We start from the raw sequence: 72,089 nt of genomic DNA, 5'->3' as shown, positions 1-72,089 counted from the left end.
TTGTAATATCACAAAAACAAAGTCCTTAAATCCAATTGAATATATGCAGCAGAAAAAGAAAGGGATCCTTCCACCTCGAAATTTAAATGAAAAGTGCTCAGGAAAAAGCACTGAGAGGAGCCTGCTGGACAGAAACAGGAAGTTGGAGTCCCTGAACACTTTCTTCTTGTTTAAAACGAAAAGTAAAATAAAGAAAATGCTTCATGCACTATAAAACAATCTGAGTGGTCCATTGGAGTAGAATATTCACTCAAATCCATCTTTTCAAATAGATTTAGCTGCTTCTCGAGTGGAGAATCTGCTTAAGGTGCAGTCGCTCGCACATGCCACCATCCTGAAAATGGTGCCGGAAGGCCCTGTGATGACGAGAAGCCGTGCTAGCAGGCTGCAAATCTCATTTGCGCTCGCTAGAGGCTGGTAAATCTCTTTGCACTCACCAGCACGCACCAAAACACAGCTCACACTTGCCAACGGAGAAATAATTACGCCAATGTCGTAATTTAGCAGGAGCTCTGCATTGTACAAATAGCGTGAAGTTCTCTAAGTCTGCCAACTCCGTGAGTGGAATTATATTTTGGGTCAGGCCTGATAATAACTGTACAACAAACTGAAGTGACCCATCACCCATGTATGCTGACAGAAAGATGGTGATATCTTGGTGAAGAGTATGCAGGAAGAAGCTGGTGTTAGACATTCATCTGATAGGCCCAACGAAAGAAAAAGAAAAGAGGTAGAAATTTTCCTGAAGAGATTACATCTCTTGAATTTGAAATATTACGTTTCTATTAGCAGAGATAGAGGTAAAGACTTTCATAGGAATGACCTTTGCTCATGAAAGGTTTTTCTTGGAATTTCTTGTAAATGAGTCAGCTGGGTGGACAATAAGGTATGACCATAGGCATCTCTTGTGAGGATAGGGAACAAACAACTCAGGCAATTTGAAAATTTGCCTTGTAAGGCATTATGACTGTGGCACATGGATCAGGACTTTCCACTTTCCTTTACAGGAAGTCAGTGGAGGGCCTTTAGGGCTGACATAATATGGTCATGTTGCTTCAGGATGAACAGGAGATCACCTGCATTTTTTAGTACTCTAAGTTTGGATATTGATTTGTTGGCGAGAATAGTGTATAGGTTTTTCGCCTAATTACGGTGGATAAATGCTGAATAAGGAGCTGGGTTATGTTTCTCTTACACTAAAGAAAAGAGTGTGTTTTTCTCAAAACATTCAACACTTCAGCTATGAAAAGAAGAAAATTCATGACAATAAATACCTTTAAAAGTTGACAAGGGCCTGTTTAAATGATCAGGAAGTGACTATTTACCCAGTCACTGGCCAAATAGTACATATTCTCTGCTATTTACCCAGCAGCCAGCAAAATAGTACATAACCTCTGCTGGCTGTGTAGCCTGCCACAGTCTAAATAGTAGAGAGGATGTGCACTTTGACTGAAGGCTGGATAAACAGTGTAAAGAAGGTCTAAATTTTCTGGCTGTGAGGAAAAAAGTGACAACAAACAATGAAAGGGTGGTGGCCATCTTGTAATGGGGATGCAACATGTGTGAGGCATTGGAATATAAGTGTATATATAAATATACAATAGTTTGTACAAAGGTAAGTGCATGGATTAATATAAGCTGTTTACAGATGAAAAACAGAGTAAAAACAATTTTGAATCAAAACATTTATTTTATTTTAATATTCAGATATAAAATGTAGGAGTCAAACTTCTATTTCAGGAGCTTCAGGATATGGCATAGAGATCTTTTGCACTGCAGTCTAGGACCATTACGCTGCCTGCAAGGAATAATAAGTATGGTTTTAAAGCATGTTACATACATTTTTTACTAGCTCTTGAAAATACATTGTTTTTCAATGTCGCGACACCCCTTTTGATCATTTTTGAGGGCTGGTCTCTTCTTGGGGTTCTAGTGGAAGGTCTTGTGCTAGCTTTAGGGTTCTTTTTACGAGGGGCTGTGCTTGCTTTGTACTTCAAACTTGGCAGCACAGCAGTAGTTGACAAGCAGCAACAAACAGTGACTACATACAGGTAGGTGTTATCTGAGACCCAGAGGGAGGCATACGTACAGTAGGCAATTGGTGCTCAGGGCACAGTGCTGTGGAACACTTTCAGGAAGTAAATTGAGTGAGACACTGTGATGGGGCTTCTGAGGAATGGGAAAGTGAAAGCAGGAGGCAGGTAAATATTCTGGTTATTTCAAAGTAGGAGTTCACTCTGCTGCCTGTGAATAAACACACTTGTTCATAGTATTCACTCAGCAGAGTGGGTTTCAGGCATAGATCCTTATCGGCCCCATGTCATGAGTGGCCCCTTAAGCCACATTGACATGTTAGCCACCTGCACAATGTATATTTGGAATGGTAGTTATGATTTGTGACATGCTAAGCATTGTTTTAAGTGTGCAAGATCATGTCTGTACAGAGCCCTCATTTCAGTCGTTGACAATTTTGTCTCAGCAAAAGAAATCTTTAAGCCAAAAAATACAATCTGGGTTACAGGATTGGGGGCTGTTCCTGACTAAAGTCAATCTGGAGAGGATCGTTTGAAGGAAGGAGTAGGACCAGTAATAGCAGGATGATGACAAGTAGGAGAGGAGAACATTAACCAGAAGGGAGACACCAGGAGAACTAATAAGACCAGAGCCACAAGGACCAGGACAAGAAAAGCCAATCCCAGAGAGACCTAATTTAAGAGGAACAGTGTTACCAATGCCAGAGGGAACCAAGAACAAATAGATGATCAGGGTGAGAAGAATTAGAAGGGCCAGAAACATGTGGAAAAGGGTGATCTGGACTCAGTGGACATGGGCTAGAAGTAACAGAAGTACCAGGGGTAGAAGGAACAGAAGGCTCTGAACCATAATGACGAGAAGGGCCTGAGAGCACTAACCAGGAACAAAGGAAAGGAGGACAAACAGGGCTACGAGTTAAAGACCCAGGTAGACAGACCAAAGAGGCCCATATCAGAAGACAAATGGAAAGAAAAACCAGAGGCAGGATGGCCAAGACCACAGAGATCAAATCAATGAGGACCATGGGGCCAGAAGTGAATAGACCAGTGCTGGGAAGACCACAATCAGAAAGGACCTAGGCTTGAAGGGCTTAGATACCCTAGATTAGAATGATCAGGAGAGATATAAAGAGCCAGGAAGTTTAGGCCCAGTGGGACCAGGATCACAAGGTCCAGGAGGGTCAGACTCATGGGGATTCTAAACCAAAGTACCAAGGATTACATGAACCAGTGAGACCCACAACATGGGAAATAGGAGGACCAGTGCAAATGGGATAAGGAAGACCAGACCAAGGAGGACCATTACTAGGAGGACCATGATAGAGGGACCAGGATCAGATTGGCAAGAAGAAGGTGGACCTGGCTAACCAGGAGGAGTAGTAGGGCTAGGATGGAATAGAAGGACTGGGGGACTAGGAGAGCTAGAGAAATTAAGGTCAGTTTGACCAGCACCAGAAAACCTGATACATGAGGACCAAACAAAGACATACAAGAATCAAGATCAGGACTGCATGGACTCGGAGAAACAAGAGCAGAAGAACTAGAAACAGGCAAAGCAGGGGATTTGAAAAACTAAGGCAGAATGACCAGGATGGCTGATGGATGAGAATTAGAGTGAGGGGTGAAAAGGCCCAGGACTAGGAGCCTGTGAAACAGGAGACCTGGGATACAAAGGACTAGGTGCAGGAGTACATGGGAATGATGACCAGATAGACCAAGAAGTACAGGGTCACTAAGTAGAATAGTAATACATTTATTGTATGATTAATTAAAACCTTGACAATATAGAGCATTGAAGAGTCATTAAAAAGTAATTAGTTCATTGTGATTCTATATGGCATGCGGAGGTAATAAATAGAACAAGTGATTTAAAATCAGTTATAGTTCTCTTGTTGCCAGTGTGGTTATTTAAAATCAATTGCAATTCGGTCATAGTGCACAGTGCATTGGGATTTTTAGATCTTTGTGGACCATATATCCTTCACGAACTTGTGGTACCAAAAGAATAGAATGCATATTTTAAAATCAGCAGTCATTACATAAAAGATCATGTCGTTGAAGTCTGTTGGAGATAACCCGGGTGCACAGTGCATTTTATTTGATCAGCAGTCATCGCTGCACTTAGGGCCTGACTAGGATGGTGGTCGGACTTACATCCATCCCTTCGGAAATGAGACCGCCGTACAACCTGTCGATGGTCCCTGCAACGGGTATCACAATGCAGCCGCCTTCAAGGCCCTCACACTGTGTACATTTTCTATTGCGGCGTGTGCTGTGGGCTGCAGTACACGCCGCAGTACAAAATATACACTCTGTACATAACCATGCACTACGTGGCAGGCACCATGCGGTACCTGCCACAAGGTGCAGGGATGTGTAGATGCCCCCCAGGGCCCATCTTGGAGGGCCAGAGGTGAAGGGGGGCCCACTACGGGCCCCCAATGCCCCTTTCTGCCTGCCTTTTCATGGCGGCGGGAAGGGACATCGTAATCCCTACAGTGGTGCCTGGCAGGCACCGCCACCATTGTAGGAATGGCGGTCCCTCTAACGGTCCGATGGAATCCTTGAGTCAGTTGGATCTGTGGTGGTCAGTCTCTCCGACCGAAAACGATCCGCCCGCCACCATAATGCGATGGGCATAATGTGGCCGGTGGTAATGAAGGGTCCTATGGCGGTGGGACTGCCACCGACGGGCTGACGGTCCGGACCTTAGTTGGGTTGTTTTCAGCAGGTCCTGCACCTTCTTGAAGTATTTGACAATTCGTACCAGTTACGAAGGGACCATGGTAGTGAAAATCCAGGTCGTAGTGTAGCTGTAGGTCCTTACGCCATAGTTTGAAAAGAGTGGCTTTAGTAATGTCGGCCTAGATTGGAGTCGCGATGAGCAACAGCAGAGTAAGTGCGGGAAAGTTTCAAGTTTGTAACCACACAGCCTGCACTTCACAATATTGGAAAGAAGCGACCAGTTTGGGTTAAGGTCTTTAATTTGTAGTGTCATCATCCCCGAAGCCAAGATTTGAGTGACGCAGGCTTTCCCAATTGAACAACTAAGATATGGCTGTGGCTTTCAGCCGACCGTGTGTTCATTGTCGTACGAGGCTGCCAAGGCTTGTGAGAATGGGATGGTCCTAATATTTTCCACATCAGCAAGTTTTGAGAGAAATCTTGTCTGTTTCTTTAATATGCTTTTCACTTCTGTGTGAGGGAGCAATGGAGAATTGAATGCGATTAAGCCTATTTGGAGTGCGTCTGCTGATGCCATCAAATATGTGCTCAAGGGGCTGTTTTTGGTTTTGAATATATTTTGAAGGACAAACTTCAGCGTACCCTGCGTGCCGTGATGCATCTATGATAATATTTCAGGATAGAGTCCATGTTGGTCAATAATAGGGCCTCTAGGCCAAACTCTAATCTCACCAGCGATACTCTGGTATAATATGGCAGCCTAAACATTCTTTTGTAGGCTATTAGATGTAATTTTTCCATGCTTTTGACAAATAGTCCCGGGAAAGCCTCACTGCCTGGGTCAGTAAGTACTAAGGCTAGCTGCAGAACTATGACGTCAAGGAGCAGGAGGACTAGGGCCAGGAGGATCAGGACCTAATTGAATTGGACTATGAAGATTAGGACTTGGAAGGCAATGGCTTCCGGTACCAGGAATCCAAGATAAGCAGGACAGGGACTAGGGAGACTTGGAAGACAAGTACCAAGGGCACCCAGAAGACCATAGCATGGAGGACTAGGTGAACTAAAAGGATCACGGCCATGCCAGGGCTAAGAGGGATATGAAGATTAGGACCTAGGGGACCAGGGCTCAAATTACCAAGTGGGGCAGTGCCAGGGGACTGAACAGTGGTAGTCAGGAGGACCAGGACCAAAATGACCAGGTTCAGGAGTTCTCGAACAAGGACAACCTGAGCCAAGATCAATGGCTGCAGTACCAGTAGGATTAAAAGGACAAGGAAAAGATCCAGGAGGACTACTACAGGCCAAAGCAGAAGGACAAAGACTAAGGGGGACAGGACACAAGCAGCCAGATGGAAAAGGAACGGCAGTACCAGGACTAGAAGGTTCAGAATGAGAAGTACCAGGACAAGGTGACCAGGGCCAGGAGAATCTGAAAGGGATAGTGCCAGATGGTCCAAGACTGGGTGAACCAAGAAGGGCCAGGATGGCCTAAAGGCAAGGGTTATGAAAACAAGCACGATAACAAAAGAAGTACAAAGATGACCAGGATCAAGGAGACGAAGACTAGGATGGTTGGTGGGCCAGGTCCATGAGAACTAAGTCAAGAGGAAACTACACTATGAGGACCAGGATCAAGAGGATCAGGACCAACAGGCACATAATGTGCCAGGAGTGCTAGGGAGGTTTGCCAAGGTACACAAACCACCAGAAAGAAAAATTCTAAGAGGACCCGGAAACAAAGGAATAGGGGGCCAAGAGAACTAGAACAAAGAGGATGAGGAACTTGAAACGAGGACCAGGAGGATGAGGTGTGAGGAGGAAAAGGAGGAGCAGAACCAGTGAGATCAAGACCGGGGTGACCGCACCCTTGAGATCTATACCACAGGGCTAAGAAAGAGATGGCCAGGAAGATGAGAAACAGGAAGGCCAGTACCAAGATGACCAGAGCAAGGAGGGTCATGGTCAAATGGTGTAGAAGCATGAGGACCAAGAGCAGGAGGATCAAGACCTCATATTGAAAGACTAGGAAAATTAGGAGCATGGGAATTATGACCAGTAGGATCAGGGGTCCAGAATATGCAAGGAAGATAAGGGGCCAGTACCAAGAATGGACCCAGAGGAAGGAGGATTAAAAGAATGATCACAAAGAGGGCCAGGAACAGTCCTAAGAATGACAGGTGGACCATGACAATAGGACCAGGGGCCCTTAGTACCATGTGGAGTAGAAAGAACAGGACCTAGTGGTAGCAGGACCAGACTGAGGAAGATCAGGAGGGCCAGAACAGCCAAATGCAGGAAGACTAAGCGGACTGGACTACGCTATCCAGCAGGACCAAGACCCAAATGATGAGGGTCAGTAGGCCCCAGATAAAGAGAATCAGGGCCAAGAGGGCCCAGATCCCTTGGTGCAGTGCCAAAAGGGCAATGAGGAAAATGCAAGGTGCCAGGAGGAGAAGTATAATCCAAATCAGGAATACAAGAGATAAGAAGTGAAGGTCTAAGTGGGCCAGGAAACAAGAGGCCAGGTAGACCGAGGGGACCAGCAGGACCAGGAACTGATGTACTAGGAAGCTGATGAGTAGGGTGCGAAAGATCAGAAGGACCAGGTCAAATGGATGAGAGTCAAGAGGATCAGGAAAGAAAAGGCAGAGCTAGGAGAAGGGGGACGGAAAGGACCAGGGTGGCCAGAAGGTCCAGAACCAAGAGGATTAGGCATACAAAGACACAAACAAGGAGGCCCAGAAACAAAAAGGATCATGTTTAGTGGGTACAAAACCAGAGAGAGAACATGGGCTGCGAAGACCAGGAATAGGAAAACCATTACTAGGCAAACCAGACTGAGTGTGAGGAAGACTAGAAGAACAGGACCTGAAAAGTCTTGAGAAGATGGCCAGACAACCAGAGCCAGCACCACAAGAACTGAGAGGACCAGTGCAAAGGAGGACCAGTAAGACCTCAACCAAGGGGAAAAGGAAGCTCAAGTCACAGATGCCCTGGAGTATCAGAACTGGCAGGACCAGGACAAGCGTAAAAAGGAGGACAAGGAAGGTCAGGATGACAGATACCATGATGACCAAGCCGAGTGCGTAAGAACAGGGTGACCTGAAGAAGGTATGTTCGGTTGCCCTGGGACATATGTCCCTTCAGTATTTTTCAAGCCTTGACCTCTGCTCCAGGCCATACTCCCCAGCAGCTCCGGCTCACAGTCGCACCGCTCCGGTTCAGAGCCCCTCCACTAGCAGGGTTCGCGCCGGCAGTGCGCCTCAGGTGTTTCTTTTCCTTTTTGCCTGCCGTTTCGTTCTGTATTGTAATCCCCCCTTATTCATTTATTCTTATTGCCTGGTCCATTGTGTGTTGGGTTACCGTGTTTACTGTGTACTGTGTTTTACTGTGTTTTACTGTTTACTCTTTCCTGCCGCTGCTGCCCCTGTGGCCCCACCCCCTGACACAGCCCCGCTCCTGCCGCCCTACCTCTGGGCCCACCCCCTCCCCTACTTAATGCAGGCCGCTGGCACGCAGCAGGTGTGCCTAAGGCAAGCCCGTCTGTGCCTGTCCGCGACCCGACCGCAACCAGTGCCAGGAACCCTGGTTCTCCGAGGCCTCACCGCTATGACTCAACCACCCTCCACGCACTCAATCCCGGAAGACATGCCGACTGCGCAATATCCTAGCCGAACACCACCTATGGACAGTTCTCGTGCAGACCCTGACACAGATCCTTCACCATCGACAAAGCTCCCACTGCCACCGAAGGCCAGCCTGATGCACGCACCGCCGAAACCCTGACATGCATCCTCCTCAACGTGCGCTCCCTGCACCGACACGCTGTTGAAATCTGGGACCTGATCGACACCCTCTCACCCGACGTCGCCTTCTTCACGGAAACCTGGACCAACGCCACCTCTGGCCCCAACATCGCCACTGCCATCCCCGACGGCTACAAGAGCCAGAGAAAGCACCGCCCGCACCGCCCAGGAGGAGGTCTCGCCATCACACACAAGACCTCCCTCTGACTCTCCATATCCAGCACGAGTAACGCCCACTCCAACACAGAACACTTCCAGTTGCAGATCCAGCCCAGCCCCATGACGACGTTTCGCGGCACCCTCTTCTACACACCGCCAGGACCTCGCACCCAGCCCGCTAATACCAGTGCCGAGCTCGCCGCACCCCATGCCATCACCTCCACGGACTACATTCTACTCGGGGACCTGAACTTCCACCTCAACAACTGCAATGACCCTGACTCCACCACCCTCCTCGACAACCTCGCCAACATAGGACTGAAGCAGCTGGTCAACACGCCAACCCACAGAGCGGGTCACACCCTCAACCCCATCTTCGCGGCAGGGAACAAACATCCGCTTCAGCCACACCACCCAGCCTCTCTGAACGGACCACCACTGCGTCCATTTCACCTTCAAAACCACCCCCGCACCCAAGCCCACCCCACGCCGGCCACAATGAAACTGGAGCAAGGTCACAGAGGAACACCTCAACACCACCCTCCTTCTAAACCCCGCCAGAGCCACGACCGACACCAACTCCACAGCCATGGAATTTCACCACTGTATCTCCTGCTGCGCCGACAAGCTCACACCCCTCCGCCACCCCTCCAAACAACGCCCTCTGAAGGCTGCCTGGTTCACCACAGAACTTCAAGAAGCCAGACGCTTCTGCAGAGGCCTAGAGAAGACCTGACGAAACCAGAAAACCTCAGAAGCAGGGAACAACCACTGGAGCACCCTGAAGGAATACCACCAGCGCATAAGAGACACGAAACGGACCTTCATAAGAGACAAAGTCCAGACCAACGCAACCAATGTAAGTAACTGTTAAAGTCATACAGCAGTTCACAAAACCCGCCGGCAAAGCCACGGATATCACACCCTCCCAGGAACTCTGCGACAAACTCAGCTCCTACTTACACCAGAAAATCAAGGTCCTCTACGACAACTTCAGCGAACCAGCACCGGACACCACCCCCCTACCCACCACCGCCAATAAGCCAACCATCAGAACCTGGGATCCCACTACCATCAAACTCATCACCGCAACCATGAAGAAAAACCACTCAGGAGCCCCAACAGACCCCTGCCTACCGCATATATTCCACAAGGCCGCTGCCATCGCACCTGAACTAGAATGGACCATCAACGTCTCCCTCAGATCCGGCATCTGCCCAGATGACTGGAAACAGGCAGAGGTGAAACCCCTCCACAAGAAACCAACGGCCCACCCAATGGACCTGAAAAACTACCAGCCCATCTCTCTCCTCCCCTTTGCAGCCAAAGTCACAGAGAGACTCATAAACACCCAGCTGACCGCCTTCATCGAAGAGAACTCCATCCTAGATGCCTCTCAGTCTGGATTCTGCAGCAACCACAGCACTGAGACCGCCCTCCTCGCCGCCACTGACGACATCCGCATACTACTCGACCAGGGACACACTGCTGCCCTCATCCTTCTAGATCTCTCCGCAGCCTTTGACACCGTTTTACATTGCACGCTCGCAGCCAGACTTCACTACACGGGGATGCAAGGAGCCGCCCTTGACTGGATCCAATCCTTCCTCCCCGGCAGAACCCAGAGGATTCGACTTCTTCCCTTCCTCTCCGAACCCACAGAAATCAACTGCGGAGTACCCAAGGAATCATCACTCAGCCCCACGCTCTTCATCATCTACATGGCCCCCCTCGCCGCCATCGTCAGACAGCATGGGCTCAGCATCGCATCCTACACCGACGACACCCAGCTCATCCTCTCACTCACGAAGAATCCCGACGACACCAGACTCTGTTTCCAGGAAGGAATGAAGAACGTGGCAGCATGGATGAAATACAGCTGCTTAAAGCTCAACTCAGAGAAGTCCGAGGTCCTCATCCTCGGACCCTGCACCTCCAACTGGGACAACACCTGGTGGCGCTCCGCCCTCGGGAACCCTCCCACCCCTACAGAGCAAGCTCGAACCTCGGCATCATCCTTGACTCCTCCCTCTCCATGAACAGCCAGATCAACGCCATCGCTTCCATTAGTTTCAACTGCCTTCGGATCCTCCGTAAGACCTTCAAATGGATCACCCCTGACTGCAGAAGGACTGTCACCCATACACTCATAACCAGCAGACTATACTACGGCAACGCCCTCTATGCCGGAATCAACAGAACTCTTCTACACAAACTCCAAACCATCCAGAACGCCGCGGCCAGACTCATCCTCGGGACAACGTGTTACGAACACATGACCCAACACCTACGAGCCCTCCAATGGCTCCCCATTGAGAAGAGGGTCACCTTCAAACTCCTCACCTATGCCTACAAATCCTTCAACAACATCGGACCCAAATACCTCAATGAGAGAGTATCCTTCCATGTACCCAAGAGGAACCTCCGCTCAGCCGGCCTCGCTCTAGCAGAGGTCCCCTGCATCCGCAAAAACAGAACTGGCTGGATAGCCTTCTCCTATATCGCAGCCAAGACCGGGAACGAGCTCCCTGTGAACATCAGACGCTACCCGACACTGCATACATTCAGGAAGGACCTCAAGACCTGGCTCTTCCACTGATCCAGAGCCGGCCCCCTCCCAGCGCCTTGAGACCCTCACGGGTGAGTAGCGTGCTATATAAACCCCCTGATTGATTGATTGATTTGTTAGTTTTTTGACTTCATTAATTAAAAACAAATCAATAAAACGTTTCAACAAAAAATATTAACATAGTTGTCAGAACCCCTTTCAGAGTGCCATGGGGCAAGCAGGAGCTACTGGGCTCAACCATAGGGTTTGAAGCCTTGTATTCCTGATGTCCCAGGGTCTGACCAACTCTAGATCCTGATCAACTGGGCTAAGTACCCCTTCAGCACCTGACTATCAGTGGTAGCACAGGTCGATCAGTCCAACGCCTCTCGGGGGGAGGGCATAGAGTGAAGGTAGATACAGAGGGCTGAACAAAGGTTCACAATTAAAAGTACATTCAATAGGCACAATAAATGATTGTCCAGACAAATACTGCTTTTTATGGCAAAAGTAGTATTTAAATACAAACCCAAAGTGAAATACAACACACACAAATAATACACGTAGCCCCCTGAGGTCAGGGCTCTAGTGTTTAATAGGCAGGCCTCTGAGTCCTAGTCTCCTATAATTAGCAGTAGCAGTTATTCCCTCACTATAAGTGACAATCAGGTTAGGCCCCACAAGGAGTTTGTGTCTCAGAACTCCAACTCTGTTCGGAAAGTCCAAAGTGTTCCAGCACTGAAGCACTGTTTGGCAGGCAGGTTCCCCCCAGGGCCTTCGGTCCCTTTGATCAGTCTTAACCACCCCCAGCAGGTATTGTCTGAATGGAGTCCCCAAGAACGTGTCTTTTAGGGCTGCAGAGGCTGCCTTCGGTGAGTATCACACACATGGCTCTGCAGGGACTGTGACTGGGTGTCCTTGATGCTCCTGCTATAGGTGGGTAAGTTTCCTTTAACCTTCCCCACAGGTGGTGAGGAAATTCAATGGCTAGTGGTTCCGATCCTCAGTCAGGGCTCTGATCCACATAGGTCACCACGGTGACCTCTCTTTGCAATGATGGCATCAACCAGGCTATGATCCTTATCTTTGACATACAAGATTATCACACCTGCTCCGCACTTGAGTGACAGCCCAATCAGCAGAGCAGCAGGTTTCTCTTCATGGAGCCCTCTCTGGCATAGGGGAATCCCGACTTACATTGTTAACTTACAAAACCTTGATTTGTGTAATTTGCTCAAATTTAAATTCTGCTGATATAGTTGAAGTTCTAAATGGACAGATTTACTACAGGGAAGGAGACAAGGAGTTTTGGGAAATTCCAGGGTGAATTTATGAGGAATAAATTGGTTAACAGCCAAAATCTCTGTTCCCGATTCACAAAGAGTTGACCATGGCATTTTCCTGGCTTAATAATGGAATTACTAAGTAAGCCAGGGCTGCTACAAGAGTAAGTCACACCATTCTCAAATCTTTGTGAATGTGACCTTCACAATTAGTAGATACCAACATATTGCATGCAGTTTCTAACCCTGAAAAGCTTCCATATTTACTCCTGTTAGGAGGATGAAATCACTTTTGGAGATGGAATTGGGTGGCATAGTTTACTGTGGCGTAGAGGAAGGGGTGACTTCATGGACAAAAAATGTTCTACTTGGAGAAATACAAAAACCAATCTGATTGCAAACACACTTTTACAGAACTGTATACCTCCTACATTTTGGTATGTTGTAATAGTTATGCAGATGAGTATTTTTCTGAATTAGTGACAGTTGCAGAATCCTAGAAGTACATGTAAAATTATGTGAACATTTCTAAAATAAATGTACTTCAAATATACATACAAATCTATGGAAATAACTAATCAGTGTTTTTATGATACTGTCATCACTTGAGGCAACAGGGAGCAACTGTGGATTGCAGTAAGCCGAAGAAAGTCTCTTGTGATTTATTTATGTGTAGCATGGGACTTTGAAGCAAATTATCTCCTTGACCAATAACTAGTGTTTGCTGATTGTCTAGTGCTGCAGATATAACACTGACTTCTTGGCGTTGAAAACATTAAAGCTTGTTTATCCATTTTTGTGGGATGCCAAAGTAAAGCATAGTGCAGTAGCCAAGCATTGGAAGGATAAATACGCATAGCAATTAGGCTATCCTCTGGAATTAAAAGAAAATCAGCAATTGACGTCTGACCTTTGATTCATCTCAGAGTTTCCAATTACAATTGTATAAGAGACAATCTTTATGAGTTGGTCGATCAACAGAAATTGTACTTGTATTTATATAGTGATTACAACCCCTGACGAGGCGTCCAAGTGCTTTTCAGCGAGTAGCACGCTACTATGGAAACCCATAAAGGATTAGTGGTCGAATAGTATAGGGAAATATGAGTTAATTTGGACTGTGGACATGCGAGTCTGTTAGTTGGGTTGAATAGGATAATGGAGGGATAGAAGAGGGAACAGTCTAGAAATTGCTGTTTTGGAGATAATAGAAGTAAGATGAAGTTTGGCTTGTGTAAAAGGAGAGATGAAGGAGGGAAGAGTCTCTAGAAAGGATTAGGCAGATGTTAATAGTAAAATGAGTTTTGGGATGAGCCAGAGAAGGGATTCATGCAGGAAGAATTTAGAAAGGGTTGTTTGTGAGATCATAGTGGTAAAATTAGCTTTTTGGTGAACCAAGCCAAGGAGGATTACAGGAGGGAAGAATCTAAGAAGGATTATGTTGGAGATCATAATAGTAGAATGAGGTTTGAGATGAGTCAGAGAGTGGAGGCAGAGGATATATTGAGAGACGTATAGGGTGATAGATAGAGTAGTGCATTGGGGAGAGTCAACGTTTTTTTTGTTCGTTTTTTTTCCTTGTTCTTCTACAGTAGGAGTAAAGTAATACATTTATACATAACTACATCGAAAGGGTATACTAATTTTTATTTTATATTTAATTTTAATTTTATATTTTCCTCGATATTTCAATAGTGAAGCACTTTTAAATCAAATAGTCATGATAATATTTACTTATTGTGATAGATAAATAAAACAGAGACCCATATGAATCTAATCAAATAACTTATATGAAAACTATGTAGTGACCTATATACCAGTTAAGCATTATACATAGTTGTACAAAAAAATACACATATCTAGATACATACATATAATCAAATTATAAATGTTTACATACACAGGGATATGCTGTACATTAGTGTTTGAGTATGGTGGTTGTTTAGGAAAAGAGCCAACTCTTGAGTAGTCTTCTGAAGATAAGATAGTTATCCGTGGATCTTATGTTTTTGGGGTAATGAAGTCCATAGTTTGGCTGCTTGAACAGTGAAAGATGTACCACTTATGGTTCTTTACTTGTATGGTGGGGTTTTAAGGCGAGGTGCCAATGTGGGGTGGAGGTTCCCTTGCTCAATGCATTTCGTAATTTTATTCCTGACGAAAAGTGGTCCTGCTCTATTTATTGTTGTTTGGGTGATACAAAGCAGCTTGAAAGTATATCTTCTGACAACCAGTAACCAATGTAGGGACCTCAAGGCAGGGGAGATGTGGGCTTGCGGCTTTACATGTAGTAGTAGGCTGGCAGCAGAGTTCTGCATTTGTTTTAGTCTTTTCATAGTTGCTAGAGATGATCCATGATAGAGGCCATTGGCGTAATCAAGTTTAGACAGTATAAGAGAGAAAGAATCCAGGACCTTGTGTGGAAATCCCAGTTGGGGGAAGATGTGTTGCAGAGTTTTCATAGTAATGACGTTTGATCTTGCTAATGTGTCCACTTGGGCATTCAAATTGAGGTCCATGGTAATTCCAAGGTTTCTTACTTCCTTAGATACTTTAGGAAGTGGTCCCAAATCGTCAATCCAGGCACAGAGTGGGTCATAATTTTTCCAATGCCCACATGTGAATATTTCAGTTTTGGAAGCATTCAATATGAGATGGCTCCATGTCATCCACTGATCAGCATCTCTGAGGCAACTGAAGATTTTGTAGTTTCTAATGTCTTTGGGGCTTTCCTGTTGAAGGAGTAATTGTTGAGTCCTACATCACTTACCAAGTACCAGACACTTGGATTCTAATGAGATGGAGGGGCTAAGGCCAGCAGTTCTGAGGGGTAGAGCTGAAGGCTTTCATTATTTCTTGATCTGGAAAGTTTCGATTTGGAGGCACAGCCTTCATCTAGTTGGCATATTAATAATAATTAATTCTGCTGATGATTGTACTACAGACATTTTTACATGACACCAGGAGGAAGCAAAATATACAGATACATGACCACTATCAAGCTCGAAACAGAGCTCTGAAGAAAGAGATTGGAGCACTAGCATTATGCTGGAAGTTTACCTGGTGCTATACCTCACACATACAAGGGTGCACTTCATGTAGGTGCAAGTCTCAATACGATTTCACAGAAAATCCAAAAACATGTCAGTATCCAAATTGTTGTGAACTATGCCAATTTGTTACCATAAAATAGAAATATGACAGTTCTAAAAATAAATATACACCTATGTGCATAGACTATCACATGTTTGATAATTTTGTATGGGTTTGATGCTTTTGTTATATCTTTTTCTTGAAGGCCCTCTCATTATGAGTGATCAGATGGACCAGGGTCCCACAAGCACATCACCTATGGTCGATGCCTATAATCTGAGCTTTTCTGTAAATAAAGTAGCTGTGTCTATTACCAAGATGACAAGCAATAAAGCTCCTGGACCAGATGGGGTCCCGGCTGACCTTTTTAAAATGGATGTAACGCTGTGGTCTAACATATTAGCACATGCTTGTAATATGGCGTGTCGGTATGGGCTGCCGAGATCTTGGTCCAAGTCAATTATTGTCCCAGTTTTTAAAAAAGGGCAGAGGGGAGACCAATATCGCCGATTGATTCAGCGGTTAAAGTGTTACGCCGAGTGATCCGTAGCAAATTGACAGACTGGATAAATGAGTGTAATGTTTTGTCCAACTTGCAATATGGTTTCCGGAAAGGCAGGGGCACCATGGATCAGTGTCTTAACCTATATCTTTTAGCGGGAAAATACACCATCGCTAAGAAAGGGACACTACACCTGGCCTTTATGGATCTGTCCTTGGCCTTTGACTGAGTGAATAGATCCAAACTTTGGGACTTATTACTTTCATTGGGCATGGACAAGAACATTGTATATTTGTTATCCGATCTGCATAGGGACCTTACGGCTACAATAAGGTTCGACCAAGAGGGCAATCAGACACAGGGAATACACATTATTAGAGGAGTTAGACAGGGATGCATTTTAGAACCGTTATTGTTCACCATCTATATCAATAGGTTAGACTCAGTCCTGGGTAGAGCCAGTAAAAATATCCCACACTTGAGGGAACACCTGATACCAGCGCTCCAGTACGCAGATGATGCTGATCTTTTAGCCCTCACAGCAGGTGGCCTTCAGTGCCTCCTGAGCTGTTTTGCCAATTTTATAGGGTCACTGGATCTTAACGTAAATTTTTCTAAATCCCACACAATGATCATGGGTGCTAAACCAAGAAAACCCAAAACACACTGTTCTGAAGGTAATGAAATAACCAGGGTCACTACATTTTCGTACCTTGTTGTCTTGTTTGATGATAGTGGCACATGGGTACCACAAAGGAAAGCTAAGAGTAATGCCATGGCCAGATCGACAGTAGCATTTCTCAATTTTGCACTCAGGCTAGGGGCGAAACCTGAACGAGCAATGTTAAACATATACAGAGTGAAAAGTATCGCTATCTCATGCTATGGTGCTGAAACTTGGGGTTATAAGGATGTTGAAAATCTTCAAATAGTCGAAAATACATTTTTGAGAAATCTGCTTTCAGTCCCACAGTCAACACCTTCTTACATTATCCATAAAGGCACTGGTATTTGTTTTGTGTCAGACTTGATCAAATTTCGATCTGGACCAATCCTGAACTAGAAATTAACCGGGAGATCCTGCGTGATTGCCTAATACTAGATAGAGCAAGCAGTATTCGCTGGCTGAGTCACCTCAAAAGGACAGCAATACAATTATGACGCCCTAAGTTATTTAATGTGCCGGATAAATTACTCAAAAAAGATTTGTTGTGGGTTAAGCTATATTTTTTACGCTTGGTACAAATAGAGAGGCCAGAGAACTGATGTTACTGGGAGTACGGGCCTACCAAGTAGTAAAAACTAACCACTCCATGGGGCCTTATTTTAGAGGTAGTCATTAAGCCCTATCATCGTTTCCTCTTAGCAAGATTTAGACTCAACTATCTGCACTTTCTACTGGTCGAACCTCTGGGTTGGAGGAAGGCAGAGGACTTGGGTCCCTGCACTTGCGATAAATTCTCCCCTCAAGACACTCTGCATTTTGTTTTATTTTGCGAGTATTATTTGCACATCCGTAAACGTTTTATATTACCAATGTTAATGGGCAAAAGTTTTTTGCATGGGCAAAGGTTTTTTGCAGGCTAGGCCAGCTTTAATATATCTGCAAATGTTGAATAACTCCTGGGAAATTTTTTATGTTGCTAGTTTCTTGGTGGCGACAGTCAGAGAAAAAAAAAAGAGGGACCATATGACTAGACACATCAATTCCCTCTTTAACTTAAAATGAATTGCATGTAAACCTGGTTGATGAAAAAAGAGGGTCCGTATGACTTGATACATTAATCCCATCCTCGTTTTAACCTAAAATGAATTGCATGTGAACTTGGCTGATGAATATTATGCTTTGTAAATGTATTCGTCTTTTTAAAAATATTTTAATTATGTACCGTTTGTGACTTGGATTTTATATCATTATTGGAATGATTTTGTCTGCTGATCATATTTTACTGTTTTTATACACTTGTTTTTTTTGTATGCTTTCATGGTTTTAATTTTTATGTTTATGACTGACTGACTGAGTTACTTCACTTCATATCAAACTGGAGGTCTGACATAACCATATCACATTTACACTGCGTATTTATGTGTAGTTTGAGAAGCTCCTAGAAGCACCATTTCAAGTGTCCTATAGGGTACTTCACTGTTTTAAGAACAATTTGTAGGTGGTGCTGACCCCACGCTACATCACAACAATAAAAGTTAACCCTGCATGATTAATTAAATTGAAACTACACAAAAATATGGTGTCTGGAATTTGTATGAGACCATCCCCTGCTCAGAGTTCTTGCCGAGCTTGCTCTCGATTTAGGCTTTCTGCACAACTATTCGTCTCTTTCCGTGAGGCTGACTGCTGGAAATGTTTGTTCTACTTGTCCTGACGGAATCCACTAAGAACTCTCCGGCTACGTCGTTTTTCCGCTGACACTCACACTTGCCAGAGACTGACAGGCACTAAGTAGAACACACAAGAATAGGAGGAGCCGCGCATCATCCCGTCCATTGCTGCATGCACACACAGGTGCAGGGAATTCTTGCCTATGACCTTTGTGTGCTGCTGAAGGGTGAAGCCGTGCTCTGCTGCCCGCCATTTCCACAAGCGTGTTTCACTAGACAATGACTGCACTGTGCCGCACTGCACAATAATGTGATGTCAACGAGGCAAAGTGGGTAAGAATTTGGATCACTGCCATGTTTATAGAAAGTTCCTGACTGTTGCTGGACATAATGAGACCCAGTGGAAGGGAAACTATCCGTGTTAGCTAGACAAGCACAGTTTTAAGAGCAAAAATCCAGGATGGGATTTTGTAAAGATAATTCACAAATTAGGCAAACTTATTTTTTATCGCTGTTTTTCTAAAATACGTAGCTTCTTTTCGCAATTAGATATTGCACAACTGAAACAAACCTCCTTTTCCAACCTGCTAAAGCTCGCATGTTACCTTGGAACCATAACGTAACATCATTCAGTGAGATTGCCTCAGGGTGTACAGTAATCAGTACGTGCTGACACTTCTGACATGTCTGACAAGATGGATGACGGTGACACGCAGGTAATCGGTGCAGCTGAGAGAGGTATCCAGGCAAAGACCACTTGTGGCTCGTGTACACACATGAGGCTGCTGGGACCTCCACGACATGCGTGATTAAAAGGCAGCAGCCTTAAGAGCTGTAAAGACTCCATGGAAGTAGATTCCATGAGGGAGGCGGCGGCGTGGGCCGGACCACATGCAGTGCTTTTGGCTCGAAATGCAGCCACACTAGTTGACGTCTTTAAAGTAACTACAGAGCAAGCACATTAAAATACAACACAATATCATAAGCCAAAGGAAAACACAACGCAACACAAACATAACTATGTGCAACACAATAAAACTATCAAAACGGACTGCAGCACATCTATAGTACAACACAATCCAATTACATAACACGAAAACCCAATAGCACAATAGCACAAAAAAACAAAACAGCACTTCACCCACCACGTCACCCCAACAACAAAATATAACAGCATAGCAAAAGACAAAGACAGCAATTTAGCTAAACAACCTAAAAATAAAACGCAACATAGGCACAACACAATGACACCACATCATAACACCGAAGCACAACACACAACGAAACACAACTACAAATGTGTTTTGTGTCAGTGTGTTGTACTGTGTTATGTTGTATATTTGTTGCACTATTTTTGCATTGTGCTGCATTGCTCTTACCGTGCTGTGTAACAAGGTGTTGCTGTACCTCAGCTGCAGCCTGTCTGTTTAAATGTGCACAAACATTCTTGTTATGGATTACCACTTTCACAAGTCTGCTTTCATTATGGGGTGATACAAGGTTTTTGCAGCAAGCACTGCCTCGACTTACTACCAAAAGCACGTAAGTGCCCGAGATAAAAATTTGCAGTAACCTGAACCTGTTGCCTGGAGCTAGGAAGTGGACATTTGTGCTTTCAGATTATGCTCGTTGTTTCGACATTATTAAATATCAGAGCACCAAAGAGCAAGGCTTGGTGTCTTGAATCCACCTGGACTGTTCCCATTGGGCACAGGGTCAAGACTGATTTGCATATGGCTGGGTCCAAACTGGAATGGCATGGTGAGCAAAAAACGACGGATTTAGGCCCAGATCTTGTACTGGGGTGAATGTATGACATTGTTCTGCATTCTGTCCATCAATTTTTGCATTTGAATCCACCTGCAGCTGCGTTAAGCCACTACCAGACACTCTCTGCCCCTTTCTCTCACTCGTGCGGGTTCCTTCTTTCTCCCTTAGTGATGGTTTATCAGTCTTTCTTCTGCTCCTTCTTTCCCATTTGTGTGTTTATTTCTTCGGGAAACGTCTCATGAGGAAAAATAAGTGTTTGTAACCACTGGCTCAAATTAAGCCCTGGCCACAAGCTGAATGCAAAGGCTGTGTGTTCTTGGATACTCCTCATCCATATTTAATCCACTAGCAGGCACTGCCTTCACAATATCTCACTCCTACAGGTTCCTCATTTTGTGACTGTTTTCCATCTTTCTCTACCTCCGTCTTTATGCTTTATTTGTTTTTCCTTCTCTTGCTATTAGTAAAGTATGATTCAGATAAATAAATGCTGGTATCCAAAAATAAGTGCAGGTGCCTCATACCATTTTTCAAATGATCTTTCAAGTGCTTATCAAATTAAGCACCGGATATCACTCTCCCTTTAGGGGAATACCTAATGACCAATGGCCACTGCAGCTTTGTCAGATTGATACAAGGCATTGATACCACGATGTCACACAACAACACACAAAGGCATGTGTGACTCATGGCCACGTCATTTAGAAACAGCTGTTGTACTGGTAAGTTGATGACGTAGGAACTTATGCCTCATCTGTGTACTGATCTGCCCCTATCGGCACAGTGCCTGTAACATGGAACATATTCTATCCCTGCTGTTAATAATATTGTATAATGATGTTGGCACACAATGGCAATACGTCTAGGGAGGCATCACCCTACTGTACTCTCTGCTGTCAGAGCGCTTCTTTAGGGAGGCCCTTAAAGATTTGAGGAATATCCTGCATCATCCCTTTAAATTTATAAACTTTCAATTTCAACCAAGGTTTTCCATTTCACTGATGTGTCATCTTCCAATCGGTGTCTGCCTACTCACCAAGGTAAACTTAGAACTGATGTCTAATTTTAGACTCTTTTTTGTTTTTTTGTTGCATATTTATATAGCGGAACTCGACACGAAGGTATTGGAGCGCTTTACATGAGCACCGTATTTACATTACACATTCAGGCACGGGGAGATTAAGTGATTTGCCCAGAATCACAGGATGTGGACGCGACCCCAAGGCTCGAACCCTGGTTTCCAGCACCAAAGTCGGCAGTCTAGCCAATGGACCACATCCTCTCCCCAAGTCTTGAAGTCTAATGGTTGATACACAAAAGTAAACTTTGACTTCAGGCCTAAGTTTGCCTTGGTGAGTAGGCAATTAGACTGCAGGTCTAAAATTAGACTTCAGGTCTAAACTCTGACTTTAGGTCTACGTTTACCTACGTGCATTGCGGCCTCAATGAAGGGTCATCTCCCCACTTTCTGCACACAGCTGTTGGGAATTGATGTTTCACCTTAACTGTAGTGTTTGCACTCAGGACTCATGACGAGGGCCTCACAGATGCACAAATCAGGTGGGGAGGAGGCATGAAAGCAGCCTGGGGACAAGTTTCTTGAGCTTGTCTGGTGGTGGTATCATGACTTCCTTGCTGCGATCCCATGTAACTGCATATTCCCTTAGGCTTCCCATAGGTGCTCTGATAGATGCCATTCTGGGCCAATACCCCCTTTAGGCACCCTACACAGCATTGCTATAACTGTAGATTGTTGACCACAGTGAGATTTTACTGGCGTGCCAAACCTGCACAGACGTTCCTCATGAAAGAAAGGGAAGAGTTTTTGACCTCAAATGGGAAGAAGTCAAATTAAAGTCTAAATGTGGCCAGCAATGTATCCTTGTCTCCATAAATGAAAGAGCTACTCATAGTTTTCACTCTCTGGTTCATTTGGCCCTTCACTCCCAGAGTATTGGAGTAACTCTGTGTGAGTGATGACTCCATCGCATCTTGGTGGTAAAAAGGAAACCCTGGGCCCGATTCACAAAAGTAAACTTAGACCTGTAGTCTAAGTGTGGACCTGAAGACTAGGGGCCTGATTAACAATTTTAAACTTAGACTTCAGGTTTAAGTTTGCTTAGTGAGTTGGACCCTTAGACTTTAGGTCCAAACTTAGGGCCCGATTCACAAAGGTAAACTGAGATAAAAGTCCAACTTTGTGACTTTCAGTATTCACAAAGGGCATTTATGAGTAGTAAAGTTAGACTTTTTTCTCGGTTTTGGTCTCAATTAAATTTAGGACCAAATGTAAGTTTAACTGAGACAAAAGTCTAACTCTAGTACTTGTAAATGCCCTTTGTCAGTACCAAAATTCGAAAGTTAGACTTTCGTCTCAGTTTACCTTTGTGAATCAGGCCCTTGGAATTTAGGTCTAAATTAAACTTTGTGAATTGGGCCAATAGTGTTGGCACCTTGGAGTTGATTCTGTGCCAGGTTCACATTATAGCAACAGAAAGTGAAATTTATTTTACACCTTAAGCTAAAGCACCATCTTATGCCGCAGTTTTGTGTTTGCTACAATCAGTTTTAATGAGTCAGTTTAGATTGCTGGGACAATCTATCTGTAATATTGTTGGGTTGCCTCTTCCTGCCTTTCACTGCATTGTGTTAAAGTGTAGCTCACTCAACTGTGCATTGGCAGCAGTTATCCGTTGTTATGCTACCGTTGACATGTCAATATCCTGAGACAACCTTCCATCCTTCTAAGGTGGATACAAATACAATGAGCACTGGTGAGAAACATATCTGTGTACCCACTTTGGAGGAATACACACTGCTTTTAGCACATGCGCCAAACTCTGTGACACTGCGAAATAAATAGATGAGCTGCAGACACCAGGCAATGAAAGACAGAAGATCTGGGTGTTGTACTACTATCTTCACTAGCAACTGCTCCATCTTTTTCTTAATAGAGGGGAACCTATCAGACCGATCACATTCGACAGCCAGATGTCCTGCCTGCGGCAGTTCTAGATGGAGCCCCAGTTGGATCTTCTGTGTACACAGACAAAATATTTATGTGCATCATCAAGGTATATACATTTGGAATTGAGAGCAGTAAACTGTTGTAATAAAGATGCCTCATAGTCCAAGTAGATTATGTAGGTTGATTTATTAAGATGGATGTTATCATCTAGAGCCCCACCAGGAGCAGCCGTCCTGCTGCTCAGCTCATCCTCCATCTGAGTTTCTCACTCACCAACATTCCACAGCATCACCACACCAACATTCCACCACTACAGTCACACTGGCTGAGCAGCAGGTATAACATAAAACTTTCCTTTACTAGTAGCGTAGCCAGTGTGTCATAGTCAGGATTGCAGGGATGGACTTTAGCTCTCTGCCTACTGTTTGAATAGTAAAATACAACATTAATCAGGGCTCAGTGGGCCCCTATGGTCTCTCGGCTCTGGTGCCACTGCACCTGCTCGAACCAATAGAAGCTACGCCCACGTGGTAGTTCACATTTGGCTACAACAGTTCTGTATCAGGATATTTAAACTTAAATATCTGGTAGTATATTCTTCCACTTCTTTCTCTCCTTTTCTCTCTTCCCTTTTTTCTCCCCTTTTCCTCTGTCCCTCCAATTCTTCCATCAGAGATTTGTTAGGTAAGCATGGGATATTTGATTATTATGCTCTTTTTAAAAGCTAGTAGTGTGTTTCACAGTTTCTTAACATAAATTGCATATGCCGGACCGGAAATAAGATGTCAGAATCTGGGATGCAAAAACATACCAAAGGTATTGATGCTGTAAATGTTTGCTGGGATAAAAGAAGAAACCAATGGTCCAGGTGTGCGGGATTCTTTTTTCACTCAAAATGGAATATCCCCAAAAGCAAAAATTAGCTTAATTCACAAAGATTTTGCTTTTACCTAATTTTGTGATACTGAATTTATTAGACAGGCAAACTACAAAAATAAGTAACACGTTATCATACACCACGTTTTGTGAATCAGGATCAGTGTTTAGACTGCAAGAGATATGTGGGGGAGAGGCTGCGAATTCGTATTCAAACAATAGCCACTATGGAGGCAACTCCCCCTATCACTCATGGGCCGAATTGTCATTTGAAAAATGGTCCTACCTCCCTGATTCTTTTACTCCTTTGCAACAATCCCACTGCGCCTACCTGCACGACTGTTCCAGGACATTGATTCCCTTCTCCGGCACTTCCTTTGGAATGGCAGGTGGCGTAAGCTGGCTCTGGCTCAATTGAAGAGAACTTTATATGATGGGGCCTAGTGGTCCCAAACTTCGACCATTGCTATTTAGCTGCCAGCATTAGTGGGCAGCACACTGGCTTGCAAATCCAGAACCCTGGGAAGCTAGAAGACTACAAGCACGACTGAGCTGAACCAGTGCTACTGGTGGTCCTAGTGTTGGATCCTAGAAGGGTCCGACTGATTTGCATATGGCCATGTCTGAACTGGGGTGGCAGAGTGGGCTAAAGAACGGTGATGGATCAAACCCAGATCAGTTGACTGGGGGTGACTGCTTGCAATGTTCAACACTCCGTCCATCATTTCCTTTGGTTTTTGCTTTGTTCGCCATAAGTTGGCAGGGTATGCTCAGACGTGAGTCCCTTGCTCACTTTGCCACTGGATTCAAGAAAGCCTGGCTGAAGACGGCTGAAATGCCAGAAACCGGTCCTAGGAAGCTTGTTTCCGGTCCAGGGAAGACATGGCTTGGCAGTTCGGGCTGGACTGTTCCCATGAGGCACAGGGTCAGACTGATTTGCATATGTCCATGTCTGAACTGGGGTTGCAGAGTGGGCTAAAGAACGGTGATGGATTAAACCCAGATCAGTTGACTGGGGGTGAGTGCTTGCAATGTTCAACACTCCGTCCATCATTTCCTTTGGTTTTTGCTTTGGATCCTAGAAGGTTGCAGGTTTGACCCTCTCTTAGCGGTATCACACCAGTGCTGGAACAGCATGCATTGGTGAACACATACCCAAGCAGCCTTCTCTTCAGAACTATTGATAAGGTATTCCCTCTTTTTACAGGAGATGTTCTCGGCACAAGATAGGCACACCAGGGAGGAGGCTAGGACACTGATACTGGGTGAACTTTTCACTGACTAGCGACACCACACTATCAACAATTTGCAACAGCACTTGCTCATTCTCTCCCGGCAATTTCTGCACTTCCATACAGTGAGTCATGCATTCAGGAAAAGTCCTAGCCTGGACCACCAGAGGTATACCAAGCTTTAGAGGCCTTGTTTACAATAGGAAGTGCCCAGAAAGATGTTATAAGACTCTGTGCTGCCCTTATGCACATGATTGGTGTTGACTTCTCTCTGTTAAGTAGCACCTCTGAGGTCCTGAAGTTCACACTACACTGATAGACAAACAGTGGCCCCAAGTACTGGCCTACCCTTAAGGAATAATACTAATACTAATAATAATAATAATAATAATAATACTGATAAATAAATCTTTATTCAGGAGCAATCACAACCATAAAAGATACAATCATGCATTAGAAATAGCATAATTACAAACCAATTAAAACATTCAGATAAAACACTGCACATCTTATTTTTAATAAAATTAGATGAAACGCCACTTTTGTCACAGGTAATATAAAGGGTAAAGAAAAAACAATACTAAAACACAGGAGTCCAATCAATAATCAATCAGGTCTAGCTAGTCTGCATCTATAGGCGGCCCATAGAAAACGTCACTGCACAGAGTGTAAGTTCATTAGGCAACAGTTGTAAATACATAAGTGCCACTCTGGCTTGCCTAAACTTCAAGCTGTTTAAAAGGAGACGAAGAAGCTGCCTTCTTGGGTGGGTAAAACATTTACACAGGAGGACAAAATGTAACATGTCCTATGGAGACCAAGAGTCACAGCCACAGGGTCTTCTCATGTTTAGAGGGACAAAGCCAGACGGGGATGCCAAGAGAAGGTGAAGAAGGCTAAACCTAAAGCAGGTGACTAAAAAACACTCCTTTACATAACATAGCCAGGACATTTTAGAAGCATGCTCTAATGACATGCAGTCTGAGAGGATCAGGCGTGTTAGGTACATGTTTTCCCTCAACCATATTTTTACCCAATACAATAGAGGCTTAACTTCCACCTAGTCCGCTAGAAAGTTAACACCCAACCCTTGGTACACTGCATAGGCAGGCGTGCTTTGAGGGACCCACAAGATCCGACCCAAAAACTTGTTTTGGGCTACTTGTAACTTGTGTGCTGCAATATACCCCATAATTCACTACCTTAAAGTGCCTTTGAGGTGCCTATGGACTGATACAATTTTAAAATTGCTTCTGGTGCCCAAGATTCCAATCTATGGTCATAGATGGCAATGGCACCTATATATTTGTTCAGATCTCCCAGCTTGCTCTCAAGTAGTGTTTTCCAGTTTAATTGGCCGTCAAATAAGATTCCCAGATAGGGGAAAGCTGGGACCTTTGCTTGCTTTAAACATTTTCAACCAGAGACCCCTGGGGCCCACTTCCAAAACATTTGACTTAATAAAGTTGACTGACAGGTCCAACCTATCCATAAAAACAATGAACCCTTCAATTAAAACCTGCAATCCCTGGACTGTGCGAGCGATAGGCACCGTATCATCAGCATATATTAAGACTGGCAGAGATCTCCTGCCAACTCTGGGGAATCTGACTGTAAAGCCAAAAGGGCAGCTTCTAAACCATTAATATAAATGGGGAATACAAAAGGGGCTAAAATGCAACCTTGGCAGACCCCCTAAGTGCATTTACAGTGTTCAGTATGACCCCCCCCCCCCCCCGGAGAATCTTACTGCTGCTGTCATGTGGGCATGAAGCCTCATTAGTAGGTATACAAAGGAGGGATCAACACCCAGAGAGGTCAATAGGTCCCACAACTTTTTCCAGTTAAACCAATAAAAAGCAGATGTAAGGTCCATAAAAGCTAAAAACAAGACTCCTGATTGTGCAACCATATATTTATTTATTAAAAGGTAGAGGTCGAGACATTGATGAATGGTTGACTTGCCCAGGCGAAAGCCAAACTGGACCTCAGATATTATCTGATTGGCATCAGACCATGAGGAGAGCCTAGGTAAAAGGACCAGACCCAGCACCTTCACTATGGCATCAATGATAGAAATAGACAGTAGCGGCCCGTGGTGGGAGTGCTGATGGGCGCTGACATGGGGCGGGGGGTAGTAAACTACGGATTATGGCTGATTAGAGGTAAGTAAACATATAAATAAATAAAACAAAGTTCGTTGTGTGCGCTGCATCGCATTTGGCGATGCAGCGCGCGCAACGAAATTCGTTTTATTTATTTATATGCTTACTTACCTCTAATCAGCCATAATCCGTAGTTTACTACCCCCCCCCCGCCCCTCCCCCGCCCCACATCAGCGCCCAGCAGCACTCCCACCACGGGCCGCTACTGGAAATAGAGCAGTAGCATTGCGGGTTGTCTTTATCCCCATCTTATAAATTGGGGAATAATGGTTAATTCTCTGCTGCATTTAACACCAGTGCCAGAACCGAGGCCTATCTGTGCCTGTGGCCTTGTTCTGAAACAAGGACTCAATGCTCCAACGAGAAGGTAACTTGTGTAACTGCCGTACTAGGCACAATAGCCATTCGAGACCCTTCAAGAAAGCCAACATTATATACCCTTTTGAAATGGGAAACCCACTGTTCTGGGGTGATGTGGTGGCACACGACAGTTTTCCTTTAAGAAGCTACCAGGATCTCTTGGCACAGAGTAATCAAAATTATCTAACCAAGTACCCACACAATCCTCACATTGTCCAAAACTGATCCCCTTGCGCCTGCACATAATTTTTTCCCGTCTGCTCACAAGGTTGTCCCAGCTGCTGCTCTCCGAGTGCAGATCTATGACATGTTCTGGGAATACCCATCCATCACAGGATCCTGAAAACATATCAAATCCACCATCACTTGTGTTACAAATGTTAACATTGATAATGAGCCTAAACTCCTTTTGTTAGAAGTAATGTCACGACCTAACAAAAATAAATAACAGGATATGAATCTGGGAAGGTTTGGGTCACTTCTATGTGGGCATTTTGAGACCAAATAGCCCCCCCCCCCGGCAGGGCCGAAACCCACTAGGAACCAGGGATGTTATTTTTGCGCATTTTGAGAGTGACCCCTTGGGCAAGGCGCTCCACTGGGGGCAATAGGCTTTTTTCATGTGTCGGTCGCCCCCCTGTGGCCAGATCAGCTGTTTTTTGGCGATATAGCCCCTGGGGGGCAGTCTAAATCCCCTAGAAGCCAGGGATTTATTGAGTGTGCTAAATATGGGGAGTAATCCCTTGCACAAGGATCGCTACCCTGGGGGTAAATGTTTTGGCCATTTCTGACCCCCTTGGGGGCAGATTGACCTCATATTTTGAGGGCCCATCTGCTCTAAAGGGGGAGGGGGAAGAAGTCACTAGACCATCAGAGATTTTACTGTATATTCAGCAAAATGTTTTGGGGAGTGGCACCTTGGACAAGAGTCGCTCCCCTTTTGGGGATAAATGTTTTGGTCATTTTTGCCGGCTGGGGGAAGATCGGTCATATATTTTTAGGCCCATCTGCCTCGGGGGGGGGGGGGGGGGTGGCAGAAGCCACACTAGACCACTTGAGCAAGGTTCGCTCCCCTTTTGAAGTTGAATGTTTTTGCAATTTCTGCCCCTCTTGAGGGCAGATTGGCCATATATTTGTAGACCTACTGCCCCCAAGGGGGGGGGGGGGGACAGAGGCCACTAGACCACCAGGGATTCTATTGTACATGGCACAAAATGTTTTGGGGACTGACCCCTTGGGCAGCGGTCACTCCCCTTTTGAGGATGAACATTTTGGTTGTTTCTGCCTCCATTAGGGGAAGAGCGGCCCTGTATTTGTATTCCAATGTGCCCCGAGGGGCGCAGAAGCCACTAGTCCATCAGGGGAAGATTTCTTGTGAAATGTAATTCGGCTAATGGTCTGCATGGTTTGTCATCATTTGTGATTGTAATTGTTTTTTCTCCTTTTTATTTAAGTGCAAATGTTGTGTTTGACTTTGGTGTAACTTGTGTTTGTGGTTTTGGCACTGGTAGAGCTGTGTAGTTTCAAGTGTTTTGTGAGGAAAAGATTTATTATACTGTTTACACCAAATGAGTATCAATAACCTACATGAACGTATTTTTTGGAAATGCTGTAAGAATAGCAGCCTATTAAGCTTCTGTTTGAATGTGTGTGAAATTTTCCCAGTATTTGTGCAATTTTCCTTTGTTTTCTTTTCTAGTAGGATATCGTTGGTGCTTGGTGTGTCTGTGCAGAGTAGGTGCTGGTGAGTCTGGCAGTCTCTTGAAAGTGAGAGTTATTGTTTTACAGTATATAGGTCTTTGTGTGTGTTGTATTGATTGACTTTACCTTGCAGCTGTGGTTTTTCTTTTTTTTTTAATCCACACTTTGTTTATTACTTTTTTGACTCAGTGTTGGGTATTGTTGACTTGTTTTTCAAGTTACTTTTCTAACTAAGGATTATGGGTAGACGCAGGATGACAGCTCGGCAGGTTGGTGGCATGCTTTTCGAGCTTTCTTCTGATCATAATTATGAGACTGACTCTGCATCTGAGGCAGAGGAGGAAGGCCAGGATTCCAGCAGTGAATTTTCGGTCTGAGAGGAATCATCTGATGATGAAGCAACTCTCACTGTGGATGAAGTGACGCTCGTGTGCCAATAGTGTAGCAAGAGGTATCTGGATTTTAGTCTGGGGCTGCAAGGCTTCGGATTGGAAGAGCAGGATTCTGGGTTGACCCAAACATGGTGCAGCCGGTGCTGCCTGCCCTTAGGGGTGTTGGAGGCTGTAGAGTGAATTGTGAAAAATGTTTGCCTATACATTTATTTCAATTGTTTATGGACAATGAATTTTTGGGTAAGATTGTTGAGTAGATTAATTTGTATGCTGAACAGTATTTAAGGGACAACAGTGCCAGACTTAAGCCCCACTCTAGAGCTACCCAGTGGACTTCCACAAGTCTGGAGGAGTTAAAGAAGTTTTGGGGTTTCACTTTTTTGATGGGCCTGATAAGGAAACTGTTGGTGTCTTTATATTGGTCTACTAATCCCTTGATGGCAATGGCTATATGTCCTGCAACCATGAGTTGTAATCGGTATTTACTTCTCGGATGTTGCATTTTGCTGAAAATGAATTAGCGTTGCCATGAGCTCACCATGATTGTGAACGTCTTTTGAAAGTTCAGCCTGTCCTTGATCACTTGGTAGATTGAACTTCAGAGATCTATGTGCCAGGGAAAGAAATTGCTGTGGACGTGTCTTTGGTGCTGTTCAAGGGCCGAATTGTTTACAGGCACTACATTCCTAGCAAGAGGGCACATTATGTCATTAAGATGTATATGCTGTATGAGAGTAGTACTGGATATGTCTATATTTCAAGGTCTACACCAGTAGGGATACCAATATTGACCCCCCTGGTTGTCCATCCACTTTTGGAGATACAGAGAACATTTTGTGAGAACTTGGTAGAGGACTGTTTAACAAAAGTCACCATTGATGCATAGATAACCTTTAGATTGGTGTGCCAGTGTTCAGGGAATTATTCAAAGTGGACACTGTTGCTTGTGGACAATCTGCTCTAATAGTAAAGGTTAGACAAAATAGCTTGTTTGTAAAAAATCTGAGAAGGTACAGTGCAGTGCCTTGCGTTGCAATTAACTTCTAGCTCTGACATTTTCTGACAGGAGCGATGTCTATATGCTGAGTACCATCCATGATGAAATTACTTCAGCTGTGACTGTTTGGGGTCAGGTTGCTGAAGTGCATAAACTCGTGTGAATCATAGAGTAAAATAAGCACATGGCTGGTGTAGATCAGAGGTTCGAACCTTACACTGCTGTTCATAAGGCATACGTTTGGTATAAGACGATGACTATCCATTTATTCCATTTAGCAACCTTTTATGCTTTTGTTGTATTTAAGGATTGTTCTCCAGAGTCAAAGATGACATTTGTTCAGTTGCAGCAGTCTCTGATAGGCAGCCTTGTTGTGGTGGAATAGGCAAGAGTTCCAAGAGAAGCAGGGGTGAATGATGTAGCTAGATTGAAAGATCGCCACTTTCCTGATCACATTCCTCCCAAGGTAAAAAATAGAACGTTCCCGCTAAGAAATGCAGAGTCTGTGCCTGAAGAGGTATCTGGAAGGAGAGTCATATGTACTGCCCTGATTGTCCTTCTAATCCTGAACTGTGCGTGACCACATGTTTTACATTGTACCACATGGAACAGAGTTTTTGGTTGCAACTGTAAGCATAAAAGTAAACTGACTGGTCTGTATCATTTTATATATTTTTTAGTCAGATTTCATGGTTGGTATTAGTGTGATGAATTTAGTTAAAGCTGTTGTGTTTGTAGTTATAGTCTTGTATCTATTGTCAATTGGTTTGTGGTTTCTTTTTGTATAAAAAATGTAATGGTGGTTGGCGTGGGCTGGTGCTCGGCTGGCAGTGTGTGTGGACTGGCGTTTGGCTGGTGTGCGTAGACTGGTGCTTGGCTGGTGGTGTGTGTGTACTGATGTTTTGCTGGTGGTGTGCATGGACTGGCACTTGGCTGGCAGAGTGCGTGACTGGTGCTTGGTTGGTGGTGTGCATGGACTGGCACTTGGCTGGCGGTGTGTATGGGCTGGCGCATGGCTGGCAGTGTGCGTGGACTGGCATTTGGCTGGCAGTGTGTGAGTAGTGACTTGCTGCTGGTCACTACACACACTCCTTCAACCACCAGCCGGTGTCATTGCTGTGTCAGTCATATGGACATATGAAAGTGATGGGTCCTTGAATGGCACTCTCTGTTGATGTGTGTGTTGTAATGTGCTGAGCCCATGGTTGGCAATGTGAATGGTTTTATATGTATCACATATGAAAGGTGTGTGAATGGCTTGTAAAGAGGTTAGTTCCTTGATGCAGCTTTGCGGCTCACGAGCGGTGAGTTATTGGTTCAGGTTTTTTAACCTTTCAATTATTAACAGTGCTTTTCATTTTTGTGAAAACGCTTGTTAATAAAATACTAATAGCAATGTTGCAAGCTCAGACACGCCCCCACCACCACAACTGCCTGCACTGAAAATGGAGCTGACAAATACCAATGTGGCGGGGGGGGCTACCAAGGAGCCAGGCGTTCCAGTAGGTAGAAATCATCCCAAACTCCTTCAGACATTCTGGAGATGGGATGGTTCGGTCACATATGATCTGTTTAAGCTCTCATTTAATATTTCTGAAATCCCAGAGGGGGAAGACACGCTTCTGGGATACTCTGCGAGGAACAGCCAAGAAAACTGGCTACGGAACAAGGCACTGATCTAACGTGCAGCACTCTCTTAGACAAGTCTGTATGGCCGCCTCCGCCTATTTTCTTGTCTTATAGGCGCTTTAAAAAGCTAAGAAGCTACACAAGGCGGAAAAACAAGCAGAATCCCCATGTCGGGCAAAGAATAAACAAAACAAGATCAAAAGCTCAAAGAACATGATAAAGCCCACGGAGCATTCAGAGACTTTATGCACTGGCCCTATCTCGCATGCTTGGAATAAAGCAGGGGTCAATGGGAGCCCTCTGCACAAATGGGTTGCTTCCAAAGAGGGAGTATAAGCAATGATTTCTAGACTGTCAGGCTTGCTTACTTACATGGGATACTTCCACCACCCTCAACAATATTGGATACTTACAACGTTAAGATACAGGAGGTGCCTAACAGTTCAAGGCTCAGCCTAGGAGCAGTGGGAAGCTCACAGCCTTGGGACCCAGCTTTTTTTGATTCTCCGGTCGCCAATACTATTCTACCCCCCAAAGCAGCTGATTCTTGTTACACTAACGAACCCTCACTGTCCACAATTCTCCAGGCACTTCATGATCAATAGACAGATGTACAAGAGTGTTTTAGTCAAGACAGAGCAGATAATCTTTCATTTCAGCGAGCCTTGGCTGAAGTGACTGGTAAAGTGGCTGTGCTGGCGATCGATGTAACAGAACTAGAGCAACGGGTGGCTGGTACATAGGGCATAACTGTAATAAGCGCTAAAACAACTAAGGTGCAAGATGAACAACTCCTCTTTCTTAAATACGAAGTCGAGGACTTGGAGAATCAGCAACGCAGGAATAATCTGAGAATTTTTGGGATACCTAAAGGAAAAGAGAAATCTGATCCATGAGCACTTATAGTGCTGCTATTTCAGAAAGCATTCCCTGATCCATCAGATTGGGACTGGGACTCTCAAATTCAGCGAGATCATATACAATTTTAATAAGCCATGAATTCAGAGTTATTCGACAGCATCCACGTCCATTGATTATCTATTTTGGCAACTTTCTGCTGCGACAAGCTGTCTTTTTCAGAGCTCACCCAGGCGGTTGATTCCCTAACTTTCTTTGCGAGATCAGATTTTTGAAAGGAAACAATGGAAAGATGCTGGAAGCTGCGTCAGTTGATCTATTCATTGAAGGCGGCGGGAGCACAGGTGTTTCTTCAGGAACCTACACATCTAAAAGTTATTAGGGAAAGTCGACCTCGGATTTTTCGTACATTACTGAGGCTCAGCAAGCTCTTAATTCTTGGGAGCTCCAAGCATAAAAGTGTTCAGAATAGTAACTATCTAGACTAACTAGCTTTATGCTACTGTTGTCTCCTACTCCTAACGCCACATTATTGGCATTTTCTTTTCTTTTCTTTCTTCCTTGGTAATCAGAAAAGTCAAGAAAGCTAGGCTATGCATTGATTCGCAGAATAGAGGTGCTAAGGTATTCCTGTCATCTTGTTTTTCTATACTATGTTTCTTTGTTTTCTTTACAAAGGTATTCCTTTGTTTCTTCTTTCTTTCCTGGCTAGGGTGGGTGTAATTGTCGCTGAGGGGAAGCCCAGGCTTCCGCGCTCTCCTTCAGCTGTCATTTTCATCAACAGCTTGGGTGGGGATGATTTCTTTTTCAGGATACGGGGGTGGGGAGGGGGGGCTATTTCCATCACACTGGAAGAATGCCTTATTTTCACATGTGTTTATTTTTATGGGGTTGGAAGGTGGGCTGAGGGAAAGAAGGGAGGAGGGAGAGGTAATAAAAAGTCAAAGGGAATAAACTTGAGAGAAAACAGAAGGATTCATGGCACGGTAATCACACAGTCAAACAGCTTCAGAACATTATTTTCGCCTGGCCTTTCAGGTATAAAAATAGGTAAACAATATAGACATACTACTGATAGAAGCATCTAATCTATTTCACGATGAGTATAAGTAAATGTATCTGCTGGAATGTTGCTCGCCTATTTGTTGCCAGTAAGCACCAGATGGTCCGGGAAGAGTTGTGAATGTATAAACCCCTAATAATTGCTCTTACCGAGACTCATTTGGCATATAATGATAGACATCACATTAAACAGCTAGGCTTTAATGTAATCAATTGCATATACCAGACTGTATTCATCAAAGAGGTTGCTACCTTAATCAATTAATCCTTTAATTGCACTCTTCTTAAGGCCTCTCATGATCAGCGGGGAAGATGGGCAATTCTACAGGTTTTAATTAAGGATGTAAAATATGTGCTATGTACTATTTATGGGCCTAATCCGATGACCCTGAACTATTCGATACTGTAACAGTAGAGCAATTGGAATGGCAAAGGGAGTTATTAGTTATGAGCGACTTTAATGTTATTATGGACTCTACCATAGACTCCACTAATCGGTAGGGGTGGGCGGAATTTGCGAAATTCACTTTCGCAAACTATCGCGAAAATGTTAAAAATCTCTGCAAACACGCGGAAATATCGCAAAGACGCGGACGTTTTTTTCCCGCCCGTTCGCGGTATTTACTGCATGATCGCGGCTCGCCAACTTTCCCATGCGGTTGCTCACGGGCGTGAGATCTCAATCATCTCATACTCTCGCGGTGCATGATCGCCAGAAGAAAGACGTGATCGCGCGACGAATGACGTGATCCTGTGACAAATGACGTTAATGCGGGCGCGAACTGTCGCGAGACAACGCAAATGGCTACCAACAATCCAACATCTCGTGGAGAACGCGACCGGATTGGGAAAACTTGTCGGCGAATGCGGGGATTCAGGATAGGCGATCGCGCGCACACGAGAATGTTTTTTTTACAGCGCGAGCAAGAAAAAAAAATCCGGTAAGATGCAGATTGCGGAAATTTTGACATTTTCGCACTCTCCGCGGAACGCGAAAATGTCAAATTATCGCAATTTCCGTGAGCGGAACGGAATTTTAGCCCAGGCCTACTAATCGGCGTGCTTCAGCAAGGATGGGGAAAGTAAGGGCCTCGATACTAGAGATGGCTCATCTGCACTGTCTTAGGGATGCATGGCGGACACTATCTCCATCTGAGTCCGGATACGCATATTATAGCGTGCCACACAAGCATTACTCCAGGATTGACATGGTTTTTGCAAATGATAAGATTTTGAACACAGCAGAGATGAAGGTAAGATGATCTCAGATCATAATCCTATTTTATTTTCATTTTAGTCAGATGTGGCTAACAAGCAAACACAGCTATTTTTGTTTCCGCGATATCTGCTTGCAGATGTGCAATATATTTCACTGATTAAAAGAAATATCAGAATTTTTTTTTCAAGAGAGCGAAGGTTCTGCTTCCCCCCCTTATAGTCTGAGATACAATGAAGGCTTGTATAATGCGCATTACCCAACAATATATCTTCCAACAAAATAGAAGTAAAGACAGTGTCCTTAGAACAGCTTGTCATATGATCTTACAGTTAGAAATTGCCTACGCTGAAGAAGCCAGACAAAGGGTCAGCACACACATACAGAAACAAGCTCATTCACAAACCTACCTGTCTCCGATTGAGAAACATTCCATCTTGGGGAGGGTACTAAAAGAAAAGACCGCGGCTAGATATAATAAACATTGCTCCCTGCAATATGAATATGGGGAATAGGTAGGGAGAATTCTGGCACACCAGCTTACTGATAAAAAATCGAAAAGTCAGATCAAGTACATGATCAACAAAAATCTCTCTGTTTCCTCTCCTAACCTACTAGGAGTTCCTCAAGGCTCCACCCTATCTTCCATGCTATTCAACTTATACGTCGAACCACTCACCGAGCTTCTACAGCAGGTGAACATCCCTTTCCACATGCACGCGGATGACACCCAACTGTACATCAAGATCTCCTCTATCAAATAGATAAGGACAATGAATCTAGCTCTCGACAAGACAGTCCAATGGCTATCAACCAACTTCCTCAAGCTAAACTCTCAAAAAACAGAGTTTCTCTTAATCTCCCCCCCTAATAACTCCATTGAGACAAAGGAGTGGATCAAAATTATCACTGCGTTGAAATGCACTCCGATTTTGGTGGACTTCTCCATATCACTTGGAATCACTCTGGATAAAAAACTTAACATGCAAAGTCACATCAACCTGTTGGCTAAAAATGCCCGCTTCCACCTCAGCGATCTCAGAAAAATGAAACCATTTCTCGAGAACTCGGACCTCAAAACTGCAGTCCAGTCCTTAGTTATCTCAAGGCTTGAATACGGATGTACCACCCTCGCAGAGCTTCCCAAAATCTCAACCGCCCCTCTAAAAGCCTGTCTCAATGCCACAGCAAGGCTCATAACAGGTTCTAGGAAATATGACCACATATCTCCACACCTGAAAGCACTCAACTGGCTACCCTACGAAGCTTGAATCCACCTAAAAATGGCTTGCATCACCCACAAGGCGCTACACCACAACACCCCCCAGTACCTAGCCCAAAAACGTACCTTATCTGGAGGAAACAGACATTTAAGGAGCGCAGACAATCTACTTCTGAAACCCTCACGTTTCAAGAAGACTAAAACTTCCAACAGAGCATTCTCTGGGGCAACACCAAGAATATGGAACTCGCTTCCTCCATACATCAGAAAATCTCCTCTGCTCCTCTCTTCAAAAAGGAAACAAATTTATTCTTGATGAGCAAATTCCTACCTTAAATCCGCACAATCACGACACCAGATCTACAACCTCCTAACTACCTCTATTCTCGGGGCACTTGACTGCGAAGTTAAGACCTGCACTAACTTGAATTGTCTTTTACTGCTCAGAACAATTCTCAATGCTTCTATTCTTTATTACTTTTATATTATGTTTCTTTGTATGCAATGTTCCCCATTGAATGTGTTCACCTTGCTCTTTATGTAAATCGCTCTGATAACCTAGCTTGGGTCTGGTTCGCGCTCTAGAAAACTCTAAAAATAAATAAATAAAATAAATAAATAAAGGCTATGAAAGGAGAGAACGAATTACTATATACACAACCCCAGCTAATAGTCGAACAGTTTGCCCAGTTCTATCAGAAACAATATGGTCAATCTGACATTTTCGATTCTGAAAATTACACCATGTATATAGAGAGGTGTGAACTTCCAAGGTTCAAGGAGAAAGAGACAAACCCTCTTAATCAAGAGATTACCCATGAAGAGATACAAGACGCATTAACAACCTTGCCTTCTGGCAAAGCAGCAGGCAACGACACGATACCAGTTGAGTTTTACCAATCTTTCAAAGAGTGCATTGTCTCCACAATGAGTAAGGTTATACAATATATAAGCGAGAGCAGATAATTACCTGGCTCATGGGATATGACAAATATTGTCTTTTTTCAGGAAAATAATAAACCCCCAGAAGAGTGCAGATCCTACCACCCTATATCTCTTATAAACACAGATGCTAAAGACTTTTCTAAAATCTTGGCAGCACGATTAGCACCTCTGATGTCAGAACTGGTGTCAAGTCAACAGCATGGGTTCATACTGGGCAGGGATACTGCAGCTCATGTGAATGCTGCCATAGTAGCCTTCGATGTAGTGAAAAAATGGCAATGGTAATGCTTGATGCTGAAAAGGCGTTTGATCGAGTTGCCTGGGAATGCTTATGGGCTACACTCGCAGAGATAACCTGCATGGTCAGTTTTGGAAATGGATAAAGGCCCTATATAATCAACCAAGGGCAAAGTTGATTTTCTTATAATATCAGTCTGCTTCTTTTCGGATATTTTGAGGCACCCGCCGGGTTGCCCTCTTTCTCCATTAGTTTAAGCACTATATATTAAACCATTTATAAAGTCACTACTCCTAAATGCACGTTTACTCCCAGTCAACTCAAGGTTTGGAGAACTGAAAGTAATGGCCTATGGATCTGACGTAGCCTTTTTTTCTGCAGATCCAGCAACTGCAATAGACATTATCCAAACCGAGGCTAATAAATTCGGCACCTTTTCGGGCTAAAGTTGAATATAAGTAAGACACAGGTTCTTCTTAACTATCAATCTAATAGGGCAATCTTGGGGGTTTGCTCAATAGCTACTTACTTAGGGGTTTGGATCTCCTCGAAGCTGGAACATGTTGTAAGACTGAACTATGATCCTTTGTTACAGGCTGTTGTCCAAAACATGAAGAACTGGCATAAACTTCCAATTAGTATTATAGGGAGATGCAAAATCATTAAAATGAATATTTTACCTAAATTCCTTTACCTATTTTGAGCAATACCACTACGGGTCTCAAACTATTTTTTTTAAACTGGAAGGGGCAATTAGTAGTTTTATTTGGGGGTACAGGAATCCGTGCTGGGCAATAAAATATATAAAATTTCCCTACAAGCAAGGGGGGCTCCAGCTCCCTGATTGTAAATTATATTATTGAGCTTCCTTTGTCGGACATATTCAGAGTCTCCTTTCCATGGGTAGTCAAGATCTTTGTTACACTTTTGCGTTAGGCCCGATAGTCAAATGTTTTTGAATAGAACAAATGACACTAATTATTTCAAAAGAGTACGTTTTAAGACAGTCAGGGATATCGTTTACATATGGCAGGAAATAATATCCAAATGTTCCCTCCCTCTTATCCATACTAGTTTCCCGCTATGGGGAAATCCATCACTTCCAGACATATTTCATGACAGCGTAGGTAGATCATGGGCAGATAATGCTATTAGTCAGCTCGGGGTTTAGAGCATTTAAAATACTACAGATGCTATTTAGCCTCCATCAGAAGATGTTTTTTAAATACCTACAGATTAGAGATTTTTCTTGGGGGGGCAGAAGGGTATAAGTGTACTTGAGAAATCTGATTTGATGACATGCTTACACTCTGCCTCCCAGAAGCCATCTATTAGCAGTGTCTATCAGATACTCTGTCAACTTAGAATCCACAACATTCCAAATGTAGCATCTAAATGGAGTAAATTACTGTCAAAGGATATTATTCCCTCAGATATCAATAACGCACTAAGAACTTTAGGTGATGCAGTTAACTCCATTAGTTTAAACTGCAGCACTTCCGAACCATATGTAAGTTATATTATACCCCCGACCGAAAAACTCACTGAACTTGGAATAAGGGAAGAGATATAGGGGATAAGGGTACATGCCCTAAATGCAGGCTGGTCACTGCAGATTGCCTACATATGTTTGCACCCTGCCCAGGATTGATTTTGTTCGGGAAAGAGGTGGGTCATATAGCTGCAAGCCGTTTAGGCTTGGATCTTCAATTAAAAATGGAAGAAATCATGCTTATGTATAAGCTGGTACCAGACCTGCGTTTAAGATCTCTTTTTTCGATTATCATAGTTACTGCCTGTCTTTGTCTTGCACGGGCACGGATATCTACAACACCTCCTAGGGCATCAGAGTGGTGGGCAACTCTGAAGAAATATTTGAAAGAGAGATGGTTCTAGCTAAAACTAGAGGAATTTGTTCTGGGAAAATTTCCTATGTATATTGGGGGCCATGGAAAAAGGTGGTCAATAAGATTCAATGTTGACCCTTCGGTCCTTTAGTAATTTTTTACTTTTCTGTGCTTAGGGCCCTCTAAGATTTGATTTTTGTGTATTTTGGTGGTTATTGTAATGATGTATTTGTCTATTTTTCTATATATATTTGCTCTTTGTTGTCAAGGAATTCTGCAATCATATTGCCATATGTCTATATCTTTTATTTACCCCTAAGATAATTTCAATAAAAATAATTTTAAATAACATTAGAACTACTCCTAAAATGAGTTTGTTAGCAGCAAATGTATGTTTCCACCCTTTCCTAAATTTATTCTAACCCTCCACACTACTGTATTTCTAAACCTAAAGCTACTCCAAACCCAAAATGTACATTTAAAGTGAACGCTAACATTGACCATCACTCTGAACTTAATCATAACCCCTAACATACATACTTACTCTAACTCTGATAGCACCCTAAAGCATAACCTTATTCCTTATGCTGAACCTTTCTTCCGTCCCTTTGTGGGATCTTTTGCTCACATTGGGTTTTTTACTCATGGTGAAATACATACATTTTCAATGGGTGATGTTTTTTTTTGCAGCAATCTAAAATGTAATTGCAACAATTTTTCTCTTAAATATTTTCACATTAAAATATGTTTTTACCCTCGTTCCTCTTCAATGACATAACCTGTTTGCTTACAGATGAATCTCATTCCCAACCCTCTCTTTTGGGACAGAGTTCAAATGTGGCTGTACTGTTCTTGCTTTTATAACTGTTTCTCTAAATTGGGCCAAATGCATAAAGGTAAAGTTAGACCAAAAGTCTAAAGTTAGACCAAAAGTTTAACTTTACAACTTTTGGTATTCACAAAGGGACTTATGAATAGTATCTTTACGACTGCAGAGAATCCGCACTTGGGATGGAGAAATAAAAATTGCGCACACCTGCAGACAATTTATTAAATCTGCAAACCATGCCCTGCAAACCACATAAAAGCAGCCCACATACAAGGCTCTGGTTTTTTCCACACACAGATATCACCTGCCTGCTCTGTGCCTTGCCCTCTGCTACCATCCACATGTTAATTGTCAGGAAGAAGAAGAACTTCACCGAGAGGATTGTAGGATCTGTTGTGGGAACTACAAAAAACGATATGGTCTTCCTCCATTCCTCGGTAGACAACGCAGAGGGTAGCCCTATGGGAGCAGTTGGCTAATGCAGTCAGTGCATTAGGGGAGGATGTCCGGACCATTATAAACAACAAAATGAAGTGGCAGGATGAGAGGAGGTGGGTGAAGGAAATGTTCACCAGGATAGAGGTGGCCAAAGCTTTCCCTGGTGGACAAATTGGACTCTGTCTCTGGCTCACACCACTTGAGATTGACTTCCTCTCCACCATATGCTCCAAATGCTGCATTGGCTGCCTGTGAATGATTACCTTAATGTGGTGTTAGTAATATGTTATGATGAAAAATGATTTCATTTGATAAATGATTAATATGAACAGCAAACTTGACTATGGAAGTTGCTTCAAGTGTGTGCAAAGATTGATGGTGAATTGGACTCGCATGTGCTTAATTGTGTCTATCTCACTATAAGTCCCAGAATCCTAAGTATTGCAAATGTAAACTTCAGTGGACCATCTCTTATGGTGTTTTCTATGTCATTTTGTAACTGGCACATGAAATTGTGCATGAATCTGTAACCATCACAGTTGTATTGTAAATGCAGTCAGATAACTATGTAAAAAGTAGTACGTAATCATAATTTGTTGCATTTGTCTGTTGACGTCTTCATTTAGTTTCCACATACAGCCACAGTATATCCACCCACTGGAGCAGAGGTTCCTGCACTTGTAGGACGGCAACATCATGGGGGAGATCAACCACTACCACTGGAACAACCTGGGACATATATATGGCCAGAAGTGGATCCCATGTACTACATTATAATCAGACAAACGTGAAATATATTACATAAATTCCATCATTAACCTCACACATCTAAACTTCACTAGTTAATGTTCGTTCTAACATGTATCAACTAGAATGAAAATAATTTACACTGATATTTGTTTAGGCCCTGTGACGCTGCCCAGAAAATTGAATACTACAGTGACTTCTACTTCACATATGGGTGTTACATACGGGTAGGCACCACACACTGGGTGGATGATAGACCCTGGTAAGATCATTGACAATAAACCTTTAAAGAAAGCTCATAGTCTATTATAATGTATGTCATGCTAGCAGTGTGTGGTGTGCCAAATATCTCCGTTATTACCCATCTCTATATGCTCAGATGTGGTTCACCAGTGAATCTTACTTCATAATATTTTGGCTAATGAAAGGATGACTCTACATTTAAATTGTAATGATTAAGTGTGCACCAAATTGCTGATATGGTCTAATCTAAAGAAGAGTAGCAATAACTGTGTTGAACGTGTATTCTAATGACATATACATGTCAAAACAAACACCTCATCCTTTGTATAGAAATATATGTCTGTTTGTGTCATTACAGCTGCTCCCAGAAGTACCTCAGTATTCCAAAATACCTCATCCAGGGATGTGAGGGACATTCGGGCTGTAGCAACTGATAGAGCACCATGTGATTCTGAGATTTGTAGGGGTGCATCATATTCACTGTTAGTCGGCACCCGCAAGTTATTGTGAATGTATTTAGTATAATGTAGATGATTCGTTTTCACAAATCAATGTAATGGATTAAATGTGTGCCACGTTAGAATTAAAAAGTAGGTTGCTTATTTACAAGATGATTATGTTGAACTAATGCTTAGAATGTGATTTCGTAGTATGTTTAAATTTGTTAGGCCTAACTGCATATCTAGAAGAGAAGGCCCGTTCATTTCTTATTTTAGCTAAATTTTACAGGCTGACAGGGATTTCTTGGTTAAGGCTTGAGTTGCCGTGAAATGTAAAACTTCAAGATGTGAAGAGCTTTCCTTTTCGTTCCCATGTTTCTGTTGCAGGTGCAAGGACATTTAGCTCGTTAGTGAGAATAAGTCTTTGTTTTAGGAGTTGAGATATGTCGAGAAGCCTACAGGGGAGTGCATTGGAATGTGCAACTGTAACTCTTAGTATGGAAGGTGCTGGGACCCAAGATCAAGCTAACGTACGATGGAAGATGGACAGTTCTGGATGGAAATTTACCGGAGGAAGACCTGGCTGAAGAGGTGTGCCGAAGGGCGTGTTCTGCGATTTTGGGATTTTGTATTAGGGACGGACCCCCGTGGGTTGAGCAGATGAGGTTTAGGCGGGAAGCTAGAAGGAGCATCAAAGATCGAGCTCTCACTAAGTGAAGACTTCTTAGGAAGTTTCACTTCTGACACCTTTTCCATGATTCTCTTGCTTGGGAGGGAATGCTAAGGAGGGATGCCACTTTAGAATAGAGTAGGGACAGAAATGTTTTGACTAATGATTCCTAAGATTGATATCAGCATAACTATTTTGTATTCGATGCTTTTAGAATCTGTAATTCTTTTTATTTTTAGTCGAATGCGAAGTCTTCGTAGGCTAGCTTTTGTGTTACTGCCCATTTATTTATTGTGCCTCGTATTGAGGTGCCTTTATGTTCAGATGTTTTTGCTCATAATAAAATCTCGGAAATTTTAGATCCTGAGTCCTTCGTCCTTTAATGATGTCAACTTGCGGTACTTATATCCTGATAATTGTGTTTACTCCCTCTACGCTATTTGGCAAGTAAAAAGATCCAGTCGACCTGAGAGGGTTCTTGTAGATAATTGGTTAGACAATAATCCGGCCTTATCACAGCCAGACCCACTAGCATCTGTCCATCAAGTAAGTGTGTCATTGAGTGTTGTAAACCTTTATTTATCCAAATAGTTCAAAAACACCAATTTTGCAGATATTGCCATATTTACTGAGCATCTAATGAAGTTGTGTGATATGTTCCCAACATAGCAAGTGATGTCTGGGTTCATTTTGCATTTTCACCTATATCTCTGGCAGAACATTAATTAATGGTGTCGCTTCCATTTAAAGCTGCTGGATCGAAAACTATGTCTTCTGCCATACAATCGAGAAGCCAGGTTCAGCAGCTGATATCATGGGGGAACTCAATACCACACTGAGCTGTGGCTGGATCTGGTAAGTGTGATTTTTGCATTGCACAATGTCATTGAACACCTCTGCGAAGTGTAAGCTGTCACATGTAGCATTACACATACCAGATCACATGTTGAGCTTTAGATAGATGTAAAGAAAAATGGCTCTAACCCTAGTGTTGTAGCATTATATATTATGGAAAGTATTTATGCTGCAACCTCTGTCTTTTGGGTTCTAAGGACAATGAGTCGCTTGATGAAGCTGATCCATCCACCAGTGGAGGGCAGCAGACAATCTGAGGAGAGAACCCAATCCTCCTCTAAACAGCAATATCAGTGGCCAACACTGCTCGAGAAGAGGAGGATGAGTAGGAAGAAGATGACCTGGTACTGGTTGCGGAGGAGGACATGGAAGTGGACGAGTGCATAACCCAGTGCCAAAAGACTGAAGGCTACTTCCCCTCTGAGAGGGGTCCAGACCCAGCAGTCAGCCAACCAGTCAGAGCATTCACCTACCCCAACACAACCATCACCTCCTCACTTCCCTTACATCCAAGGTAGATGTGTTGCTCCTCCTACACACTCCTCCCTTAATGGAGCTTTCCACTCATTCTCTCAAGCATCCGAAGGACCTAACACCCCTGGTGAGTGTCAGGTATCCCCTAGGCATGAAATTCCTTCCCACACCCTCCCACATGCCACCCCTCCCCGTTTAGGTGGACCTGATATCAGAGGGTATCCCATGCGAAGGGGGCTGGCAGATGCTCCTGTTGGCCTGTGGGAGGAAGAATTTTTCCAACAACAGGCTAATGTGAGGCAGGACATTCGCCCCATAGGGGCTCCTCTCTCTGACATTTCAGACGACCTAGGATGATTGACAGGCCGACTCATGTCTTGGACAGAAGTAAGAATTCTTGCCAAGACATGTCAAGGAGGCACACTGACCTAATAAAAATCTATAAGGAAGCGACTGCAAAACACCATGCCTTTGCCATGATGGAAGGCATGTTGAAACTGTTCCAAAGTATCCCTTCACGTCCATTGCATGGAGGGGACCCCACACATCTACCTTTACGCCACCCCACCTAGCCATTTGTACCAACTGGCACCCCCCCTACGTACACTGCACCCCCTGCACAGACACACCCCTCATCTGGACAGGCACATTCCCTCCATGCACAGGCACCCTCTGCCCCTGTACAGGCACAACCAACACCTGTGCAGGCACCCTCCGCATCTGTATAGGCACATTACCTCCCTGTACAGGCACCCACTGCCCCATACAGGCACAAACAACAACTGTGCTGGCACCCTCTTACCCTGTACAGGCACAACTGGAGAAGTGTAATCTTGATCCCATCTGAGATATAGGAGTGCATCATATTCATGCATAGTCAGCACTCAAATATATTCTTTGTAATTAACATAAGGGAGTGGGGTATTGCATATTTAAAGTATCCCACATAACATAGTCATCTATAGATGTGATTAATTAAGGTTTGTGTGACACTTATATATTAACGAAACAGGATAAGTTAATATAGATGTGTCCTATTGTGAGTTTATTCAATTTGAATATGTGTAAATTAATGTTTAAACATTTATAGTGTGTAACGAGAATATATTTCATGCAGGTGCATTTAGAATGGCATCTTCATAATTCTTTACAATTTATACATGTATTATGGAGCTGGATTTATTGTGTGTGTAGAAATGTGAACATATTCTGTAACCCTGTGCACTACTAAAATTGTGTAGAGTGGATTTTCAGAAACAGTTTGGTCCATGCTCACGTTTAGAGTTTAACATATAATTTGCATTTAAACTTCAATGTAGAATGTCTATACTTGTATTTTTTTCCACTGCCGGAATGGCGAGAGAAAGTCTCATTAGTTAGCATAGGAGGGTTTTGTTTTCATAAGATACCAAGGTATGAGAAGACAAAGTTGGCAAGGAGAGGCACGATAACAAGCAAGGAGGAGAGTTCTCATGGGAGAGGAGAGGAATGACTAAGAATGAGTCAAGCTGCAACTTATCGATGTGGGAAAGGTGGTGAAAGTATCCAATTGAACCCAAGCTACGGAAATTCACTGCCAAAGATCACATGGGATTGTCTACTCTACTCTGACTGTAATTGATATTTTATGCTGATCAACATGAGGGACAAGAGAGTCATTTTAGGTTTTCACAGAGAGCAGACCTATGCTTCTGCTTGTGTGGCGTTATGCTACTTCAACCATGGTTGGAGTGCCTTCTACTGAAGACTCAGACAGCTGACACCATTCTGATTTCACACTTACCGCATGCTTCTTAGCTTAGAGTTGGCCTTTTAAGGTAGTGTAGGGAGAGATAGCTGTCTCATGTTTACATTGGAGAATCATCAAATAAAATGTAATGCACAATTCCTTTTCCTGATCGTGTGCATTATCATTGTTGAGCTAGTCATCTGCTTTCTATTATATGGGGTAAATTTCTACAGGAGATTTAGTTTTATCTTGGTCTTTCTGTACTTTTATATGGATATGTTGAGGTCAGTCTACATTGATTTGTTTATAAATTTCTAATTAAACACTACTAAACTCAGATTAAATTGTTGAGTGCATTATTTTGTGGTCACATTGGTGCCACTAAAATAAGATGTTAACAAGTGATAGTTTCTCCCTTTGCCTCTTGTGCTGCTAGAAAGGTTGCCCCTCTGAAGATAAATGTTTGACTGGGCCCAAGCTTCAACACAGCCAACAACTGTACAGGCACCCTCTGCCCCTGTACAGGCACAACCAGCCACCGTAAAGGCACTACCTTCCTCATCTTTGCAAATTACACACCTGCACAGGTAAATGTACCACGACCAACCACATATTGACACCAATACAGAAAACACACTTACTCACAGAGATCCTCACCACCACAATTACGAAGTCCCTCATGATCAATGTAAAAGGCAAATACCCAAAAATTGTAAATAATTTTTTTTTCACAATTCCGTATTACTGAGTCGATTAATGGTTGATGTGAGTGAAATGGTTACTTTGGTAGTAGGCCATATATGTGATGATAAATGTGTGTGTGTAAGACATGTAGATTTTTAGGAACATCTATGTAACAAGGTATGATGTTTAAAGAATAGCTAAACACCTATTGATGTAGACTTCCATACTCTGAATCCAGCATACATAGAGAAATGTACACGACAGAGAGATGGTGTAGAAAAACAATGTATATATTGTAAAATATTTCTAAAATAATAAATTAAATGAAATATAGTCCATTGGAAAGGAGAAAGGAAACTAATTAAAATCTTCTGCACAGGAACTTGGAGGAGGATGGGCAAAATAAATTAAACATGTCAAGAATCATCAGGGGAACCAATTAATGTACAAGGGGAAAAATAAATGCCCACTGTCTAAACATTGTCCAGACACTGGTCATCCTCAATGACCTCCTTCATCACAATGTTCAGATCTGCTGCACTTGTGGGTTCACTCTGGCTGTCCAATACAAGACCACACATCCCACGGGAGTGGCAAACATTAGAGGTACGAGGGGTAGCAGGGGAAACAGAGGGAAGATGCAGTTGGGGACAGGGCAACAGTTGTCTGGGCGGGCCATTGGGCCAATACAGACAATATGGCTGTACCCAAGGAAGTGATGAAGGCAAACAATGTGTGGACCGTGACTCTCAGAACATCAGTATCTCCTGCTTCTGCTCCTGGAAGCCTGGAGAGACCACAGTCCTGACATCCTCAACTGGCACCGTCACTTCCTGGGATGCAGCCACAGGAGTTACGACACACGGAGGGGTTTAGGTTGAACATGAGCGTTGTGGGGTGTCCGGGCAGATGTATCCCTCAGCAGGCACTTAGAGGTTGAGTAGTGGCAGGGGGTACAGCTGGAGGTCCGATGGAATGGGGGCTTCAAGAGTTAGGGAGGGGGCAGTGGCAGGCCCAGATGGGGTTGGGGCCTGCTCAGGAGACACCATTTCAATATCCAGTTATTTTGGCCCAGGGTGAGACACATATTTGTCTTCCCCATCTTCAGCATCCGCCCGGACTGCTGATGTAGCTGGTGTTGGGTCAGTCCAGGTAGGCACACTCCCCCTGTCTGTTGTTTCTTCTCCCTCCTCCTTCTCTTCACTAGTTGTGTCTAGAAGACATGCCCACCTACAAGCTGAGGATGTTGCACTCTGCCCCTGGTGCTGTCTCGCCATTCCTTGGCCAGCTTGGTCCACTGAAAATGAAGACATATAATTATGTAGTTGGTGTTCAATTTATGATAAAGGTTGAGACCTCAACAAGAAAGTGCTGACTTTGTACTTATTCTGTCTCACTAACTAATAATATGTAGCTTCGACCCAAAAATAGTTGTACTGTCACTGTAATATTCACAAATTACATACACATTAATATCTTTCTCAAGTTTAATCAGTATACTCTTCAGTATTTACTAACCCTCATCTTCAGTATTAGCGCAATGTGAGGTCACTGACATGTACACATAGTTATCTTCCAAGGCAATTGTACATGTGGATATAGTACACAGTCGGGATGGATATTTCCAGACCTAAAAGTGGATCCATGTCTATCCGGTAATGCTTAGTCTCAACACCCATAGACTTACAATCAAGTTTCATATGTTGTGTAACATAGTGATACACACCAGTCATGCTAAATTTGGTGTACATATGCAAACAGGGCCTTGGATATGTCCTTTGCTAAATTGTGAATCCACTGTTTGTCATATTCCTTTTCAACATCAGACACTACAAGCAAAGGCCACATATTGCATTACAAGACTGCTTCCTTTGTGCTGTACACTGCCAATCACATATGCTTACTTATTGCAACTACCTATATATTTGAAACACATGTGCCACTGTTGAGAATATGAGTGTAATTAGTTCACCTCGTATATAGTTGTATAATTATGAGTATGACAAGTAACAAAGCGTTAGCCTTTACTTCATTTTAATTCAATATTTTAGTCATCATGCAAAAACAACACTCCAATAGCATGCATGAAATAGCATACAAGACCCACACTACTCAAATACCAATAATACAAATTGTCCAAGCCATTCATTCACCATAGCATACAACAATTATAAGGACCTTAGTTCTTTAGTCATGATTATGTCTGTGCATTTCTTCACAGAAATGAAATTTAAGGTAGTGCTTTCTTCCATTCAACAATTCGAGAAGAGAAACTGTGCTAAGAAACAGAATCTGACCAGTGCACAACACAGAGCGATTCAAGCCTTAAAGGATGATGACTCTATAGTCATTAAACTGGCCGACAAAAGGTCAGCGGTGGTAGTTTTACTGAAAATGATGAATTTAAACGTAGGACACAGGCAGGTCAACAATCTTTCCTGCTATAGACCTATTCAACAGGACCCTTCACGAGAATTTATGGAGCATATAAGCCAAATAGTCAAGGCGGGCTTCGATCAAGGGATTGTTGGGATGAAGGAGTACATCCAAGAACTCCAGTTATATACTTCCTCCCGAAGATCCATAAACAACTACCGGACTTTATTTATACATTCGAGGATACCCCTTGCGATCAATCGCAGCAGTGGTTTGTCTCCTTCGACGTGGTATCTTTGTATACCCAGATCCCGCAAGAAGAATTGGAAGAAATGGAGTTATTTTTGGAAACTAGAAATCAACCCCACAGAGTCCCCACAGGTTTCATTCTTCAACTAACTGAAGTGGCACTGAAGAAAAATTTCTTCTGGTTTGAGGAGACGTTCTACTGGCAAACCAAAGGGACTGCCATGGGTTCTCCCTTTGCCCCCGAAATGGCCGTACTCTACATGGCTAGGTATGAGGACAAATTTGTATATAAAAAGAACCCATACAAGAAGAACCTTACTCAATGGTATCGTTACATCGATGACGTGTGGTGTCTCTGGAGCAGGACAGAGTTAGAACTGAACAATTTTCATGAGTGGCTTAACCATTGGCACCCAGATATCCAATTCATGCTAACTAAGAGTTGTACAACATTAACGTTTCTTGATGTAGAGGTCTTCCCCCATCGGCATATACTTGCCACTGCGCTTCACAAAAAAGAGACAGACAAGAATGCCATCTTGCATTTTCGCAGTTTCCATCCTAGGAACCTTAAAGATAATCTTCGCTACGGCAAACTTCTTAGGTTCAGAAGGAACTGTTCCTGCAACAATAATTTTGCGAACAAATGAAGGAACGGTGGTACCCAAAAAAATTGCTGAAGCATGCATTTAAACGAGCATGGTGTACACCAAGAGAGTCTTTGCTCAACAAAAAAGTTAAACCAAAGATGGAGAAGTTAGTGTGCATCTCGACTTATGGACCCCACACTAATGCATTCTGGTCAATCATAAGAAATAATTGGCACCTAATACAAATTTCTGAATTATGGATTGATGTTCCTCTCTTCGCGATGAAGAAAAACATGAGCATTGGACAAAGAATGGTAAGAGCGGATTTACCCCCTTCCGGTAAAAAAATCTCAGATCATTGTTCAACATGAAGCCGTTGATAGGCCACCATAAATGTGGCACCTACAAAAACTGTAGCAGTATGAGGCTTCAATATTAAGAAAAGAAGCTTATATGATAGCCCTTTTCAAAAGTATCACCAAAGGACTCAACAAAATGTCTAAAATGGGTAGATGTTAAAACTGTTCCGGTCCAGGTTTTGCATTTCCATTGTGCACCATGAGCCGTACATTCATAGGAAATCAAAAGATAGGTCTTAATATCAATGCATACATAAAATTACTGGTAGGGTTTCTCCCTTCCGTTCACATGTTGTACCTCTCTTATACATTATAAACTCACTTAAGCATAATGCAATGGGAGTATTTAATCTCCCTTTTAAAAAAAAATATGTTCAGTGACCAGGAAGGGTTTTTAGTGAGTCCAAGTATTTTTTTAAACTTAGGGACATTTAAAAACTCTCACATAGAACAAGACACCAGCAGATATCTTGTTTTTTGTTGTGCACAGAGAGACACAATGCGGTCCATTTTTGTGTGAACTTTAAACCAATCTGAACCATTGCTGACAAAACAATCTGCGTAACGGCCTCTAACAAAATATCCAACATCGCCGGCATGGCAAAATGAAGTGTTGCCTGTAGCTTATAAAGCAACAATGTGCCATATTACCGTATATGCAATTCAATGGCGTGGTGCTCATTTGCATTCATAGATCGCCCCAATAAAAGCTCAACCTTGCTACCATTTACCACCCACAAGCATAACTACTGCATTGGGAGAAGTATTGCCCAATTGGCGCAAGTAAGTGCCCATTCTTCATTTTTCCTTCCAGCCATAAAATAATAAAAACCACTAAAACCCAACATGTGAGTGATGTTAGATCCCTTCTTATTTTAGGTTATGATACTTACATTTTAACTTGCATCTTTTCGCCTGCAAAACACAAATTGCTTACTCAATCGATCAGGTACTAATAAAACATTATTTTGTAGTTTGAGTAAATTGAAAGTGTAGAGTCCCTTCACAGGTTCAACTTACGCCTCCATTGTTTTTTAGATAAACCAGTCCACGCCCTGAAAAGCATCCCAGAAGCCACCCTGGGAATTGAAACGCATCAGCATTACACAACACGGGGACTGTTGTATTTGATTACATTTTTCCGCCCGGTGGAAACGTTTTTTTGAATTGTCTCACTACTGGGTTTGATTGTTTTGTTCCCCATGATAGCAGCTACTTAACTCAGTTATACAATGTGGATGTTAACGGATATCCAAGTAGCTGCTTAGTTTGTGAATTAAGACTGGTGACATACTGTTTGTATAATTTGTTGTTTTGTATCACCTGTTCAGGTATTGTTTTTTAGATCGCATTACTTCACCACAAAGTTTGTATGTTTTTGTTTGATCTGTGGCATAAATAAGTGTAATTTGTTGTAGACTGAAATGTATCTAACTTCTCTCACCCATGATTCAAATGTGGAGTAAAGTACATAGAAATGAGCAGCAAATAAATGTCTTCTTAAGCCAATATCAATTGAATTGTTGGTTCATAGTCTGTTAAATTAATGCAACAGTATTTGAAAGGTGACCGCTAGGATACTGCTTGCTCTTAGTTTAATACGAGTTTTATTTGAATTTTGCGTTCTTAGTTTCATAGCGGGTTGTGGGTTTATAAAGGAATAGGGTGGGAAGTAATTTAATGATATTAAATTTATTGAATATTTTTTATTTATTAATATTTGTTTAATTGAGATGTTATAGTGTTAAATGTGTAAAGTCATTTATTATGAATGAATTAATAATTTGCTGTTAATTAATTTTAAATTTAAATAATTAATTAGTAATTAATTATGGTCATTGTGTAATTAGTTTTAGGTGTGTGTTGTGGCGTTTATAGATGTGAATGGTGGGAAGTAATTTATTTATTTTTAATTGATTAAATAATAATGAGTTGTCAATTAATTTAAATTAAAAATTAATTATGGTAATTGTGTAATTTATTTTGTGTGTTGTGGATATTATAGTGTTAAAGCAAGTGTATTTAATGAATGTTTATAATTTTTTATCAAAAAATATGTTTTATTGATCATTAATTATGGTTATTATGGAAATACATTTGAATACAACTTTTGAAGTTTTTTTTATTGATGTGGTGTTATAGGCTATAAAATAAAATAAGTACATTTATGTTTAAATAGTTTCTTTGTTAATATTTGCTCCTTTTAAATAATATTGTTCATAAATGTATTTATTTTATATAATATTTGTAGCTTTTTGTTATATGTAATTTATATTACAATATGTGTTCTTTTTGTTTGTTTATTGTATTTAATCGTATAGTTTTTTAATATTGTTTATTTATTTTTATGTTTAAAAAAAAAAATCTGTTGTTTTAAATGTTATTAGTAATTTGTGTTTCTTTGCTACCCAACACTTTCCCTAATGTTGTAGTCACTGGAGTGGGAATAGTAATTTTTACTCCTCTGCTATAAAAACACTTTCCCACTGTTGTACTCACTGGAGTGGGAATAGTCATTTTTACCCCTCTGCTATCCATCCCTTTTCCTACTGTTGCACTTACTGGAGTGGGAATAGTAATTTTTACCCCTCCGCTATCCAACACTTTTCCTAATGTTGCACTCACAGGAGTGGTAATAGTAATTTTAACCCATCCGCTGTCCTGCACTTTCCCTACTGTTGCACTCACTGGAGTGGGAATAGTAATTTTTATTCCTCCGCTATCCAACACTTTCCCTACTGTTGCACTCACTGGAGTGGGAATAGTAATTTTTACCCCTCCGCTTTCCAACATTTTCCCTACTGTTGCACTCACTAACCGGAATTGGAATAGTAAATTTAATACCTCTGCTATCCAACACTTACCCTTCTTTTGCACTCACTGGAGTGGGAATAGTCATTTTTATCCCTCCGCTATCAAAAACTTTCCCAACTGTTGCCCTCACTGGAGTGGGAATAGTAATTTTTACCCCTCCGCTTTCCAACATTTTCCCTACTGTTGCACTCACGGGAGTTGGAATAGTAAATTGAATTCCTCCGCTATCCAACACTTACCCTACTTTTGCACTCACTGGAGTGGGAATTGTAATTTGTACCCCTTCGCTATCCAATACTTTCCCTACTGCTGCACTCTTTTAGAGTGGGAATAGTAATTATTTCCTCTCCGCCATCCAACACTTTTCCTACTGTTTGTCTTGCTGAAGTGGGACTTTTACCCCTCCGCTAGCCAACACTTTCCCTACTGTTGCGCTCATTGGAGTTGGAATAGTAAATTTAATTATTTTGCTATCCAACATTTTCATAGAATGTATTTTTATTTTAAATTATTGATATATATGTATACATATTTTATTTTTCTATAATTTGAAAGTTTAAAAACTAAAAATAAGATAATAGTTAAATATATGTATATGTATAAATTATTATGTTTGGGTGTTTATATTTTTTTTAATTAAGTTTATTTGTTATATTTAGTTAAAATGTATATTACATTTAATTTATTTTCTTAAAAATAATATTACTATTTAATATATTTAATTCATTTTATTTTGTTATATATATCTTTTAATCTATATTTTTTACATATATTTTTTACTTCGATATTTTTCATTTTATATTTTTGTACTTACCTATTAAAGTATAGGGAGTCGATATTTTTGCATTCTATATTTTTTCATCGATATTTTTGTCATCAATATTTTAACATCGATATTATGTCAGTGAACCCTATTAAAGAAGGTATTTGTAGGAGTGATCGTATCGGGGAGTTGTCTCTTAGGTTGATATAGATCCATCAAGGTAAAATGTATAAGGTTAAATGTGTACACGACAATACCCTTTTTCATATTTGTATTTGCCTCGTTTGTGTAACTTTTACTGCTTCCTGTAAAATTGTTACATTTACTCTTCTTACAGTATTATTTAAGATGTTTATAGTCAAAATTAGTCTGTGTTGATTCACGCTAGTAGTATGTTAATTGTTGCAAAATTATTTCATTTGCATTAAATTAGATATATTTTTTTGTTAAGAGGAAAGGTAATGTAGTTTTCAAGTATAAGCATAATGATGTGAGCATGGTACAAAATGTTGTGAGGTTAGTATTGGAATGTTTGTTGTTACATGTAGTGACAGTTGAAGTGGTTTACTTGCGCTGGGATGACGTATTTTGTATCAGCTCTGCTTACAATAAACATATTTAAAAAAACATCAGAGAGCACTCTGTCTCCTTAAAGAAGGATTGCTACATTGAGATGCTTGTGTCTGCTACTCTTCTCCCCTTTTTCTGTCTGCAGCTTTGGTTGTCATTTTTTTATCCTGGGCTAGATGCCTGGAAAGTGCATACCTTCGTTGCTGAATGGGGCCCCTGGATCTATGCTGTTGAAGGTTTACAGTGTTTGACCGGCCCTGATTTTCCTGCTCCAGATGAGCAGACTGTGAGAGAGCTCCATATTAACCTTAGCTCACTACTACTACAGTCTGGCCTCCTGCCCCCCAGGCCCTGGAAAACTTACTAATTGTGAGCTCGACCAGTGGTGTAGAACTGGCACTGTAACAGCCGGTACTCCTGAGAGGTTAGAGTGCAGTCTGGTGAGAAATCCATTTATGAGCCTGTGGTGGCACACCTCATTGGCTACAGTTGTAAACAGAGTAGGAGGCCTAGTATTACTTATGTTATTTCATGTTATGTTTATTTGTATAGCATACTAATCACCCAAGAAGGTATCCAGGCCCTTCTTAGGTGGTAAGGGCGCTGTCTCCTAGGAGAGATTGTTCAAAGACAAAGGTCTTCAACTTCTTGCAGAACTCAAGAGGTGATGCGGGTGTTCTGATGTGATAATGGAGATCCATTCATGTTTTAGGGGCAATACACCACAGAGTGCAGCCTCTGGCTCTGTTTTTGTGCATGCTGGTTATGTGCTAGTGAGAGTCCAACTGAGCAGAGGTGCCTGGGAGGTTTAGTGGAAGTGTACACCCCTGTTGAGGTTGGCGGGCCTGTGGTGTGCAGTGCTTTGAATGTGTGTGTGAGGAGTTTGAGCTGAGTACATTTGTGTATGGGGAGCCAGTGAAGTTCCCTGAGGTGTGGGGTAATGTAGGTGCATCAAGGTAGGTTGAGAGTGAGTTCTGCTGTGGTATTCGAATGGTTTAGAGTCTGTTCAGGAGCTGTTTGGTGATTCCTGCATAAGGTGTGTTGTCGTTGTCAAGTCTGCTGCTGTGACTGTTTTGTTAGTGTTCTCTGCTAGCAATTCGAAGATTTTTCCTCAGGGAGTGGAAACAGGTGAAGGTCACCATGTTTGCTGGGCAGTCATGTTGTACTTGTCGTCCAGGATGATTCCTAAGTTTCCAGCATGGGTGGTGGGGGTAGTTGGGGCCAATGTCTGCCGCCCACCAGAGAGAATCCTAAGTAGTGTTTTTTCTTCCAAAGATCACCACTTCTGTTTTGTCACAGTTGAGCATGTAGCAGATGAATCTCATCCAGGTTGCTTCTGTGGTCAAGCTGGTGGCAAAGTTGTTTTATGTCGTGGGGGTCTTATCCGACTAGGACAGTATCAGTTGGGTATCGTCTGTGTAGGAAAGTATGTTGATGGTATGTGATCTGATGAGGTCTATGTGTGGGGTCATGCAGATATTTCACTATTGTCAGGCTGAGTAATTACCATGAGTGGACTGCACACATGAGATTCTTGGCTTCCGACGTGTAAGGTGGCAGGTTGACTTTTTGTGTTCTTTATGTGAGAAAGGAGAAGATTCAACTGAGAGCATGGCCTTAAATGTCTATTTAATGTAGTCTTCTGATCTGGATGAAGTGGGAGACCATGTCCAAAGTCACTGAAAGGTCCAGCAGTATGGTAGTTGCTGTTTTTCCTCAGTTGAGGATCATCCTGAAGTTGTCTGTTGCTGTGATGATGGCACTCTCAGTGCTATGACTGGGCCAGAAACCTAAATGCATAGTATCTCGGAGCTAGTGTGTGTCAGGGTAGTTGGCGAGTTGTTAAGCAAATTGAGGTTGTAGAGGAGTCCCAACATCAAGGTAAGTCAGCAATGATTTAAAAAAAGGAAATGTGTGACACTTGACATGGTCAAGGCAGAGATGCATGCGCTCTTGTGCACCTGTCTGTGGATTACCCTCTATATAAATAAATGAAAGAGACTTCCCTTACCTCACTTTTCTTGCCTCTTTTTCCCTTTTCAGTGATTTTCTTCCCTTCTCAAGGGTGTCTCACTCAATCATTCAGCTTTGCACTACATGTATAGCTTACAATCACACTCACATTCCACGTGAAGTCCCCCACTGCACAGGTCTGGCCTTTGCTCCTAAAAGTGTAGGTAGAGGGGTTCTGCATAGCATGGGAGCATCCATATCTTGGGAGTTCTGTATGCGAGGGGAGAGGACTTTTCTGATATCCTTAAGTGCTACAGGCCAAACCTGAGATAGACTGCTTGAGCTTTGGCTAGGCATCAGTACCACTTTGATGTGCATTAGATGAGCTATGCCAGCATTTCAGTGCTTGGGCAGCAGTGAGGCTGATGCTGAGCATAGCTGCAGTGCATTTACAGAGCTATATACAGTGTATGATGCTGGGACGTATTTGCTGAGCTCTTTCCAATGTGTGAGACTGAAGTGTATTTAGAGAGCACTGAGTAATTGCAGTGATCGGTTTAAGCTAGACCCTGTGGCTTTAAAGTGTGTTCAGCCTAAGTGCCCTCATCCAGTCTTGTCCTGCCCTTCCCAATCCCTTTGTGCAATACATGCAATTTCTGAGTAAATACCCACTAGGCCTAAACACAAGTCCCACCACCCCTCCCTAGAGAGATGCCCCAGATGTCTGGACACAGGTTTTTCTTGTACATCAACATTTTCCTCATCCTTGAAAGTGGATCTCTCTCTGTACCTGGTGCATCTGTTATCACATTCTTCACCGAACTTGACATGCTCTGTTTCACTGGGCACTGAACCACTCCATCTTCAAGGAAATGTGCACTGAGTGCTCCCTCTGAAATGTTTTCTTAAGCACCAGTATACACGTTCTCATTGGATACAACTTTTATCCCAAGACATTATCCCTATGCCTGAAAGTGTTCGCTATCTGCAGATATGCTCTTTCGTGGATATTTAGCCCATGTCGTAGGAACTTCTCCCTCCACTAGAACATCTTCATTCTGATTTGACATGTTCACTCCTTTGGACATGAACACTCCCTCCCTCTCTTGGCAAGGGTATATATATTTTTTCTTGATGGGTATACTCTCTATGTCCCTGTACCTGTAGCCATTGTGCCCCCTGCTGTTCAGTCACGTAAAACGTGAGGATGTTGATACCTCTCTCTGGACATGCCCACTCTATCTCTGGGCAGGTGCTCCTTGTTCCAAATCTAGAATTCCTCCAAATGTAGCCCCTGAAGTCTCCTGCCTACTTTGAGAAGCTTCTCATCTCCTGAGACAGATGTTTATGCTCTCAGTACTTGTGTGTGTGTGAGTCTCTTTCTCTCTCTCACTCTCTCACAGCAGGTTAGACTGTCGTTTTCTTGTACATGGGCAATGGATTCTAAGTGTCTGGAAGTCAATTACCGGAAGTGTTTTATTGTTTTTTTCTCAGTCGTTCCTGAATCTTAGAAGTCTTCTTAATGATTAACTATAACATTCAAGAGTTGAAGCAATCAGTAATTGTAGAGAAAGGACTTTGCATGGAGACTGGTGCAGCGAAGGAACTCCTGTGCTGACTGGAAGCATTGTACTCACTCCCTAATGAACCCTTTACTGAGCAGGGGGTCTAGTCTAGAAGATGGGGGCCTATATTGTGCAGTGAGAACTGTGCTGTACATGAACTTTACATAGAACAATGAGCCCTGTTAATTAGTTAACGGAGAACTTTGTACTTAACATGGTGCTCTGCAGTGAACAAAGAGATCTGTATTTAGCAGATTAGTTCTGTACTGAGCAACTGAACTGAGGATGTAATCTTTGTGCCCTAAGGGGACTCTTTTACTAAGTAGAAATGGAGCTTTGTATTCAGTAGGATGTCCTATGATTAAGTATTTCTGTTGATCAATAGTATGGAGCATGAGAGCCGGTGATGATCAGAAAGGTCTATATTGAGTAATGAAGGTCATGGCATGTTGCAAACCAAACAATCCAGTTTTATGCCAATGGTATCTTTTGGTGTGATTTTTCTTGAAACGTGTGCTGTAAAGTGTACCATTTGAACTCCCTTTTTTGTTAAATTTGCGCACTTGTTTTTTCTATTTATGCTATAACTGAACTCACCATTTAGACCTATTATTTTTTTTAAAACAGTTGAACTCTCTTCTTTAACTTTGGCCTGCTTGCTGTGCTCACCTTCTCCTTCAAACTGGAGCTCAAATTGTCGTCTCACCATCTTTAGGTTCACTGGGGTAGGTACACTGAATATGAACAATACAGAAATTACTAGGGATAATAAAACTGCAACATTTATGTGTAGGAGGCATTTTTTAATTACATGCCTAAACGCATAAGAAAAAGAAACCAGAATAAAGAAAGATGGGAAAAATATGTTGCGCATAACTTGGTTTGAAGATGAGGAAGTGTTAGGGGGAAAAAAGTTAAAACAATATATATCATTTCTGAAGAGACCAGCCTAATAGGGGTAGTTGGCATGCATTAGGAACCAGGTCAGTATTTTGAATGGCTGTTATTTCAAAATGAAAAAATTGGTCATCAACTCACATTGGACTTCTGTGCCGTTGTTACTGAGCAAGCAGCTGTCTTAAGTTATGCTGTTTCCTCTTTACCCCCTTGACACCCCATATTATGCCTTCTTGTATGTTCAGCTAGGGTGTCACATCATATGTGGCACATATAGCACATTACAACGATACAGCAAAGTTTTTCTGAATATGCCAAGCCTGTGAAATGTGCAAGCAACAAAGTCTGCTTTTCTACAAACTGAGGGGCATATTTATGGGAAAGGTGGTGCAGGGCAGCGGAGCAAGTTACTTTGCTGCGCTGCCATGCGTCACAGGGAAATGGCAGGAATGCACCATATTTATCCAATACGGGGCATTCTTGTCCTTTCCCTCTGTGCCTGCACCATTTCTGCAGCCTAGTACCAACACAGGCACCCTTGCACCATGGTGCACAATGGTGCAAGGGTGCACCTTGGTATGGTGCAAGAGTGTCTGTGTTGTAGGCACAATTGTATTTTTTGTGCAGGAAGGGACACCTTTCTGCACAAAAACAACCCTGAGAAGCATTTTCCTCCTTCTATGTGTGCTGCAGAATGCAAAGAAACTAGGAGAAATAAAGAGATTTCTCCTCATTATACCTCACCTGGGAGGCGTATCTTTTTGGCCCATTGCCAGGTTTACCAACTTTGGTAAATCTGGGAATACATTAAAAAATGGGATTTGAGTGGGAACACCCACCGAAATGCACATGAAACGCCTCCCTTGTGCAGAGTAAGGCAACACAACGATTGGCGCTGCATTGCCTTACTCCAGTTTTATGATGCCATTCACAGCCACGCAATGTGGCTTTGCGTGACTTCATATATCTGACTTAGAGGCTTGCGTCATGCATTTACTACTTTGTATGGTTCAAACGTGACTCAAGCCTCTCATAAATATGCCACTGACAGTATTTCAATAGTGCCTCATTGCACCTTGTGAATACTTCACTGTAGGGACGTGGGATTGGAGTCATCAGCAAAAGCCTTTACGGATAAACACTGTCCCTTGAAAAAGAGGAACCTCCAAAGGCATGACCAAGCATTCTGCAAAGCAATCATAACATATGTGAGACCCCACAGCCAGTCCAGGAGGGTATCTTATCACGACCAATGGGATGATGCTATTCTGCAGAGTGTAAGCATCATATTTAGAGATGGTGAAGTTGACATAATATGCGAGTTCTACAATGTCTATAATCTTGATATTTAAGGATGAAGTCGTTTATGTGCTGCAGAAATCGTGTGCGCAATCCAAGAAGCCAACCACTGCAGGTAAAGATGCAACTGAGTAAATACTATCTTTATCACAGTTCAGTAGGCATTTGAAACTTTATGTAATATGACATTTCACTCATCATCTCATCAGGCACATGCTGCAATTCACAGCAGGAGGTTGGCTGTGTCAATTCCAATTCAATTCACTTTATTCGGAAGGTTTTCCATCCTTAAAAGTAACATATAAATCACAGTTGACATTTCATTCAGTTTTAAAAAACACATAAATATTATCAAAAAGTTAAAATTGCAAATAACATCAAGTTATGATAAAATAAAGTGCCATGTGCCTTCACTGCGTATGTTGTGTCATCCCAGCTGACATTACAACAGTGCTTTCGAAAGAACCTGTCACACAATGACGCAACAGAGATGGACATTTCAACAAGAGTGAATTCTGTCCTATTGATGTAAGGCTTTAATTTTGCCACTGTGCAACCAAGCACTTGACTGATGTATTGCTAATCCATTCCTAATCCAACCGTTAAAAAAACATAAGTATTGGCTAGGGTTCATGTTGAGTAAATTTACTAGAGTCCAGTATATTTTCTCCTTCTTAATTTTAGATCGAATATTAGCCAAGACCTTTCATTTTTTAAGAATAAAAAATATACCATACATACAGGGGTTTTCAGTCTGTCCTCTTCATCCATTGGTCTGGTGTAGCGTCATTCATATTTTGCTTCTGCCAACCATAGCACACCATGGGGCACAAGATCTGCCCGCTTCAGCCATTGCCTTACCTGTCTGTGAGTGACGACATTCTATTCTTGTGCAGTGTGCACATCCACACAATAGGCTTCAGTGCCAGGGGTACTGGTACAATGAGTGCTTTTACATTTTTTTTAAATTGCTTTTAGATCATGTCTGTTTTACTCAGGTGAGGTCCTGACAACTTCTGGTATAGCAAACCCTGAGTTTAGGGTGTGTCCCCTGGGCACTGGTTAGATAAATAAATGCTTTGCATTGTTGAATCAAATAAACAACTGATTGTAATTTTCAATAAAGTTACACTGTTGTCAATTGGTTTGAACGTTCGTTTATTTCATCACGACGTTTTTTGTAGCGAAGATGCGGTGATTAACAAGTTCTACGTGTCTCACATATCCCAATGCATTTCGGCTTAGAAATATAGCCTTCGTCAGGGGTTTGTCTACAACAAAACGAACAAAATAAACAAGTTGTATCCCTCATGCAGTATGTTTAACAAACAAAGAAACAATTTATTTACTTTTTCATAGTCCGGCTAAATGTGTCAAATATGTCGGAGCTGTGCACGTGCCAAACAAACCTTGTGATAAGTCCTGACAACTTCCCCAACATTGATACCATGCTCCTTGTGTGTCACTTGTTTTCATACAAAAAACCATTTAGACACAAAAACACATTCCAGATTGACGAGGGCCTTACAGAGTAAAAGACTAATGTAAATGTAAACAATTTAATGTAAGCTTTGGGCGTCAGTTTAAATGGATTTAAAAATATATTGCCACCACCAAAAATAAGCATGAGTGAACATCCTTTGTTAGGAGCCTCTAGGATCTCTAAATTCTATGAATTTATAGCACATACAAATATGATTATGTTTTTTTAATATAAAATGAAAATGAGAAATGAATTCAAAGCTTCTTTATTAATTAAAAAGCGAGAGAGTGTTCACCTATTAATGTGCGTTGGGAGTGCTGTGGAGATAAGATAAATTAGAGCTCATATGAAATTGATGAAATATCATTATAAATCATGTCAATGTAAATAATATATTTGATTGTGGTGCACATATATATATATATCGTGTAAGTGTTAAAAACATGAGATATATGCCTTTGTAATTTTGAATTACTGGAGTATATACTCATTGGAAAAGGAATTCAAGGTATTATATAAGGGTTGTATTTTTATTTTGTTTAAGAATTGAAAGAGTATAATTATGTCAATATTTAATTTCAGCAGTGCGGCTAGAACAATGTTTAGGCTGAGATGGAAGTCTTGATGATGATCCTGGTAAATATTTGAACGGACCAAAATGTTGATGGTTAACGTTCCAGACTTGAACTATAAAATTGATATGTTGATATACATTATTCCTCTAGGGAGCGTGTTAATAAGCTCAAGCGACGACTTTTCAATGTTATTGCTTATATATGTATAGTGCTTATTTATCATTTATGTGTGTAGCCCATTGCAATTGTGTATTTATTTACATACACTGTGTGACATATGTTATTTAAAAAAAAAATACATTTGGATATATTTTCTTATAAATACCCTTACAGAGATTTATTCAATTGAATATGTGTGATGAAGTGATTCCTTCATGTTTCTTTGTGCTGTTGAAGTGTCTGTAACCCCTAGAGGTGGGGAAGGTAAACCCATATTTTTTTTAACTATTTTAAAGAGCAGAGAGTGGGTTGCAATGGTCTCTTTTGATCTATGTATAACATGACTAAGATAGTGTTGTTTTTTTTAAAAGAGACATAGATAAGATAAAAATATTAAAAAACAGATATGACTGCTATAGAAACTCAGGATTTTATGAAGAGATGTATGCAGAATATTGCTGGGGGCCCATCAAAAATAGTGGAGTATCACAAAGCTATGGTTCAGTAGAATTAGGAGAATATGAGAAATGAAATAAAAAACTGATCAGAATTGAGCTGTATGCTAAATTTCTAACCAACCTAGTTTCAGTCTAATATCATGCCGGTTTAACTCGAGGTCAAAAATATTCCAATTATCTTTTATTGAAATACAACATTTTAATAACATTTCAGCTGTATTTCTAATAATTGCAATAGAAATTGAACAGCAACGTTGTCACATATCAAATTGATAAGAGCTCATGTTTACCTGACTCAGCACTGTGATTGAAAAGATGTTAAATAAACAGCTAAGCCATTATTTAAACGTTGAAATTAAAGAACGAAAGTAACTAGGCAGTCCTGGACTGCTTAACTTGAGGAACACCTTCATTTTTAAAGAAATATTGCAGCTTAAGTATAAAAATATGATGAGGTCTCTTCAAAAATCAGAAAGTGTATTTCATTAACATGCAGAACTGTTTTACCTTAGTACATCAGATTATATCAGTGCGTTGAGAAGTATTTTCCTTTTCTCTGATAGTTTTCAAACAGAAATACTCCCACCATGAAAACAATGTCCATAGTTAGCTAAGTCAGTTGTTATGTGCACTCTGTGGGTGGCCTGGGTGCCTATTATACATGAACAGCATCTTAGTTTATTAAATCAAACACAGGAGAAGGTTTTGTACAGTGTAGATCCTGAAGTCATGCATTTGAGATTCTTTTATATGCAATAATGAAGAAAAAAGAGGGAAAGTCAAATAACACAATTGCCTAGAATCACACAATTTTGTAAAGTGGGGAAGCCGGGATTAATCCCAGGTTTTCTGGTTTCACAATGTGCAATTCAGCCACTAGATATATAGGCTTTGTTTCTCCTACACTCACTATACTGCCACAATCCTCCCTCCAAAAATGCCCCTTTATGACCCTCACATGCTAGCAACAATGTGGCCCTCGGTCACATCACAAACCAAACTGTGTGGCCCCTGCAAAATTGTTTGCGAGCACCAATGGTCTACCCCTATCTCCAAAATAAAATTTAGCAGCAAGAAAGGTAAGAGAGGGAATGCAGGCTCTCCAGAAAATATGTTCTGAATCCTCCATGGACTCAGATGAGGATCAACAACCTAGCACCTCTAAGCAAAGTTTAGGTGTTAATTCTAATCAGCAATCGTTTTTGCTTTGGGCGTAGCCACATAGTTGACAGAGACGGGGTGGGGGTTGGTGCAAGGGACAGTAAGGCTGGTCCCTCAATCAGTACACCCCACGCCAACGGCAAACGCAGAACCAGTATTACAATAGGTAAAATGCTCAGCTCCAACTGTGACACGATACCTAAATATTCCTGTTCTCAGTTTTGAGTAAGGGACTTTCTTGTATACCAACATTGGCTGTTTGGGGATGGGAGGGAGGTCTAGAACAGGGAAAAGCAGGTATCCGAACATTTAAAAATGGCCCCTTTGAGACTAGATTGAAATTATGTTATTTTTTTTTAAGAATCTTTCAGTTAAAAATCTCTTTCCTAGAATTGTAAGCAAGGATTATTTGGGACTGAGATGAATGAATGAATGAAGGTCATTTAATATACCGCATAGCTTCTCAAAAAGAGTGTCCTGGCGCTGTCAGAGTAGGTGTTGGGGTACTTGATATACTGATACATTTTTTTAAAAGCCACATTTTAAGATGTTTCTTGAAAATTGATAGTTCTGAAATGGCTCTCAGTGTAGCTGGTAATCTGTTCCATGCCTGTGCGCCCAGAAACCCAAATGACCTGCCCCCCATACGGGCCAGGTTAACTTTGGGGATCGGCACAAGATTATAGGAGGAAGATTTTAAAGACCGTGCTGGAAAGTAACGGTTAACTCTTTTGCTAAGGTAGCTTGCTCCTTTTCCATGAAGGGCCCTGAAAATGATCACTAGGTGTCAGAGGCTAAGTACCTGAACCTTGCTTCTACAGGATCAGAAGAAGTTTTCCCAACTCCCCAACTCCACTGCCGCTGATGTAAAATCAACTTGCAGTAAAGAGGGGGAAAGGGGTATGGAAATAAAGAGAGACTGCCACTGCGGTGTCCTTTTCTACTGGAATACCTGGCTGGGGTTTCCAAACACCTGTAATACAAAGCACAAAATTACTAGTTCTCACTAACCTTTACAGCCTAGTTCCCTCCCTCACAGCCTGAATTCTTACACTCTTTACCTGTAATAACAGTGGAATTTGCTTCTCTCTTAAAGTCTTATTTTGAAATATTGCTTGCTTAAGATGCGAAGTAAAGCTTCTCAATGTATTTATTCAGTCTTGTTTCTTCTAGATGCTGACAAGGAACCCTCCAGGATTTGTTTGAAGATAAAGTTGGTAAGTATAAATATATATATTTATATCTACAAGTCTTTTCCTGCACTGACTGAATTGTTAGTAGTAGATTGAATTTGTAGTGCTGCAAAGAAAGTCCCAAACGGCGCGCTGAATACTCCAAAAAATGATAGTCTCTATTAATTGGTCTTTTCTGCACTCCTGCAGGATTAGTAAGACTCAAAACTCACTGCCTGAAATACGATGAAAATGGATTTAGAAACAGTTCCCCAAAAAGTCTTGGTTCCACTGAAAAGGACTCCGCACATAAACTGCTCACTGAATGCTGCAGAGAAAATTAGCAATCAACATTTTGCCACAAGAAAATACCTGAATGTTCCAGCGAGGGGTCTTGGGAGGAAAATGGTGCCTTCCTGAACCTCTCGTAACGAGTTCACATCAGGCAGAAACTAGAAACAAGCGCCGCTCCACTGGAAGACCTGACAGAAAACAAAGACTATGAGCAGATTCAAAAATGTTGTTACCTCATCCAGAAAGACAGTTGAAGTGCGCAGCGTGCTGGGAGCGCGAGCGTGATAACCGTTCAGCTCCTCAACAACAAAAGAAAACTAGAAAACTAGCCTTTCACTTGATAATCGTCCGCCATATTGGATTTCGACGAAAGCGGCTGTAGTACGCTATCTAATTGATTCTGAAGAAATTCTTGGCCACAAGCGATTTTCTCTGCCAAATATGAGAGCTCGACCTGATACTGAATTGAATGGGACTAGATTTAAGGCCAGATTGCCCAGTCCTAACAGTACCCCCCACCAAGAACCCTCCTTCTTTTGGCTTCTTAGGCCTTGTCTTATGGAACTCTTCCACCAGTCTAGGGGCATGAACATTAGCACTGGGCTCCCATGATCTTTCTTCAGGACCAAAACCCTTCCAGTCGACTAAATAGAACAACTTCCCACTCTTGACTTTTGAATCAATTATGCTTTTTACTTCAAACTATTCGCCAAACTCAACCTGAACTGAGGCTGGTGGCAAATTCTTTCTCAAACCTGGTGGATTTCTCCTAATTAAAGAGACATGGAATACAGAGTGTATTTTAAACTTACTAGGAAGTTTGACCATTACACTAACTGGGTATACCATTCTTTCTACTCGGTAAGGGGCTACAAATCGAGGTTGAAATTTCCTGTTCTTGTCTGCCAGCTTCTTGTAGGAATCTTTTGCTTTCTTTAAATTTTTAGTAGCTATCTGATATGCCTTCTGCAACTCTTGGATTACCACCTTAACAGCAGGCACAGTGCTTTCCAATTTTCCAACTAACATGTTTGGGTCCCTGCCTGAATTAAAAAAGAAAGGTGAAAAACCCGTAGAAGAGTGTACTGAGTTGTTATAAGCAAATTCTGCAGCCCAAATTAACGTGGGCCAATCTCCCTCTTGATCCATAAAATACAGTCTCAAGTATTGCTCCAGATCTTGATTTACTCTCTCTGTCTGCCCATTTGTCTCTGGATGGGAACTAGTAGACAAGCGAGCATCCACTCCTAAACTCTTCAGGAAGGACTTCCAAAATCGAGAAACAAATTGTGGATCTCTATCGGAAATCACAACCTTGGGAATTCCGTGAGATTTGGCTATGTGTTGAGTAAATAGTGTAGCCAATTGCACAGCATTGGGGATGGATTTTAATGGCATGAAATCTTGAAAAAAATTATCAAATACAACCCAAATCGTGGAATATCCCTGACCAGAAGGCAAATCTACAATAAAATCCATACAAACAGTATGCCATGGATAAGGGGCTATGGGTAGAGGCATAAGGTACCCTTGTGGAGCCTGCCTGATGACCTTTCCCTTGACACACTGTTCACAAGATGCAACATACTGTCTCACCTGAGCTTCCATGCCTGGCCACCAAAACTCTCTTTTTACAAGATCCAATATCTTCTTTACTCCTTTATGTCCCGCTAAAGGATTGTCATGGTACAGCTGAATGACTTCCAGATATAATTATTCATTAGGCACATAGAGTCTTCCCATATAATACGGTTTTCCTCTCTTGACTGCTCTATCGGATCCACCTTTAACCCAATCTAACAATTCAGCTTCGGAGAGACTTTCTTGGAGCTTCTCTTCCAACTCAGAGTACAAGATTGTACCTACAATCTTTTCTTCGGGGATTATAAGTCCTTCTCTGGATATTTCGCTCCCTTCCTCAGTATTCAATCGAGACAAGGTGCCAGCCTTTCCATTAGCTGCTCCTGGCTTATAGGTCAAGACAAAGTTATAGTCAGCGAATTAAAGCGACCATCTTGCCTGTCTGGGAGTAAGAGTTCGAGCTCACTTCAAAAACTGTAAATTTCGGTGATCGGTGAAAACTGTGATTTCATGTTTTGCTCCCAACAAATAATGTCTCCATTCTTGAAACGCATACGTTACTGCCAACAACTCCTTATCAGCAATTGAATAGTTGATTTCAGCTGGGGTCAATTTACGAGATCGGTAAGCCACCGGATGAAGTTGGCCAGTTTCCTTATGTCTTTGCGAAAAGATTCCTCCAATGGCCAAATTGGAAGCATCTGCTTCGACAAAAAATGGCTCTCCTAAAGGCGGATGCAAAAGAACTGGTGCAGAGGGGAAAGTGTCTTTTAACAGCTGAAAAGCCTCTTCGGTCTCCGAACTCAAAACAAATGTTTCTTTCTTCTTTAATAAACGAGTGATGGGGCTAACTTTGTCTGAAAAATTATGGATAAAGCGCTGATAAAAATTGGCAAAGCCCAGAAATCTTTGAATTTCTTTATTATTCACGGAGAGGGACAATATTTCCCTGCTTTCACCTCACCTTGTACTCATCCAAGGACACCCCCTCCGGTGATAAGATGAATCCCAGAAATTCCACTCAACTCGCATGGAAGACACACTTCTCCAACTTAACAAAAAGTTGATTTTCCAACATTCTTTCCAAAATGGAACGGACGTGCATGACATGTTCTTCCATGTTAGCGGAAAAAATGAGGATGCCGTCAATATAAACAACAGCAAATCGATCCAAAAATTCTCGAAGGATGTTGTTAACAAAGTGCTGAAAAGCAGCGGGAGTGTTGCACAGGCCAAAGGACTTGACCTGGTACTCAAACTGGCCAAAGCGAGTATGAAGCGCAGTCTTCAGCTGATCTCCCTCAGCCATTCTAACCAAATGGTAAGCCCCCCTACGATCCAATTTCGTATAAATACAAGCTTCCTTGACCTGATCCAGAAGTTCAGAAATCAAGGGCGGGGTAACGATTCATCTTAGTGACTTGATTAAGGACACGATAGTCAATGCAAGTTCTCAGTTTTCCATCCTTCTTAGGAATAAAGAACAGAGGAGAAGAAACTGGGGACTGTGAGTAACCCTGGGCAGAAAACTACGCTGCGCTTGCAGAATTTGCGTAGCGAGCGCAACTATGCGAATTGCACGTAGCACAGTGCAAAAACGCATAGCGGCCATTTTTTGCTCGCTCGCAGTCCTCATCGTCAAGTTGGCGACCGCAAGCAAGCAAAATCAACATCCTGGCGAGACTTTTTCCTTGTTTTTGACCGGCACAATCAAGTTGCTGATCACGAGCATGGAAAATGAACCTCCCGGCGAGATTCTCAACGCGGGGAGGTCAGGTTTCTCATTGCAAATGGTCGCGTATGCTCCCTACCGCTCTTGATGAGAAACTACCAGTCCACTTTGAGAAAGCTGCTGCTCGAGTACAGATCTACCTGAGCGGCAGAAAATGACTGCTTGCACTGTGCATGATGCCGTTCTCAATGACTGCACAGTGCGGACAAGCATCCGGCACTGTGCAATCATTGCGAACAGCATTTCCCTACCGCACTACGCAGTTCGCGTAGCAACGCATAGCGCGATGTAGTGCAAAGTGCACTTCGCGTAGCTTAGCATAGCGCCACTATGCGAACTTCGCCCAGGGTTAACTGCGAGGGGTGGATGAATCATTTAGCTAAATACTGGTCCAGATATTCTTTCAGGTGACAATTCTCAGCTTCAGATAGAGCGTAAATTCGACTGCACGGCAAAGATGCTCCAGGTTCGAGTTCTATCCTACAATCGTACTCCCAATGAGGGGGTAACTTCTTCACCTCCTGCTCATCAAATACTGGTGACAAGTTGAGATATTCTTCTGGAATCTTTTGAATCTCCGCAGCACAAATCATTTGAGTCTGTTCAGCCAAACGTGATGTAGGAGATGGCTGAGGATCTAGCGGGCCAGATTCAAAACAATGCCTCAGACAATATTCTGAATTCAACTCTATGGTCCTCCTGGCCCAAACAATCTTCGGATTGTGTTCAGTGAGCCATGGGAATCCCAAAATAAACTGAAATTGAGGGGTGTCAATTAGACAAAACTTCAAAATGGATCAATGTTGACCTGGACCAACCAAAGTAATATCTTCAGTGTCATTAGTAATGGGACTGGAAGAAAGGTTGGTGCCATCTGCTGCATGAACAGGTTCCAGCCTTTCTTTTGTGATGAAATGAATTCCGAGAGTTTTAGCAAATTTTATATCACAGAAATTTCCAGTAACCCCAGAATCAATCATGACTGATACTCCGTTGATTTCTTGATCTCTAAATTGGATTGAACTGGAAATTATCAAGTGAGAAGCTGAAGATTGTAGAGTATTTACAAGTAGCTGTGTGTTTGGAGTTGTCTCCTCTGAAGCACTCACCAGAGCAACTCCTTCTACTGATGGGGCCTGTCTTTTACCCAAGTGTTGGTCTTTGGTTTCTTGGGACATTCCTTAACAAAATGTCCGGCATTTGTGCCAGACCATCCTTCAATTCATCCTTCAATCCTCTGTAAAAGATTGCCGCTCTTTTGGCTTCCGGCCAATTGGTTTCCACAATCAGTTTGTTATATTGCGCCAAATACGCCACCAACTCTCTGTTACCTTGTTTCAAATCTAACAGTTCATTATCCGTAGTCTGGGAAATGGGTATTCGGTCAAATGTACGCAGAAACTCCGACTTGAATTCTTCAAAGTTGTATAACACGTGATCATTAGAATTTACCAATGGCATCGACCAAGCTGCAGCATCTCCACTCAGGTAAGACAGTACGAAGGCCACCTTGGACTGGTCTTCCTGAAAGATAGTAGGTCTGCATAGAAATTGTAGTGAACATTGCGTGAGACAAATCTGAGCCTTATGGGGGGGTCACCATTAAATCTCTTGGGAGGAGCCAATCGGATGGTAGGAGATATAGCGTGGATTGCAGTAGCAGATGGGGAAGGGGAGAAGTGTTGAGAACTGTGCTCCTTAGGCAATGGATTAGAACTTGCTACAAACTGATCAAACCTCTAATGAAGGAAACTTGCCTCCTGACTGGACTTTCTAACCTCCTCCATGGTGTCACTTACTTGTTTCTGCAACCCCTCTAAAACTAATGCTTTAACATCTAAACCTTCAGCCATTCTGACCGGGTGGAAGATGTCTCTGACACTTCAGTCTGTCAGAGGATGAGTACCTGAACCTTGCTTCCACGGGATCAGAAGAACTTTTCCCAACTCCACTGCCGCCGACGTAAAATCAACTGGCAGTAAAGAGGGGGAAAGGGGTATGGGAGTAAAGAGAGACTGCCACTGTGGTTTCCTTTTCTACTGGAATACCTGGCTGGGGCTTCCAAACACCTGTAGCACAAAGCACCACATTAATAGTTCTCACTACCATTTACAGCCTAGTTCCCTCCCTCATAGCCTGAATTCCTACAATCTTTACCTGTAATAACAGTGGAATTTGCTTCTCTCTTAAAGTCTTATTTTAAAATAGTGCTTGCTTAAGATGCGAAGTAAAGCTTGTCAATTTGTTTATTCAGTCTTGTTGTGTCTCTTCTAGATGCTGACAAGGAACACTCCAGGAGATTTATTTGAAAATAAAGTTGGTAAGTATAAATATATATATTTATATCTACAAGTCTTTTCCTGCACTGACTGAATTGCTAGTAGTAGATTGGATGTGTAGCGCTGCAAAGAAAGTCCCAAACTGCGTGCTGAATACTCCATAAAATGATAGTCTCTATTAATTGGTCTTTTCTGCGCTCCAGTAGGATGAGTATGACTCAAAACTCACTCCCTGAAATACGATGAAAATGAATTTAGAAAAAGTTCCCAAAAAAGTCTTGCTTGCACTGAAAAGGACTCCGCACATTAACTGCTCACTGAATGCGGCAGAGAAAATTAGCACAAGAAAATACCTGATTATTCCAGCGAGGGGTCTCAGGGGGAAAATGTTACCTTCCTGAACCTCTCGTAATGAATTCACGCCAGGCAGAAACTAGAAACAAGCGCCGCTCCACTGGAACACCTGACAGAAAACGAAGACTATACGCAGATTTGAAAACGCTGTTACCTCATCCAGAAAGACGGTTGAAGTGTGCAGCGTGCTGGGAGCGCGAGCGCGGTAACCGTTCAGCTCTTCAACAACAAAAACAACTGGAACGCTAACCTTTCACTCACTAGGCGGCCGCCATATTGGATTTTCGCGAAAGCGGCTGCAGTACGCTATCTAATTGATTCTGAAGAAACTCTTTGCCACAAGCTGACTACGGGTAAGTGGCGATTTTCT

Source organism: Triturus cristatus, chromosome 8 (genome assembly GCF_964204655.1).
Source record: "Triturus cristatus chromosome 8, aTriCri1.1, whole genome shotgun sequence".
NCBI lineage: Eukaryota > Metazoa > Chordata > Amphibia > Caudata > Salamandridae > Triturus > Triturus cristatus.
This window is presented reverse-complemented; position numbering follows the sequence as displayed.